Source organism: Myodes glareolus, chromosome 24, assembly GCF_982192425.1.
Source record: "Myodes glareolus chromosome 24, mMyoGla1.1, whole genome shotgun sequence".
In the NCBI taxonomy this organism is placed as follows: domain Eukaryota; kingdom Metazoa; phylum Chordata; class Mammalia; order Rodentia; family Cricetidae; genus Myodes; species Myodes glareolus.
The window spans coordinates 50,059,935-50,121,603 of NC_142049.1; the positions used below are offsets into that span (position 1 = coordinate 50,059,935).

General features: G+C 50.7%; 6 protein-coding genes, 1 long non-coding RNA gene and 4 other non-coding genes across 19 annotated transcripts; 2 read left to right on the forward strand and 9 right to left on the reverse strand.

Moving 5' to 3' along the window:
• Positions 1–2,422: 2,422 nt before the first annotated feature.
• On the reverse strand, positions 2,423–2,908 carry LOC125402943 (uncharacterized). The gene is made up of 3 exons (XR_007232797.3): positions 2,820–2,908; positions 2,681–2,740; positions 2,423–2,568 (listed from the first exon to the last, which is right to left on the reverse strand). It is a non-coding gene; the product is annotated as an uncharacterized LOC125402943 (long non-coding RNA).
• A 3,682-nt stretch (positions 2,909–6,590) lies between these two features.
• On the forward strand, positions 6,591–11,043 carry Acp4 (acid phosphatase 4). Its single transcript, XM_048438015.3, has 10 exons — positions 6,591–6,852; positions 6,930–7,034; positions 7,112–7,198; positions 8,272–8,418; positions 8,911–9,009; positions 9,091–9,186; positions 9,835–9,967; positions 10,051–10,133; positions 10,463–10,590; positions 10,674–11,043. The coding sequence occupies exons 1-10, from the start codon at positions 6,742–6,744 to the stop codon at positions 11,041–11,043; spliced, it is 1,359 nt and encodes a 452-aa protein (XP_048293972.1). The 5' UTR covers positions 6,591–6,741.
• A 911-nt stretch (positions 11,044–11,954) lies between these two features.
• Positions 11,955–17,386, reverse strand: LOC125403024 (uncharacterized). Of its 8 annotated transcripts, XM_087901272.1 has the most exons (8): positions 17,268–17,386; positions 16,687–16,865; positions 16,078–16,235; positions 15,843–15,883; positions 15,129–15,293; positions 14,249–14,285; positions 13,905–13,935; positions 11,955–13,654 (listed from the first exon to the last, which is right to left on the reverse strand). In XM_087901272.1, exon 8 carries the CDS (start codon positions 13,594–13,596, stop codon positions 12,742–12,744), a length of 855 nt encoding a protein of 284 aa, XP_087757398.1. In that variant the 5' UTR covers positions 13,597–13,654; positions 13,905–13,935; positions 14,249–14,285; positions 15,129–15,293; positions 15,843–15,883; positions 16,078–16,235; positions 16,687–16,865; positions 17,268–17,386; the 3' UTR covers positions 11,955–12,741. The 8 variants fall into 8 exon arrangements, with proteins under 8 accessions (XP_087757398.1, XP_087757395.1, XP_087757397.1 ...); XM_087901269.1 differs by lacking the exon at positions 15,129–15,293; XM_087901271.1 differs by lacking the exon at positions 15,129–15,293 and having other exon boundaries at positions 14,249–14,288.
• Positions 13,726–13,818, reverse strand: LOC125403045 (small nucleolar RNA SNORD88). Its single transcript, XR_007232823.1, has one exon. It is a non-coding gene; the product is annotated as a small nucleolar RNA SNORD88 (small nucleolar RNA).
• Positions 14,020–14,109, reverse strand: LOC125403044 (small nucleolar RNA SNORD88). The gene has a single exon (XR_007232822.3). It is a non-coding gene; the product is annotated as a small nucleolar RNA SNORD88 (small nucleolar RNA).
• On the reverse strand, positions 14,367–14,457 carry LOC125403043 (small nucleolar RNA SNORD88). Its single transcript, XR_007232821.1, has one exon. It is a non-coding gene; the product is annotated as a small nucleolar RNA SNORD88 (small nucleolar RNA).
• On the reverse strand, positions 15,955–16,047 carry LOC125403046 (small nucleolar RNA SNORD88). The gene has a single exon (XR_007232824.1). It is a non-coding gene; the product is annotated as a small nucleolar RNA SNORD88 (small nucleolar RNA).
• A 3,777-nt stretch (positions 17,387–21,163) lies between the features above and the next one.
• LOC125403026 (uncharacterized) lies at positions 21,164–27,548 on the reverse strand. The gene is made up of 5 exons (XM_048438199.3): positions 26,667–27,548; positions 26,061–26,329; positions 24,433–24,579; positions 21,617–21,748; positions 21,164–21,375 (listed from the first exon to the last, which is right to left on the reverse strand). Exons 1-5 carry the CDS (start codon positions 27,371–27,373, stop codon positions 21,308–21,310), a joined length of 1,323 nt encoding a protein of 440 aa, XP_048294156.1. The 5' UTR covers positions 27,374–27,548; the 3' UTR covers positions 21,164–21,307.
• Positions 27,520–35,301, forward strand: LOC125403027 (uncharacterized). 2 transcript variants are annotated; one of them, XM_048438202.3, is made up of 5 exons: positions 27,520–27,631; positions 32,138–32,338; positions 33,731–33,877; positions 34,305–34,433; positions 34,581–35,301. In XM_048438202.3, the coding sequence occupies exons 1-5, from the start codon at positions 27,604–27,606 to the stop codon at positions 34,850–34,852; spliced, it is 777 nt and encodes a 258-aa protein (XP_048294159.1). In that variant the 5' UTR covers positions 27,520–27,603; the 3' UTR covers positions 34,853–35,301. The 2 variants fall into 2 exon arrangements, with proteins under 2 accessions (XP_048294159.1, XP_048294160.1); XM_048438203.3 differs by having other exon boundaries at positions 34,605–35,301.
• A 305-nt stretch (positions 35,302–35,606) lies between these two features.
• On the reverse strand, positions 35,607–39,333 carry LOC125403028 (kallikrein-1). Its single transcript, XM_048438206.3, has 5 exons — positions 39,176–39,333; positions 37,417–37,576; positions 36,352–36,638; positions 36,106–36,242; positions 35,607–35,810 (listed from the first exon to the last, which is right to left on the reverse strand). The coding sequence occupies exons 1-5, from the start codon at positions 39,219–39,221 to the stop codon at positions 35,652–35,654; spliced, it is 789 nt and encodes a 262-aa protein (XP_048294163.1). The 5' UTR covers positions 39,222–39,333; the 3' UTR covers positions 35,607–35,651.
• Positions 39,334–41,984: 2,651 nt separating this feature from the next.
• On the reverse strand, positions 41,985–49,261 carry Klk15 (kallikrein related peptidase 15). The gene is made up of 5 exons (XM_048438006.3): positions 49,222–49,261; positions 45,259–45,409; positions 44,250–44,533; positions 43,989–44,125; positions 41,985–42,690 (listed from the first exon to the last, which is right to left on the reverse strand). The coding sequence occupies exons 1-5, from the start codon at positions 49,259–49,261 to the stop codon at positions 42,538–42,540; spliced, it is 765 nt and encodes a 254-aa protein (XP_048293963.1). The 3' UTR covers positions 41,985–42,537.
• Between the last annotated feature and the right edge of the window lie 12,408 nt (positions 49,262–61,669).

A 61,669-nucleotide genomic window follows, 5' to 3' on the forward strand; every position in this document is an offset into this window, starting at 1 on the left:
TGATAATGGCTGGAAGTAAAGAACCTCCTTTGGGTGATCTGCCCAGATTTAGCTTCTCAGGGCTGCCCCGCAGGAGCACTCAGGTCTGGCAGTTTGCAGCCCACTACTCCAGCTTCAGGAAACCTGACACCCTCTTTTGGCCTCCACGGACACCCCCCATACATGCACCTACACACACAACACTCCGCATACATGTAATTTAAAAATAAAAGCCAGAAGTGGTGGCTCACGCTTCTACCCCAGTAGGGCGGGCAGATCTGTGACTTTGAGGCTGGTCTGGTCTTATATAGGAAGTCCCAGCTGCCCTGACTCAGAGATAACTGATTAATTAAATTATAATCTTTAAACCACATAATGCAATCCTGATACACAGCAAATATTTATTTCTAGAAATAAAATAGTGATAATTAAAAAAAAAAAAAGAGTTCCATCTTTATCTGAGTCGAGGTCTCTTAAAGAATTTCTTAGTTCCTAGCAACCACACGGAGGCTCCCAACCATCTGTAATGCGATTTGGCACACTTGTCTGGCCTGTAGACATACACGCAGGCAGAAGACTGTATGCATAAAAACTAATAAACTTTTTAAAAAAAAAACAATTTCTCAGGCAGGAGAACTACCTCTGGGAAGCACTCGGTTTCCTCCCAATAACAACAGCCTCAGAACCCTGACCGCCCATTCATAGCGCCCTGGGGAGCATTCAGAGCAGAATTCAATGCTCCATCCCACCCCAAGCTCAGTGGTGGGAACTGACTAAGCCCTCCGAGGCTCTTCACCAGCCGACCTGAGACACATCCATCTCCACTGGACTGCGGTTGAGAAAATGCTAAGTTGATAGTTCCCCGAGGACACAGAAACCTCATAAACGGTCAAGCCCTGGCGGGAGGAGGGATACGGAGGAAGTAAAGATTGACTCGGTTATGCTGTTGAAAAACCACTGGCAGTCAAGTCCACCTGAGGATTGAGGACAGGGGGTGAGGCAGAAAGGAATGCTTTCAGAGGAGGATGTGCAAAATAGATGTTGTGAAGGGCACCGTGTGGGGCATGGCATGTGAAAAGCCATGGGGTGTAGCTGCTCAGCCATTTTTGAGTTATGGGGCTAAGGATATAGCAGAGGCGCCTGGTGCGGGGGGGGGGGTGATGGATGGTCTTAGGTTGGAGACAGGCCACCCGACTGACAGGAGGTGGTGGAGGTTTGGGAAGAGCCTAGGAGAGAGCCCGGGCATGAGGCCCAGTGGGCTCTCTAAACTCAAATCCCTGTGGCCAATTACAATCTGGGAGATGGTCCGACATCGCCACCATGCGGCGATTTCTGATTCTGCAGCCACTGTATTTGAGGACAGAGTGCTGTTACAGGCTCTAGTCAACAGAGAGCGCAATCGCCAGTTTGGCTCGGTCTCAAGAGCTTGAAAGTCACTAAACTTGCACAGATCTGAGCTAAACAGAATAACAAATCTGCTTGTGGTTGGAAATTTCTAGTCCTTATCCTGAAACCCAGTGAATACCGTGTTCAGGAGGCACTGCCTTGAACACTGGGTGGAAATGAATTTGCTTGTGTTTCTCAGGGCATTTACTTGGAGAGGTTGGAGACGCTGGCAGGAAGGAGATTGTGGGCTAACAGATCCCCTATTTGGGGTTCTGAACACTCATATAAGAAAGGGATTTGATCGCGGGTGGTAACCGTTGAATAGGAGTTTGCTAAGAAAAGAAAAGAGGAGAAGAGTCAGTATTCCTTAAGATAGCTAAGAGGAATTATGTCCACCTAGACTCTAGGTGCAGTCACCGCTTCTGCTCACACCTCTGATCGTCAGTAATCCTTAGCGTGGTCTTCTGTTAAACAGATTCTCACCTCTGACTGGCAGGAGTCCTCAAAGAGAAGTGATAAGTTTTAAGTCCTGACAAGTTGTTTGGCTCCTGGTAGAGACCCTGGCCCTGGAAGTTCTCTTGCTCTCACCCTCAGAGCTGAAAGCCCTCCAGATACCCATGTGCCCTTAAAGACTCCAACTCATTTCCCGAAGCCCAGATCAGATGCTGGACCCTGTCCTCCAACTAGAGAGCACAGGTCACTGTCACTCCTGCCTCCGTTCCCAGAACTTCCCCTTCAGACACAGAGGTCCAGGGCCCAGCCTCCTCCCTCAGACACAGAGGTCCAGGGCCCAGCCTCCTCCCTCAGACACAGAGGTCCAGGGCCCAGACTCCTCCCTCAGACACAGAGGTCCAGGGCCCAGCCTCCTCCCTCAGACACAGAGGTCCAGGGCCCAGCCTCCTCCCTCAGACTCAGAGGTCCAGGGCCCAGACTCCTCCTTCAGATCTAGGGGTCAGGTCTCTACTTTTCTTCTTCCTACTGAGATTTTGGCTGATTATGCAGTCCCTGGACCTGTGGGAGCAGGGTTGTGGGGAGTAGGAAGTAGGGAGCCTTGATCTGATGCTGTTACATTTATCAGCTCTCAGAGGCCAGAATGATGGTAGAACAGGTAGAGGCCAGGTTGGTGGGCTGGGGTGCCGTGCCTTTTCACTGCTGAGAGGCCAGGTTGGTGGGCTGGGGAGCCGTGCCTTTTCACTGCTGAGCCTAGAGCAGAGACAGAAGCATAATGGAGACACGTGGCAACTCGGTACAGAAAAGCTACAAGGACAAATGAGGCAGGAGACGCAGACCCTCCTGCACTCTGTCTTCCCCTCACCTTGTTGAAGAAGTAGATGGAGGCTAGGATGGTGAACACGGCCATGGCCAAGGTCACATTCTGGGGGAGGAGGAGTCAGAAGTCAGCTCCCTCCCCTCCCTGCCCCCACCTCTGCCCCAGTCCCTTCACCTGTCCTCACTTCCTGCAAGTTCATAGCCATGGGTCCTAACCACACAGCGACTTGACCTCCCCCAGGCCTCTGAGTCAGACAGGAAAGAGGCCTCAAGAATGGGAGAGGGTTGTCGGGGAGACCAGAATGGTGACCATGGTGACCAGGAAAGGGCATTTTGGGTAGAAGAGACATTCACACTGGGGACTGGGGAGAAGGGGATGTGGGCATGGGCTGTCACATGTGGTACCTAAATCCAGCATCGAGACCTAAGAGATTGGAGAGTCCAGAACTGGATCTCCACACTGAGTTCTGTTTTCTTCCCTGGGGTGTGCTGGGAAGCTATGGGAGAACTGTGAGCAGGGGAGGGACAGACTGGTATCTTGAGGCAGGAGAATGCCTGAGGTGTGGAGAATGGGCCTAACGGCCTAGGAAACATGGCATCCTCATGTTAGGGGTTAGATCAGAATTTGGTCTCCAGTTTGTAAGGATGGCGGAGCATCATGGTGGTGTGAAGCATGGTGGTGGTGGTGGCAAATACTGATGTCTGGACCACAGACAGCCAGGCACTCTGACTCTGAGCACACAGTGCTCTTTGTAGGTCCCTAACTGCTGTCCTCCGTGCCTTTAGAACGAACAGCTCCCCAGGATACTGGAGATACAAAGGAAGCAGGCAGATGAACACACATGTTGAACTGCTGTCACCTTCACAAATATTTCTGGCTGTGCACAGAGGGGTGAGCCACTGGAGGGGTACAGGCCTTTGCAGTGATGCCTGCACCTGGACACTGAGAAGGGAAGCACAGGGTGGGAAACCTCCTGTGTGGGCTTGAATCCCAGCTCTGTAGCGGGATGACCTTGGGTGAGTCATTTAAAGATGTCTGACCCTAGCTGGGTGGCGGTGGTGCATGCTTTTAACCCCACCACTTGGGAGGCAGAGGCAGGCAGATCTTTGTGAGTTCAAGGCAGCTTGGTCTACAGAGTGAGTTCCAGAACAGCCAGAACTGCTACACAGAAAAACCCTGCCTGAAAAAACCAAACCAAACCAAACCAAAAAACCAAAAAACCAAACCAAACCAAAGCAAAAAAAAAAAAAAAAAAAAAAAAGATGTCTGAGCCATTCTTTGTTTGTATTATAAAGAAAACATATCCTCCCTTTGCCCAGTGGGTAAAGCACTTATCACGAAAGCACAAAGGCCTGGGTTCAAATCCCTAGCACTCCTATAAAAAGCCAGGCGTGGCACATGTGCTTGTCACCTTAGCACTGCAGAGGTGGAGACAGGAGGATCCCTGGTGCTTGCTAGCCAAATCAGTGAGCTCCAGGCTCAGCGACAGCCGTCAGAATAGGTGAAAGGCAATTAAGGAAGACATTCGGCATTGACCTCTGGTCTCTACACACAGAAGGAACTTCTGTTTGGGGTGCAGGTGCTTCTCTAGTCCAGGGTGGGAAGAAGGCTCAAGAGGCTCACGAAGCTCAAGGTATCTTTGCAGATTCACAAGCCACATAAGCAGTAGCTGGGAGCCGGAGGGAGGACAGCCCTAAGTGCAGCCGCTGCGAGGTGCCTGCACAGAGGACCCCGCGACACAGCTTCCTCGCATCATCCCTCTGTGGGACTTTCCGGTGCTGCGGCTGCCCCTGAGTCCCAATCCTGTGAGTGACCCCACTGGTTCACCACGCTGGACTCGGAGGACTTTCATGGGTCCACTGTTGCTTTTTCTGTCTGGATTGGAGTTCAAAGTCACCTTCAGCTACATGGGTGCATAGAGAGTTCAAGGGTGCCTGAGATACATGAGACTAAGTGAATAAGCCAATACATAAAATAAAAGTTAAGGGCTGTCGAGATAGCTCAGTGGGTAGCCTGTTGACAAGTCTGATGGCCTGAGTTCAACTCCCAGAACTCACATGGTAGAAGGACAGAACTGACACATTCTCCTCTGACCTTTGTATATGTGCTATGGTATTGGGTCCCCCTCCCATAAGTGTAACACATTTTCAATGAAGAAAAAGAATAAACACACATATGTACTCAAAAAGAGAGAAGCAGGGGACAGCAGATTATAGAATCCAGTGGTTCTCCTTCCTAGCTGGTGGATGCGTGGCCTGAGGATGCTGCGATTTCCAGCAAGTCTCACAAACTGTGGACCTGGGATCTCCAGGGCGGCTGGGGATCAGGTTCTCTGCTACTGGCTGTTTGGTGGTCAGTTGTTACAACAGCATGGAGTGTGAGCACCCCAGGAGGCAGAGTATGCCGACATCTCTGGGGGCAGAACTTAGTCACCACTCCACATTGTTCTTGTGGTTCTGTGTCACCTATGGCTGTCTCCTGTTTTGCTTTGGGATTAACTTGCTACATAGTCAAGGTTGGCCTTGAACTCACAGAGATCCACGTAGACTCTGTCTCCTGAGTGCCGGGAATAAAGGCATGTGCCACTGTGCCTGACTGGGATTAAGAGAATTTTTGGAGCCATGGTAGCATACGCCTGTTATCTGAGCACTTGGGAAGCTGAAGTTGGAGTGTTGCAAGTTCTAGACAGTCCAGGCTGCAGAGTAAATTCAAGGTTAGCCTGGGCAATGCAGTACAATTTTATCTACAACATTTAAAAAAGGGATCAGGTGTTGTGGATAGAGATGTAGCCCAGCGATTCAGCACTGGCTCAGCCTGTGTCAAATAACAGCAGAATTAAACAAGAGGACCTGGGTTCAGTTTCCAGAACTCACAGGGTGCCTTGGGATCATCTGTAATTCCAGTTCCAGAGGACCCAATGCCCTCTTCTGGCCTTTGTGGGCATGCATGCATATACATACAGGTACATAAAATAAAAATAAGTAAAATCATGGCCTGATGTAGTGATTGATACACACCTTTAATCTCAGCACTTGAGAGGCAGAGATTTGTGAGTTTGGTCTACATAGTGAGTTTTAGGACAGCTAGAACTACATAGTGAGACCCTGTCTCAAATCACCACTTCAAAAAAAAAATCTCAAAAATTAAACATCTAGACCCTCTCTAAGCTAAGCCTTCCCAATTCTTGACCCATAAAACCCATGAGCAATAACAACTCATTGCCTTAAGTTACTGATCTTGGGGCCAGGGAGGTGGCTCACTGGTCTCACAAGCGTGAGGTTCTCAGTTCTACTCCCAATACCTGCGTTAAAGATCTTGGCACAGTGGCTTGTAACTGGAATCCCAGAGCTTGTGAGGTTGAGACAGGAGGATTCCTGGAGCTCAGTCTAGCATGGATCAGTGAGCTCGAGGGTAAGCGAGAGACCCTGAGGGTTTGAGAGCCACACGCATGTACTCCTGCACACACATGAACACAAATTGCTGAATTTTTGGGTCATTTGTTGTATGGTTGCAAACACAACTTCTCAACAGTTTCTTTCTCACACAGATTCTCTGAAGTGCTTTGATCTCATCTGATCTGCATTGGGCAATGAAGGCACGCAGAGCAAAATAACTTGGTATGGTGAGATTTGAACCTGGTCTGTCTGCTTCTGGCTTGGGTATTATGCTACAGGGCCCCGTTGGTTTTAACCATTTTTATGTGGTGTGGGAAATAGTAGGAATCTTCAAGAAGTCCAAGGAGACCTCAGAGACTCCTAACATTTTAGAAAAGGAATGGGGAGATGTGGGAAAGCAGGGGTGGGGGTGGGGTTCCCTGTAACTACCTCTCAGCCTTGCCATTTCCTAGATGGATCCTCAGGCTGTGCCTCAATTTCCCCATCAACACAGCAGGAATGCTGGTGGTCATATGGATTCCTCCTGGGGGGTCTGTGAAGATGAACCAGGTTAATCCCAGGACTCCCTAGCCTGGAGCAGTGCTGGGGCGCATGCGTGCTGGGGAGCATGCTGGGGCCTGCACTGCTTGCAGGGGGCTGAGTCTGAGGCTAATGAGCAGGTGAGGCCACAGCACAGACGGAGGCTGAGCTCAGCGTCTGCTCTCTGTGGAAATGGCCGAGCCTGGGTCTCAGTGCCACACTGCTGGACCCTTACTGCTGCTGCTGCTTCTGCTGCTACCACCCCAGACCCTGCTGGAGGGGCCGCTGCTGTTTGTGGCTCTGGTGCGCAGCCTCCCACCCCACCTGACTCACTCTCTACCTCCCAGACCAACCCTGACCTGGCTCTCCAACATCCCCAGGTGTTCCGCCATGGCGACCGGGCCCCACTGGCCTCCTACCCCACAGACCCACACAAGGAAGCTGCCTCCACCTTGTGGCCTCGAGGCCTGGGCCAGCTGACCAAGGTGAGGAGGGAGAGAGGGTGAGGAAGAGGGCTGGGAGATAGGTGATGACGGTCTGCTGAGACTGCCTCTGTTCCCAGGAGGGGATCCGCCAGCAGCTGGAGCTTGGCCGATTTCTGAGGAGGCGCTACAAGGCCTTCCTGAGCCCAGAGTATCGGCGTGAAGAGGTACTTTGCTGACCTTTAACCCCAAGACCCTCTTTGGCCTTCACCTCCTGTCTATCAACCTGACCTGCACTTCCATGGGGTTTTGAGTCAGTAAGGAATCCACACTGACCTCTGACCTCAAACTATGACACAGTGTGACCACTGACCCGATCTCAGCCTTTGTTTTGATTCCCAACTATTCCATCCTGACCTTCTGACCTTTGAACCTGATTCAGTCTTTGATCCTTGTTTTGCCTTCCTGATGTTTCTTAGGAGGTGGGGTTTCTTGGGAGGGTTCTAGGCCTACATGTACTTGTTAAGTTTTTCTCTGGCCCAACAAGCCTCTCTGCCAATGCATAATCCAAATCAGACCAAATCAAACGGAATTAGAAGAAGCCCAGGTTTAATGGATGCCAGTGCTCCCCGGTGGCCCTCTGGGAAAACACGGAGAAGGGGGACAGAGAACCTGGGAGACCACGTGTTCGTTGGGGGAGGGCAGTTTAAATAGCCTATGGGAGTGGTCTTGACCCTCCCTGGGGAGAGGTCACCGGTTGGCAGGCTTTCTTGGAGGTGGAGCCTGGACTGAGGCCACTCCCAGGGAAAGGGGCTTGAAACGGAACTTTCCAGCCAAACATCCCAGACTTTTTTTTGGATAAGGATGTTAGGGGCTGAGGTGATGCTTCCAACCAAACAATACCCGGCCAGTCCTCCATCACTGAGCAACACCCCCAGTCCCAACCTCCAGCCTTTGACCTCTGCCCTCACCACATCCTCCTGGCCTGACTCTGACTCCCCTGAGGACTGTGTACTGTGTTCAGTTCCTACCTGCAACATCTTGACCTTTCACTTCCAAGCCCCTTGATCTGATCTTCCTTTAACTCTCCACACCTCGGTAGACCCCTACAGTCCAACACAGCACCCCATCTCTGACCCACCCGTGATCCCAACTTCCAAAGTTCAAGGCCAGACACTTGAGTTTTGATCCTCAATGCCTGACCTTTAACCTAACCTACATCAAACCAAATTTGAAGCTTTTGATTTGGGACACTGCTGACCCTTGGCCTGCACCTTTCTACTGCCCTGATCCACCCCAGGTGTACATCCGCAGCACAGACTTTGATCGGACACTGGAGAGTGCACAGGCCAACCTGGCTGGGCTGTTCCCCGAGGCTGCCCCTGGAAGTCCTGAGGCTGACTGGAAGCCCATTCCAGTGCACACAGTGCCCGTGTCTGAGGACAAGGTCAGGGGGGCTGGATCTGATGGGAGAAACAGAAGGATCACTCTGGGAACCTTAGAGACACTTTGTCAAAATGAAAAGTTTAACAAGAGGACTTGGGATGTGGGTCAGTGGTAGGACCCCTCCTCTTAGAACCCCCCAATGAGGAGGGACCGGGGGTGTGGCCCAGTGGTAAAGCACCCATCTAGAACCTCCCAGTGAGGAGCTGGGGCTATGGTTTAGAGGTAGAGGGATTGCCTGGCTTGTCCGAGGTCCTGGGTTCCATAACCAGCACCACACATATACAAAAAGAGATGAAAGCAAAACATAACCCTGAGCTGGAAAGGGCCACAGGCAGCTTCCAGCCAGCTGGACCCACTTTTGGGCTTCCAAGCCCAGAACAGCTATCAGCAAGACTGTCCCTGGTGGGTCCAGAGGGGTAAGCTGGGAGAGAGGCATGGCCAACTGTGAGACCCCAGACTCCCGCTGTCTTCTCTGAGCCTCAGTCTCCCCCAGTTGCTGCGGTTTCCCATGCGCAGCTGTCCTCGGTACCACGAGCTGCTGCGGGAGTCCACAGAGGCAGCTGACTACCAGGAGGCCCTGGAGGGCTGGACGGTGAGTTCTGCGGTGGGCTGGGGGGCTTGGGTGTCAAGCAAGGATTGGTCAGGGCTCACCCAACTCCGTATCTCCATCCAGGACTTTCTGACCCGCCTGGGCAACTTCACTGGGCTGTCACTGGTTGGAGAACCACTCCGCAGAGCGTGGAAAGTTTTGGACACACTGATCTGTCAGGTGAGTCCTCTTCCTCTCCCAGCTGGGGACTTCAGATCTGCGCTTGTCCTAGCTTCTTATTATGACAAGTGACTTGGCCCTGTGTACCCTGGCTTCCCCTTCTGCATGGTGACAGGCTGGTAGGACAGTGGGATAGAATAATACACCCCCTTTCCTGGTACCACCATTTTATCAGATCCATTCAGAATCCCAAATGTCAGATTCCAAGGCATCTCTTGGTAAGGACTCTGGTCTGGTACCTGCTCTGGCCCACACTGTGGTGAGCTGACCTTTGAGGGGTTTGAATGAGGGTCAGGGTCTGGAGGACTGACCGTCAGTAAAGCGCTTGAGTTTGGACTGCCCGCACCTACATGAAAAACCTGGATGCAGCAGCTCACACCTAATTCTTGGTACTGAGGTACAGGAGGACCCCTGGGGCTCAGTGGCTAGCCAGTCTGGCCTACTTGTTGAGTTCCAGGCCAGTGAGACCCTCAAATTAGGTTGACCAGTCCTGAGAAACATCTACAGGTAACCTCTAACCTACACACACACACACACACACACACACACACACACACATATGCATTGCACACAAGCACATACAAAACAAATGGGGGGGTTGTGACTGGGGACTCCCTCTCCAGGCCCTCTCTCCTTCTCTCTCCCCAGCGTGCCCATGGCCTCACCCTTCCACCCTGGGCCTCCCCAGACGTCCTGAGGACTCTGTCACAGATTTCAGCTCTGGATATCAGGGCACATGTGGGCCCACCGAGAGCAGCCGAAAAGGCCCAGCTGACAGGGGGTGAGGTGTGGGGCCCATGGGGCTGGGGGACCTGGTCTTCAGGTAGGGAGGGGGCATATAAGCACTCTGCTCCTGTCCATCAGGGATTCTGCTGGATGCCATCCTCAGCAATTTCTCCCGGGCCCAGCGCCTGGGGCTGCCCCTCAAGATGGTCATGTACTCAGCTGTGAGTCCTTGGGAGGGACTGGCATTGCAGCTACATGGGTGGCAGGGGTGGTGGTGGTGAGACCAGTAATCTAAGCCCACTGCCTTGGGTGACCTGGAGTCTTAGTGGACTGCATCACTAGAAACAGTAAAGATGGGGGAGGGGTCAGAGGAACAAGACTGTTGAATAGAATTACCCAGGCACAATTTGCATGTCTGGACAATCATTACACGAAGCCCATGGTGTGTGGATAGGAGTGCTCTGGAATTATTTCTGGGGGCGGGGGAAAACAATGTGGGCGCTAGAGACTTTCTGGGGTCCTAATTCATTCCCAATGGAATTGTCTGCAGCACGACAGCACCCTGCTGGCCCTCCAGGGGGCCTTAGGCCTCTACGATGGGAACACCCCTCCTTATGCTGCCTGCATGGCCTTTGAATTCCGGGGGAGCTCCAGAGAACCTGAGGAGGATGATGGAGAGTGAGGATGGGTGATGGCTTGGCATTGGGTGGGATGGACTCTCAGGGGGGAATGGGTGATGCCACTGACCTCTCCACCTCCAGGAATGTCACCATCTCTCTCATCTACCGAAATGACACTTCCCGCCCACCCCTGCCGCTCAGGGTCCCTGGGTGCCCAGCCCCCTGTCCACTTGGGCGCTTCCAGCAACTGACTGCTCCGGCCAGGCCTCCAGCTCATGGGGCCCCCTGCCATGGTTCCTATGAGCCTACCAGCCCTCCAGGTGACAGCCCTCTGCACAGGGGTGGGAGTGGGGAATTCCCAAGGCCTGGGATTCACAAGCCCCATGTTCTTCCTGCAGCCACGGTGCCCCTGCTGGCTGGAGCTGTGGCTGTGTTGGCTGTGCTGAGTCTGGGGTTGGGCCTGCTGGCCTGGAGGCCCAGCTGCCTGAGGGCCCTGGGAGGGGCTGTGTGAGGGGGGACTGGATAGACACAAAAGCACCCCTTCAGCTGACACTGGATCCCAACACGTGTGCTCACCTGCTTCTCTGACTTGTCACTTACTGTGCTCGCGCGTGTGGGGATGAAGCTGGGTGGGCCCCAGGCCCTGTGCAGACTTGGACCCTCCTCTCTGCAGTTGGGCTATACATACAGGTGGAAGGCAGTAAGCATGGGTGCAGGTGAGAACCTACAGCCTGAGACCACACAGGACTGGAATGTCCTTAAGCACCTCCACTCCCAGCAACTATTGCTGGTGGCAGAACAGATGGGGCTGCCTCAGGGTCACCTAGTACCCCAATTATAAACCAGATGGATGGGGTTTCCCAGGGTATTGGCTAAGCTAACCAATGTCTTCTGGAAGCCTCACTCACCATTAACATAAGCTCTCCCTGAAGTAGCTAAATTCCTAAAGGACCTGTTGATGAGCCTGCACCCATACCCCACTCCCTACTGTCTAGCAACTACACCACACCATTGGCATCACCCGGAGCTCCACACCCATTGTCTTGTATATCCATCGCCACAACTGACATGGGGAAAGTCAAAGGGAGGCCAGGTTTCTATCTGGGGGAGGTACAAGACCCAAGGTCCTGAGGAAGCTAAGGAGCATACCTTGGAATCCCAGGACAGCCTGAGTTAGAGGGTCTGGTTCCCAAGAACCAACATAAACTCAAACCAAATGCAGGCTACAAGGTAGGGAGGGCTAAGGCTGGCCGGCGGCTGCGACTGGCCCCCACCAGCCCACCTTTCCTCAGCAGACCGCTGGAGCATCCTCTGGAGACAGGCCAGAGGTGGGCAAGCACACCTGTGCCTCACCTGCCCCGGACCCAGGTCGTCACCCCGATCCTACCCACGCCGGGACCAAGTCAAAGAGCACACCCCACAGAGGGCCATGAACCAGCCATTTAATAGGAACTCTCGAAGGCAGAAGCTCCAGGGCTGCCTACCTCGCCCCTCCACTAAATCCAGACCTACACTGGCCAGGGGCCATGTGTGCAGCCAGGGACACCAGACCCAGCTGGAAGGTGCTTCAAAAGGGAAAGGCATGGCTCAAAGAAAACGGGGACAGGGTCCCCAAAGCAAAGTCTTTACAAAAGGGGGCTCTCCTCTCCCCAAAACAAAAGTGTCACATAAGCTCAAAATAAAATATAAAGTAAAAATGCTGCATTAGAAAAGTTTACAATGTTAAGCCTTTAAAATAGGGAGACTGGCCCTAAAGTGTCAAACACCCAGTAAAAGTCCATGAAGTGTGGCCTCTACCTAAAATATTATGTAAGTGTTGCATTGAAAAAGTAAAAAATTCAAGATGGCCTGTATGTAGTGCTTTGGGGCTCATGTGGAGGCAGAGGGGTGGGGACCCTGAAGCGGCCACCCACCTCAGCATGACCTTATGCTCCAACCCAAGGGGTTTAACTTCAGGGCCATAAGTACCCTAGATTCACAGCAAATGGCCACCTGTGGCTCACTTCCCACATGGACTGTGTGGCTGGGGACATGCACACCCCTCTTTGGGGACCACTGAGCTGGGCACTAAGTGCTGGAAGGACAGAAGTGGGGAAGGTGCTTGTCAAGCTGTTTCTTTCCTAGTGGCCTAGGTTTCACAGCCTCTGTGAAATTAACCTTCCCACCTTCAACCCTAGGGTACAAGTGTGCTCTTGAAGTCAGTCCAGGTCTAGTCATGCCTCACAGGTGGCTCTTCCCCACAGGCCTGGTCGGAGTAGGGAGGCGGTGGGGGTTGTTCCTCAGCCAGCCCATAGCTGGGGTGGCCACGACTGCGCTTGGCTTCTTTGATGTACAGTTCCAGGAGCACCTTGGTAGGCTGCCTGTCCACTTGCTCCCGGGGCACACCGTGGCTGAGCAGCCAGCTTAGAAGGTCCTTTCGAGTTGGATTGGGCCCCAGCATGAGCTTGGTGCGGCCTGGCTGGCTCTGGCGCCAAAGCAGGCCCACGTCAGCAATGGTCTGGATCTCCATCACAGCCTCTAGTACTGTCATGCCACGCACCAGCAGACTGACCAGTGAGAGCCGCAGCTCAGAGGGTGCTGCTGTGAGCAGGCGGCGCTGCAGGCCCTGAGTGAAGGCCACATCCTCTGGGGCCAAGTCCACAGGCCCCTCTGGGTCAAGGTAGATCCACTCAATCATACCCAGCTCACGCACCAGCTGGATGCCTTCCTCCATGGTGGTCCAAGGCCTAAATGGCAGCTCAGTGGCCTCAAAATGCAGGGAGGATTCCCAGCGCTGGCGCCAGGCCTGAAGCAGCCAGCTCAGCAGCGTCTGGCAGCCGCTCCCTCGCAGGGCCTTGCAGCGGTAGTTAAAGATGGCATCATGCGTGAGGTCACCTAGCAACCCCAGCTCCCCGGAATTCAGGGACAGGGCAGGACCTCCCTGGTCATACACCCGCAGGATCCAGGTGACCATGAGCTCATTGGGGTTTTGCTTGAAACGCCGTGAGATAGCCAACAGCTCCGTGTATGTGTAGTAGCGGTCCCCCCGACCTATCTGGGTGGGTGCGAGCACTCTCTCCGCCATGGCCCTACAGCCTCAAGGCTAGGAAAGCAAGGGGGCTAGAAGCAATGTTGCTGCGGAGCTGCAAAAAGACACAGGGCATGGTAGTGGTGACAAAGGGTCATGTTCCCACCTGGCATCCCCCCAAAACAGAAACCCCTCAGACCCCCAGATGTCAAAGGTCCTGGAGGCTAGCAACATGTCATCAGGGTGGTCAGAGCCCAGTGCTGTACATCACGGGGGTTACCAAGAGCAGTATGACAGGATGCCTCATAGCAACCTGGTCCAACTTCTTTACCCATTCCTATTCCAGACAGTCCTGCTGTTCTTACCTGGGGGGAGCAGGCTGTCGGCAGGAACCACCTGTAGGCAGGAAGGAGAGTGGGAAGAAATTAGTAAGGTGCAGGAAGACCATGATATTCCCCCATTTACTCCTCCTTGGAGTCAGGACCCCTCAGACCCACAGGTGTCAAAGGTCCTGGGGAGCTCCATGTCCTCAGGGTGATCAGAGCCCAGTGCTGGACATCATAGGGGTTCCTAGCATAGACACTGACAGCATTTATTTCTTACAGCACAATGTCTCTAGTGCTAAAGAAGCACAGCAGAGTCTGACCTGAGCTGTCAGTACCTGCAGTCCTAAGACCTTTACCCCGCCTCAGACAACCCTTCTGCTTACCTGGAGGGAAGCCTGGCTGTCTGGATGAACTGCCCGTCTGCTGGCAGGAGGGAGAGGGGAAAGAGGCCGGTGAGAGGCATGAAGAGCACAACTTCCCCATCTACTCCCTTTGTAGCCAGGACCCCTCAGACCCCTGGGTGTCAAAGGTCCCTGGGGGGCACCATGTCCTCAGGGTGGTCAGAGCCCAGTGCTGGACATCATAGGGGTCCTGGTAATATAAACACTCCCTCTCTGAGGTCTGAAGGCCACCTGATGTTCCAAGGAGGACAGTGTAGCCTCTACCTCCCAAAGCAGGTTACACATACACACTATCATAGTGCATCTTATTTTTGTGTGTAACCCAGACTGGATTTGAACTCTGGATCCTCCTGCCCCAGCCACCTGGAATGTTGAGATTATAAGCAGGTGCCACAATTATCCCTCACTGTCCACCTTGACCCTATTTGCTGCCTTCCAGCTGCTCTGCTGCAAAAAGACTGACACTTTGTCCTTGGGAATGTGGGACAAAGGAGACAGGCTGGTCCTGGTCTCATGGCTCAGTTGCAGGCCTGTTTGAATTCCCCAGGATGCGATGAACGTGTGCCTCGATGGCTCCTGCCTTTCCTCTAGGCCCACTTCCCCCAAACCAACTCTTCAACCTGCCTGATCTTGAGGCCAGCATCACTGTGCCATACTGTAACTTGGGGAAGCAATGACTTTGCTGCCAGAGTATTCTGTGGAGGAGAAATGACACCTGCGTATTGCTAGGATCCTGGTGGGATTTGGGGCACTCAGTTTCCTCAAATACTGTGGCCTTCTCCTCTATCCAACAGCCCAGGCTAGCTGTGAATCCGTGGTCATCCTGCTCTGGCGTGCCTCAAGTACTCATACAAGTACTCACAGTTTTAGTCCGAGTCTAAATTTTGTGTAGAAATGAGCTGTCCAAAGATGTAGCCACATAATTAAGAATGAAAAATTCAGCCCCAGCAACTATTTCAGATGCTTCTAAGCCCCATATATGGTTGTGGGGTGGAAAACGGCACCTTTCTGTCTTGCTGGCTCCATTCTGATGTAGTGAAATATGAAACAAGAAGAAATTCTCCTAGAGCTGAGAACTTCTTTTTCAGATAACACACATTCCTGTCTTCTGATTATTATTTTAATAATGACTCCTATGTAAATTCAAGGTTCTTCCAAAAAGCATAATCTTTTTTATGTACACATGATTTGCTAGGACTTAAAGGATGCTCAAAAGTACACTGTATTCAGTCCAAAATCCAGTGGGCAGATGATAATGCTGACAGCCATTTTGTTTCCTCTACCGAGTTTAAAAATTGGGTCCTTTCTGCACCTTACCCAGCCCTTACTCCTGGAAGGCAGGAAATACTGCCACCTGCCCTTGATGTGTCTGCTCCATCTAAAACACCCAAATTTATGTGAGATGGCTCACTGACCAGTAGACCAGTATGGAGTTATGAACAATTAGCTGACTGGTCGCATGAGAGTTTTAATATGCAACATCCCCATAATTACTGATTCAAATGATGGAAAGTCACCTAAGAGAAAAGGTATACTCTTTTATGTGTTAGTCAGATCAAAAAGTGAAGGTTCTCACCACGAGATGATGGTGGCCGGATACTTGGCTTCAAGATACACCTGTAATACAGGAAGGACTTGGTGAGGGTACATGTGTGGGTACAGGTCACAGGTGTAGAACATCAAAACCAGAGCTCCTCAGACCCTCCAGGTGTCAAAGATGCTGGAGGGGCACTGTGTCCTCAAGGATGATCGGAGCCCAGTGCTAAACATCATGGGAGCCTCAGACCTTCTGTAATGTCAAGGCTACTTGCCTTCAGGGATGGTGGCCAAGCTATAAACACAAAATCCACTAGTTGCTCCAACTTCCCCAGGGACAGAGGTCCATAGATTCCCTATGGACCCACAGCATGAAGAGGACTGTGATGCTCCTGTCTTGACTGTATCTGCTAGTAACCTTGAAAACCAAAACCTGTAAAGACACAAATCCCTCCAAAGTACCTAGTAGAAGTGAAAGGGTTGTTCTATGGAGGAGAAAAAAACAAAAAACACAACCACACACACACAAAACCAAAACAAAACACTTTAAAGATATAAATGATATAAACAAGGACTTTACTCAGCCAGATTTGAACCACCCTATGAAAGGCACGTGGCAGATGCCATCGCAATGAACACAAAGAGAACAGCAGGATTCCAGGAGAAAAGAGTCTAATCAAGTGAGATAATGGCACTGACCAGCAGGCAGAAAAAGGCTGTTTTAGAGGTGAACGTGTGGTTAAAATATTTTGGGTGAAATATATAATTTACTTTCGAAATTCGAGTAGCTGGGATGACATGCTCGCACCATCAGGACCAACACAGTATTAGTATTCTTGCAGGTGAAAAAAAGGCCTGACTTCCTTTCTCCTGTCTACTCCTACCTGCTGTTCCGAAGCAATCCAGTCCTCCACGTGCACTCACTTCCGCCTCGGTAACTCCGTATCTTGTATCTGCCCCTACACCCCATCCTCCTCCAGCCCTTACGTGTTCTAGGTTGCACAAAAATGTCAAAATCCCTCACGGGGGAGGGGCAGTAGTAGAGATTTCCCACGGAGAGAACCTGCAGGTAGCACGGGGCTGTCATTGGGAGGAAAATTCTATGTGACACACACCCCCTCCCTGTCACCTAAAACGGGTAAGATGGCGGACAAGACCCGCGACGTGAGCAGCAGAAATGGCGTAGCCCGGCTAAGGCGCAGACAAAAGAAGGCCGGTCCCGGCAGCCCCAGCTCCACGCACCTGGCGGAAGGCACCATCCCCGAAAAGTGTCGGCATCGCCCCTTCAGGGGACACCCCGGTCCCAACCCGAGCGCTCCCGCGGCCCCAAGCAGCACCCTTGAGTCCGTCCACGCGACAGGCACGCCCACGACCGGGCCACGGATACCTCAGGCCACGCGCTTCCCAGCGCGCAAAGCTGCACCGCAGGCCGCATGGCGTCGAGGCCAAGCTCGAGAAGACTCACCGAGACAGAGGTCAACGCCCGCACGCTCTCCGCAAGCGCGCGCCGGAGCCGCGAGTCCCACTTTATAGCGCGCGCCGCCTGTCAGTCCCGCCCACCGCGTCCGCAAGGCCCCGCCCCTAGTGTCTCAGGCTCCGCCCCGAGGGAGCCTTCAATTGAGTCTTTGCTGGGCTCACGCGTTGCTGGTGGAAGAAAGAGCGAGCGTCCGTGGCCGCCGGAGCATTACTGATTACCACATCAGTTATGTTGAAGGACACATCTGGTCAGCTCTTCCGTCACTCTCGGCAGGCAGTTCTGAGGCAGCCCCCAAGGAGGGGCGGGACGAGAAAGGCCCCCTAGGGGTAGGCGGGGCCAGGTGCGGAAGCCACGGGCTCGCCAGCGCGGCGGGGGAAAGGGCCCGCCCAACAGTGGTCGCCGCCGAACTGTGGGAGGCGGGACCAGGCACAGACTGACGGATTTATAGGGAAGCACGGGCGTGGTGCAGTTAGGGCCGAATGTGCTCTGTGATTGGCGGGTAACTGGGACGCTGGGGCGAAGTGGCGGGCTTTCTCTGTGTCTGAAAGAGGGTGGCTGGGACTGGGCTGCTGGGTCTGAGGAAGGAGAGCTGAGGTGTGGATCCCTGAATCTGAGGGAGGAGGACTGGGGCGTAGACCCCGGGATCTGAATGAAGCTGAGATATGGACTCCTGGGTCTGAGGAAGGAGGTGGGGCGGGGCTGGGGGGTGGAGGGACGGACGATACTTGGACCCTAGGAAGAAGGGTCAGTGTTCTCAATTATTGTTTGGGCTGGAGTGTCTCAATCACAAAATAATAGAATATTTGTTTTTTGTTTTTTACAAAGTCTGTCTCATACAAGTTCACACAGCACACTTGGGCATGGGTTTTTTTTTTTTAACTCTATGAACATACACATTAGGTAATGTTTTTTCTTTCTCCTTTTCTTCTTCATTTTGCTCTCCAAATAGTCTTTCCTTACCAGTGCCTTTGGAGCTGTTATGTTCTTTAAGCCATAGCTTCATGAGACCTGAGTATCCTTTGTTCAGCTGGCCTCTGCTCATTAGGGTTTTTTCTTTCTTCCATAGAGGAGATTAGTCCTGGAACCTAGTGGTCTGAAGTAAATGAAAAGGACTTGATTCTTCTCTTAGATATGACTGCTGAATCACAGCAGAGAAAAGGCAATGTTCTCAACAAGGAGTGTCTCTCTCTGCCTTACCTTTTTCCCTCACTTGTGGTCTTCCTGATCTCTGTGGAACTGCCACAGGATCCTTGGCACGTACCATTCTCTCTGCATTTCAAGCTACTCCAATCCACACGACTTCCCTGTTGCAGAATATTTGTTTACACTGTGAATATGTGTCTATGCCACGGCGTCTTCTGATTGGTTTAATAAAGAGCTGAATGGCCAATAACTAGCCAGTGGCCAATAGGAAGAGGTTAGGCAGGACTTCCAGAGATAGGACTTCAGGAAGAAGAAAGCAGAGTCCTGGGAGGTGCAAAATGTGAGAGAGGTAATGCCCAAGTGGCAGGACAGGCCAAGCTTCTGTAATTCATAATGTCTCTGTGTCATTATTTGGGAGCTGAATGGCGGGACAGAGAAAGGCTCATTACACTCCTCCCCTAATCACCTTTGCTCATCTGTTGTCTTAGCAAAGAGTTCTCAAATTGCCTCAACTCCAGGTAATCTGCCTGTGTGAAGATTATCTTGGTTAGGTTAATTGATCAGGGAAGGCCCACCCATAATGGGGGACCATGGGCTATATAAATGGAGAAGCTGTACACAAGTATCCGCATCCCTCTGCTTCCTGACTGCAGATGTGATGTGACCAGCTGCCTCCTCAAGCTCCTGCCTGCCTCCTTGACCCACTGCTACACCGTGTGATGGACTGTACTTTAACTATGAACCTTTTCCCTTATGTTGCTTTTATCAGGATGTTTTATCATAGCAACAGAAAAATAAGACTTTTCTTCTTCCTCATAGCATGGATCCCCTCACCTCTCATCTGTTTCCTTGTGGGCACATATTTTGCATTCCTCTGCACAGGATTGGGATTGTGTTTGTTTGATCACTTTTGTAGATCTAGTGTAAAGGCATGTAGTCGCAGCTCGTCTTTCTTTAAAAGTGGGCACCTTTGTTGGGGATGTGGCTCAGTTGGTAGAGTGCCTGCTCAGCTTTGTAAGAAGTGTTGGCTTCAACCCCAGCAGTATGTAAACCAGGCATGATTGTGCCCACCTGTAATGCCAGTCTGAGATTCAGAACTTAGGCTCTGAATTCTGACCAGCCTGGAATACATGAGGAAGTATCTACATTGTCTTGAAACTAAAATGTATTTATTTTAGATTTATATGTGTGTCTGTGTACCACAGATGTGCCTAGTGCCCTCAGAGGTCAGAAGAGTCTTGAAACTGGATTTAAGGGCAGTTGTGGGCTGCCATGTGAGTTTTGGGAATCAAGTCCTGGTCCTCTGCAAAAGCAAGTGCTCTTCACAGCTGAGTCATCTGTCCATCCCTTTGTGACTTTTTGATAACTCAATTGTGAAGTTCTTTTTTTCAAATATATTTTTATTTTCGTGTGTGTGTGTGTGTGTGTGTGTGTGTGTGTGTGCGCATGCGCACATGCGCGCGCATATGTTGGGGGGCATATGTGTATGTGTGGGTTCAGTACCTGCAGAGGCCAAAAGAGGGCAACAGATTCCCCTAGAACTGGAGTTACAGGCTGTTGTGAGCCACCCAACATGGATGCTGGTAACTGAACTTCTGGAAAAGCAAACAAACACTTAACTACTAAGCCATCTTTCCAACCCTTTGATTGTGCAGTTCTTGGATGTGAACTTTGTAGCTAATATCCTGTGGTGATGTCTGAAGGTTGGACCTGTGTGCTAGATCATTGCCTCTACTCTACATACAGGAGACTGAGTCCTAAGTCAACCTTGCTGTGAGTCAGAGCTAGTAAATGACGGTGTCTAGACCTATGAGAATAAGAAAAGGGGAGCCTCATTCTCCTCTGTAGGAGGTAGGTGGTGGGTTTTTTGCTTGATACCAACCCTTCCCTGTTCAGCAGATGACTTGGCTCCACACCTCCCTCCCACAGCCCTCCCCTGAGCAGCTTGTGTTGAGGGCATTGGGAAGAAGAGTAGGGGAGGGGAGAAACTGCAGGAAGGGATGGGATGTGAGCTGAGGGCATGAATAGGGTTTTCTCGGAAAAGGTGAGTTATTATTATAAAACTACAAGTTGGAGCGATGCAACAGTGAGGCATACCTTTAATCCTAGCATTCAGGTGACAGAGGCAGGCCCATCTCTATGAGTTCCAGGCCAGCCTGGTCAACATAGTAAGATCCTGTCTCAAAAACAAAACCACAACAGAAGTCAAAAGAACTAAAGGTTGAAGTTAAGACATGGGGTAAGCAAATAAACATTAAGCACCATGTGGCCCAGTGGTGGCACACACCTCCCCACCACTACCACCACCACACACACACCAGACAGGGTTTTTCTGTAGCTTTGGAGCCTGCCCTGGAACTTGCTCTGTAGACCAGGCTGTCCTGGAACTCACAGAGATCTGGCGGTGGTACATACCTTTAATCCCAGCACTCAGGAGGAAGAGACAGGCAGATCTCTGTGAGTTCTCTATAGACCAGGCCAGACTGGTCTATAGAGTGAGTTCCAGGACAACCAGCGATACACAGAGAAACCCTGTCTTGAAAAAAACAAACAAAAAAGCACCGTGTGTATGCCAAGGACCCTCACCCCAGTCTTTTGCTGGCCTTTGATATTTTACCCCTGAGTCCCCTTTCTGTCCCTCTACTTAAGAGTAGCCCACAATGGATCAGGTAGGGGTGGAGAAATATGACAGTTGCACTTCAGCATACAAAGTCAAGTAATGAAATATTCTGGGCAGAAAATATTATTCTTTAAAATATAAGTTATTACTCTAGGTTGAGGGGGGTGAGAAGTTCCATAACTCATGAGTATAGGGATGGAGGCCAGCTTGTCAGGCAGCTGGCAGCCATGAGTGTAGATCACTGATGTCTTTTCAGTGTCCTGTCCTAAGACCACACAGCCTGGACTGCCAGGGTGGACCAGAAGTTCATGTAGTTCAGATAGGAGAAGAGACCTGAGAAAGAGGGCAGAGAAGACACAGAGGTCAGTAGGCTAGCCCTCAGTGTACCCCACACAGTCCTACCTCACCCCCTGACCCATCTCTTGTTGTCCCTAACCCACCCCAAGCCCACAGGAATGCCCAGCCCTGGCTCCAAGTCAAGTCCCACCCTCCCTGGCCCTGTGTGCAACCTGAGCCCCACTCCTAACAACCCCCATCATCTGCACCACTGAGGCCACCCCCGCGCCAGTCAGACCAGTCATGAAGAAGAAGAAGACATTGATCCAGGCCAGGTAGAAGCTGCTCCCCAGCATGTAGGTCATGCCTTCCTGTAAGAACTTTCGGGCTTGCATCAGGTAGAACAGGACCCCCAGAATGATGCTGATCCCTGTGTGGCATAGGCCAGGACCACATGTGAGCCCCTGTGGCTCTCTCACTGTGGTGCTGGTTTCTTTAGACTCCCTATGCGGCTGAGGTGACCTGAACCTCTTTCTGCCTCAGACGTGCGTCAGCACACTTGGTGTGTGCAGTTCAGGATGAACGTTGTGCGCTCTAGGCAAGTGCTCTACAACTGAGCTACACCTCCAGCCCTCCGCTTGCCTCTGCCTGGGCTTCCTTCCTGGGTTTCGTGCTCCATTTTCCTTCACTTCATACCTTCCTTTTGGTTGTTGCCATTTTTGAAATAAGCGCTTGCTTTATAGCCCAAGCTAGCATTGGACTCATTATGTAGTTCAGACTGATCTTGAACTTGCTGATAACTTCCTCTAGCCTCCCAAGCTGTAGGATTGCAAGTGTATGTTACCACATTGTCCCCAGTGTCCCTGATCTCCAGACCTTGAACCTCCTGACAGTACCCTGTTGTGAGAACTCTCAGGCCAGGCCTCTTAAGCCTGCCTCTGCTCCTTCCCTTAGAGCAGCCTCTAATGGACCTGAGCCTGAGTATTCTCATCTGTGCAGTGGGCATAACCATCGACCCATCTGTGAGGGCCATCGTGAAGGTGTGTGGTTATCGGTTATATCCTGACCCATGAAAAACCTCAAGGACTGGGATGATTCTCATGATTACTGGCTCCTTAGTGTTGGGATTCTGGGGCCACAGAGAGAGAATTCGATCATTTTGGGTAATTTGAATTGACAGGAAATAAAGATACTTTGTGAAAAGGGAGAAAAAACACTTTCAGATTTAACAGAATTGGGACTTTTTTTGCGTTATTGAAAATAATGTATTTAGTTAAAGGATGGGAAAGGGTTTTCTGACTGAAATGCCTTGTTTTAAACTGAGGTGTTCTCTATCTACTGTGGCTTATATTGAAACGATTATATTTAAGATTTATTTTCTTTTTTAATTTTAGGTATGTTTGTGGGGAGGGGGTTGTTCACAACTGGATGCAGTGCCCTCAGGGACCAGAAGAGGACATCAGCTCCTCCTAGAGGGGGCATTACAGGTGGTTGTGATCTGCCACGTGGGTTCTGGGAACAGCACTCTGGTCTTCTGCAAGAACATTGTGTGCTCTTAACCAGCTCTCTTTCCAGTCTCAACAGTTGTATTTAGACCATTGTGATGCCTTCATCCCAGCAAGGGAGAGACTGAAGCAGGTGGGTGGCCGGGATTCCTGGGCAGCCCAGCTAGAAACAGACACATTGGTGATTTAGCACGTGCTACCCCACAAAGCAGACACCTGCTAGCGACCTGCCGACAGGAGCTGCATGTCCTCTGTTCCCAGCAATGCTGTTCCTCTCCAAACATGTTTGTGACATGACTGGAAGTTGTGGTCAGTTATTGCCAAGGACAGGAGGACAACATGAGTTGTCGCCAAATTGAAATGCACTCTACCTTTTACAGTCTGGGCACCTGTACGGAAACATGTTCTAGCCAGCATGTCAGTTTGGAAGCATTTGGGAGAGGGTGACTATAGGAAGGGTGAACAAGCTAGCTTCAAGTGCTGACCCTCTATCTCTCTCACATCCTCACATCTCAGCCTCCTGCGTGCTGGCATTTCAGACCTGGGAAGGAGACCACATAGAGCACCCCGTTTGCATGTGCCTGGAGACTTAGATGTGTCACTAACCCATGTGCCTCATGGCCCTAGAAACTTGTCTGGAGGTTTTACCAGGGGATTTTCAGTTATTTATATGACCTTGACCAAGGGTAATGAGAGGTGAAGGATGAAAGGGACACTTGCCCAGCTCGTAAGATCAGACACACCAACCTCAGGACTCAATGCCGTGACAAAGATAACGGAGTTGATGTTTTCTAATTGAATACTCACTACGTTATCACATGACAGAAAATTTTATCTTCAGTGGGCTGAGATGTGGCTCAGTTGGTAGAGTGCTCGCCTAGCATGCACAAAGCCATCTCCAGAGCCACATAAACTTGGTGTGCCAGCACACACCTGTTATCCCAGCACCGGGGAGATAGGAACAGGAGGAGCAGAAGTTCACAGACATACTGGACATACTTGACTGCATATATATGTCAATCAAGGTCAGCCTCGGCTACTTGAGGCCCAGTTTAAAAAAAGGAAAAGGAAAATGTATCCCCACTCAAGATATGAAAGAATTATGACTTGGAAAGATGTAGTTTGAAGGAAATGCTGTTGGGAAGGCGGGCAGAACCGCACATGGAGCTGCGTGTAGTAGAGGTGGAGTCCAGGCTAGGGATGAGACTGGGTGGATGATATCCTTGGATGGGGCTGAAGAAGGTGATGGAGTTGGGATGAGTTCTAGGGGATGTTCACAGCTGGTAGGGTAGAGTACGGACTGAGAAGGAGGTGAAGCTACAGAGGAATTGGGACTCAGGGTAAGGTCGAACTTAGTAAATGGACGTGGCTGGGCTGACTTGAGACAGTCAAGGAGGGTAGTAAGGCTTGGATAGTAAGGAGTGTGGTTTGGGAAAAGATGGATTCAGGATGAGGTGGAGATGGAACTGGTGTCAGGGAGGAGGTCTGGGCATTTAGATTTGCTGGCTTTGAGATGGACGTAAGAGATGAGGCTGGGATGGGCTGAGTATAGAGTAAGTGTGGCTGTCCTTCATGATGGGCATTCGTGGGAAGCTTCGTAGTAACATGCCTGTCATGAGGCTGCAGATGAAGAGAGAGAAGTCCATCAAGGGCATGTTGGTGCTGGGGAAGAATATGGTGCTGATGAGACCCATACAGACACAGAAGCTCATGACACCGGAGATGAGAAGGCAGGCCCAGGCCAGGTCCAGCAGGTCTGGGAAAAGAGAATCAAGAACACCAAGCCTGTGCTGAGGAGATGGCTTAGCTTAGCAGTTAAGTGTGCTCACAGCTCTTCTGGAGAACCTAAGTTCACACTAGGTGGCTTACAACCACCTGTAGCTTTAGTTTCAGGGAATATGATGACATCTTCTGACTTCTGTGAGCACCCGCATTAATGTACACATGTCCACACACAGACACATAAATAAAGATTAAAAATAGGTGGTCATGGTGGGGCATGCCTCTAATCTCAGCTCTTGGGAAGCAGAAGAAGGCAGATCTCTGTGAATTTGAGGTCAGCCTGGTTTACACAGTAGAATCGGTCTCCAGTAAATAAATCTTAAAAAAAAAAATTAAGGTGCAAAGTGATTGAGGAAGTGCCTGACATTAACCTCTGGCCTCCACATGTGTGTGCACATGCATACATGCACACACAGACTCTCTCTCTCTCACACACACACACATACATTGACACATGCAGACACAGACGACCAACCAGCAGTCTCTCTCTCTCTCTCTCTCTCTCTCTCTCTCTCTCTCTCTCTCTCTCTCCTTGAGGCCAGAGGAAGGCATTAGATTACCTGGAACTGGAGTTATCCAGGATTGAATTAAGGACCATGAAAACTAATGCTTTGCTTTGCTGCAACTCAACTGATGCCACTTCAGTGAAGGTGAGATAAACTCTTCCCTCCCCAAATTGCTTTTTGCCAGAAGCAAAGACCTGTATTTTGAGATCTGTATTTTGTTTACAGCCATCTTAATTTCACAAGTAAGATATTCACCTTTGCAGGCAAGTTCTGGACCTAGGACATTAGCCTAGTGAGACCTGTAGGCATCAGGCTTTTAGAAAACATTAGCATTTTCCTTTGTTAGTCAACAATCACAGACCCTCAGTATTTACCTATCAGCTAGGGATGTCTCCATACCTGAATTCCAAGAGACCTGACACATCTCCCCTCCCCCTTGCCCGTTTGCTATGTAACAGCTTCTGAGGATATAATAAACGGCGGTTTGATCAGAAATATTGCCTTGCCGTCATTTCTCGTGTCTCTTGTACCCTCCATTCTTCTTCTCTAGGTTTATCAGGGATCACCGTTCGCATCCCACAGGTCGAGATAGCTTTTAGTCATAGTGTTTTATCACAGTAACTGAAACCCTTACTAAGATGGTTCCTGAGAAAAGACACCTGGAAGTTGTCTTGTGGCCTTCACACACACACTCACGGGCATACTTGCACCTGCACACTTATGCATGCACACACAAACCAACACTGAACTCTAAAAAGTGGGAATTGGATTCATCAGGTCTGGCATGTGGGATCTACTTCTTAGTCAATGACATCAGGTTCTTAGGCATGAAGAAATTGTATGGGCATCAGCAAGTACCTAAGGAGGGGAGAAATTGTTCTTTGAAGTTCTCTGGGACAAAGAGGATTCCTGAGTATGGGGTGGGGGGTGAGGACAGGGCCAACCTTACAAGCATTCTTATCATATTCATTCATGCAGGAGATGTCAGGGCAGCGCATGAAGAAGATGGTGTCAATGAAGATGGTCTTGGAACCACTGGTGCTCCCTGTGGGCGACAGAGGCACTTGGAAGTGGATCCAGGGCTGCCACAAGGCGATGAGGCTGAGCATCAGCATACCGGCCACAGTCAGTACTAGGCTAAGGTACCGGCTGATCTTCTTGGCTTCGAGTATCAGTCTCCAGTCTATGGGCACCAGTGACCAGCGTTTGCTCTGCATTCTGTGACAAATCATGTGACCAGCATCAGCAGGAAAGTCCATTCACACTGCCCAACCACCCCACAACCATTCTTCAAATCCCATCTGAGAAGCCAGGTATGGTGGCACACTCATAGAAGACAGAGACAAGAGGGTCTGAGTTCAAGGTCAGCTTGGTCTACATAGAGAGACCCTATTCCAACAAAACAAAACACTGAATCTCATCTGCATTGTATCTGTTCAAATCCCTTATGTTTCACTCGGGTACCCCTCTAACACCTGCTACACCTCCAGTTTCAAATGCAGTTATACAAGTCCAAATTTGAATGTGGCCCCCTCTGCACCCCTCCTCTACTCACCTGCTGGAGCCCAATGCAGTAGAATTGCTTGACAATTTGAAGGAACTGCCGATAGTACTCTGACTGGACAGAGAGTGGTGTTTCAATCCTCCCAAATTGTCCTTGGAGTCCCAGATGAAGGACTCAAAGCTCCTGATGCTGGCCTCTGGACTGTGTGTTATAGATGGGGGGACGTCCACACTGGGCCTGCTTTGTTTTCTGTTGAGGTTGTGTGGCTGGGTCAAGGAGAGCTGGCTGTCAGTTTGTAAGCTAGGGGTTTCTGACTGGACACTGCACAGAGTATGTGAACTTAGGATGTCAAGTCGGCGATTATGGTAAAGGGAAGAGCCCTCTTTGGAACTAAGCCAGCGATTATAGGCAACAGATTGTATGTCTTGTGTATCGGACTGGAAACCCTGAGAACGGGTCTCTAGAGTGCTGACCCTTCGAAGGGAAGAAGACTGGACACTGAGCCTCCGAGGAAGAAAGACGGATGCTGGCGGTTCCTGGATGCTCACCCTTCGGGTCATAGGTGCGGATGTTGATGGTTCCTGGATGTTGTGTCCTCGAGCGTGGATGATGGGCACAGGTGCTTGCGTATTGACCTGTTGACCTTGGGTGGCATCTGGGAGGCTGGAGGTTACTTTCAGAGACACTTGGGTTTCATTTTGTGTGCTGTAGGGAGCTACTGTCCCCTTGCTCTGGAGGCCAGAGGAGTTCTGGTCCATGTGGAGAAGCAGGATGGAGTCAGTCCCTGAATGTACTCAGTTTGTAGCCTCTGCTTCCAGGCACTCCCATAGCATCCTGGATACCTGTAGGTCTGACTCTAAAATTACCTGCCCCTTTGCTGTCTGTCTCTTTGTTCCCAGACAACATTCAGGAATTTGGGCTAGGCAGCAGCTGGGGGTGGGGTGGGTTCTATGACAGTTGGAGGGGTTCCAAGAGGCTGCGGTTGGCCATGGCCTCAGACTCCACCATAGACTTTTGTGAGTACCTGGGTGTTAGGGCTGGGTCAGTGGGACTGGATGGAGTCTGGATTTGGGTAGGACAGGGTGATGCTGGGTTAGTGAAGGTCTGGGCTAGGTCTGGCTAGGGTCAGGGCTAGGCAGGACTGAGAGTCAGGGTTGGGTTAGCAGCATGTTTGAGATGAGTTCTAGTTTCCAGAAGATCTGAATTTATAATTCCTTCCACCTACTTGTGTCTTTCCCCCAATTCCCGAGCTTGCTCTGAGCCAGTTCCTCTCTCTTCTTCCCTTCTCTGCCTTTGTGTTTCACTTGATCCCTTTTCTTTCCTGTCTCTCTTGCCCTTCATCCTCCTCTGAAACCTCACAAAAACATAGTCTGCTCCTTGTCTCCTGAGTATTGGGATTAAAGGTGTGCACCACTATGCCTGGCCTTAGTAGATATTGTTAATTTTTTATTTTTAAAGGTCAGAGGTGAATTTTGAGACATGTCTGACACCCTATACTATGCTTTCCAGTTCTAAGGGGTTATAACTGCAACTTTGAGCCAGGCTTGGTAGTACTGGCGCTGGGCAGAGGCAGGCAGATCAGTTTGAGTTCAAGGCCAGCCTGATATACACAGTGAGTTCTGTCTCCACACCAAAATCTAAGAGAAAGCTGCATTCCAAAATGGCATGAAATATGGTATATCCCATTGTTGAGATTTTTTTGGCTGCTGGAACCAAATTTCACAACGAAACAATGGTGGTTTAAATCAGAAGCACCCGCTGAACTAGTTGGCACAGTCCTTTACTATCAGGACTAAATATGCTGAAGCAGGAGAATCCCCAGGATGTCAGAGGCTGTCTGGTCTACATAGTGAGTTCCAGGTCAATACTGAAATCCTATCTAAAAACAAACAAACAGCAAAAACAAACAAATAAATAAAACCAAAATTTAGGTCAGTGAGGTGGCTCAGCAGGCAAAAGCGCCTGGTGCTGAGTCTGAGGACCGGAGCTTGTTTGATGATTTAAACCCTTATGCTGGAAAGAGGGAACTGACTCCCTTAGGTTGTGGCATTCATGTTCCCCTCCTATCTACAGAAACAAACAAACAACAAACCCTCAGACCAAAACCACAAAGCCAAGGCTAGGTCTGTAGCTCAGCAGAGTGTTCATTTAGCATAAAGCCCTAGTTCCACCCCCGCCTGGCACAAACCAGGCACTGCTGTCATCCCTGTACTGGGGAGGTGGAGACAGATCGGAAGTGTAAGATATCCTAAGGTACATGTCGTGGTTAGCCCAGCCTGGCTTATGTGAAATTCTTCTCAAGGAATAGCAACCAGAAAATGCTACACACACCTTCCAGGACCCCATTAAGAGTTCATCTTAGCAGCTGGATATAGTGGTGCTCACCATTGATCCCAGAACGTAGGAGGCAGAGGCAGAGGCAGGTGGATCTTTGTGAGTTCCAGGTCAGACTGGTCTACAGAGTAAATTCAGGCCAGTCAGACTTATATAGGGAAATTCAGTCTCAAAAAATTAAAATATCAAGAGTTGAGCCTGGGTTCTATTCTAGAAAAGGAGGAATACATAGCCTTTGCCGCCTGCGCACTGCGTGCCTGCTGCACCTGCTGCATGTTTCAGATCTCCCCTCCTGTTAGACATCTAGACTGTTTCTGCTTGCACGGCACTTATCACATTGATCTGGGTGTGTGTATGTGTGATCCACTCTGAGAAGGCTGGGCCAGCCTTCCGGACCAGCTGAGGAGCCGGCCTTCCGGACCAGCTGAGGAGCCGGCCTTCCGGACCAGCTGAGGAGCTGGTGATCAGTTAGCCACCAAGCTCTTCTCTGAGTCCTAGGACTCTGTACCCAAGTTCTCCTGAAAACTACACTGTTCTCTGCTGTAAAGGACGAGAAAGAAGTTGCCATTGCTCATGCACACATTCTTGTTGTAGAACAGGCGTGCATTCACATGGGTCCGTGGATGATTTTAGCCTTTCCAGTTGCAGGGGGACTAAGATGCTCTCCCTCAGCCAGGGACCTTTTTTATTCTCCAATTTACAACTTTAGCAAGTTGATTTCCATATCCCCAAAACATCCTAACTGAGCTTCCAAAGGGACAATTCCAAATGCAAATTCTCAATTAAGGAATTATCATGACAGTGTGCTGGATTTTTCCCAACCAAGTTTTGAATAGGCTTCGTACCCTTGGGTGTAGTGGGAGGCTGCTTGTTTGTTTCCCAATCGCCCAGACTGACCTATTAGCTCTAACTTCTTATCTGCTAGCTCCTATATATTAATTTAACCCATTTCTATTAATCTGTATATTGCCACGAGACAATGTGGCTTATCAGGTAAAGTTCAGGTATCTGTCTCAGACAGGGCTACATGGCTTCTCCCCTGACTCCACCTTCCTTCTCCCAGCATTCAGTTTAGTTTTCCCCACCTAACTCTGTTCTACCCTATCAGGCCAAGCCAATTTCTTTATTAACCAATGGTATTCACACATCACCTCCCCTTTTCTGTTTAAATAAGAAGGAAGGTTTTAACTTTAACATAGAAAAATTACATACAACAAAACAGGTTTATTATAACTAAGAAAAACTGTATAACTATCAATTCTTCAACTCCATCAAAGACTCCAGAAGGACATAATATTACCTAAGTAAACAGGAGGTGCATTGTAGGCAACTTCCAAAGCTCTGGAATTGACAGAGACATCTCGCTGCCTGGACAGTTACCCAGAGTTCTGTACTGTTGGGGCATCCATCTTCAGCCCACAGGCCCATAGTATCCTGCAGACTTTTCCATGAAGCAGGAAACTTCAAATACAGTTCTGCCTATATTGGCAGTCTGTCAGTCACTTTCTTCTGTGTCCTGCAGAATGTCTGACTCTTTCATGAAGCAGGAACTCCAAAGGACAGTCTCACCTTTAAGCAAGTTCAGCAGTCATTTCTTTGTGGGTACTGCATGTCCAGTTCACCCAACATACCATCAAGGAGTCCAAGCAAGAGCAGTTCCTTGCCCAAATGGCTAACAAACTCCATAAGGAGCCTTTTCAATGATCCTTTTGAATTTATTGGCGCTGCCAGGAGCAGACGTGTCTCACTGTCATGAAAAGTCCTAAGTTCTTAAAACATTTTAAATACCATATTCTGTAGTCTTTGAAAGGTTTGAAGAATGCCTATCCATCTAAAATACATTTCTGTACATCTAGAAAATATAACTAACATGACTATAAGCTTGACTGTTATAGATAATTATCTATTAACCTGTATTTCTTAATTATACATCATATTTTAAATGAAATGCACAATCACAATACCTTAATCAATATATATATATATATATTTATAAATATATAACAAAATTGACCTTAAATTTGTATCAATAAACCAAGATCCATACCAATGCAAAGTACCCATCTCTATCCCACTTGGGAAACTCTCAGACCATGATTCACATATGTTAAACAGAAGATGCTGAAGACATAGGACAGATTAAGGCTACATGCCTACATTCCAGAGCCAGCTGAAGCTGTATAGTTTTCCCTACACATTCATCCATTCCTGAGTTTGTTCATGCACTTGTTCATTTATGTGTCCACTCACGCACTTGTTCATATGTGCATTCATTCATTCTTGCATCCATTCATACATTCATTTATTACTCCTTTTACTTAACAAGCACAACAGCTTCTTTGCTAATTGATTGGAGTACACAGGAGAGCAAAACAGATTTTTTTTCCCACCGCCATGAAACACTGCTGCAGAGGATTGGTGAGGGAAAAACAATTAGCAAGTGATGAATCACAAATCTGTGGTTTGCTGTGAAGGAGATGTACCTTGAACCGCGTGGAAGCATCTAACAGGCTGACTGACTGGAACTGAGAGTTCTGGGGACTAACAGTTCTGGGCTAAGCTCAGGGAAGGAGAGAGAAGGAAGAGAAATGAAAGGGTGGGTGGTTGTGGGAGATCAAGGAAATGTGCACAATGAGGGCGGGGGGGGGGGGGCTCACTCGGTAGAGTGCAGGCAGGGCATGCCCAGAACTCCATGTCCCCAACACTTCATGAGCCGGAATTGCTGGTGCACACCTGTTATCCCGTCCCTTGGGTGGTGGAGGACGGAGGCTCAGGGTAGTCCTTGCTCTTTAGTGTGTTAGAAACCAGCTTGGGCTATATGAAACCTTGTCTCAAAACAAAAGCAAAACCCAAATCCAAACCAATGAAGGTGTCCCAAGAAGAGGTACACTGCATCGAGGCCCCAGGGTAGGCAGCTGTTAGAGGCAGGAGAAGCCCCTTGGAGAGACTTGGTGAATGTGTGGTGGCCCAGCATTGAGTTGGGGTTAGCAGTGGGCTGGTAATGTGTCAAAAGAGGCCAGTGCACATGGAAGGAGTTAAAGTGGTATTGGAGATGAGCTGGGAAGAGTTCCCATGGGGAGGTAGTTGTAGGTGGGAGGTGGAGGTGAAAATGAGAATGAAGCTAGAGGTTGGTATGCCGCAAGGTGGTGGAGAAAGATCCAGGTCCCCCAAACTTTCTCCCTCCTCAGCTAACCTGCTCTGCTCCTGGGAGGAGGACCGAAAGTTGGTCCTTCGTGGCTGGTCCCTCGTCTTCATCTTCCTGGCAACATTGTTGGTGTTCAGCGTGGTGGATGGGCGGATGGCCTATGTGCACGGCCCTTACACTGGCTTCATCGGCCTCTGGATTGACTGCAGGAGGCATAAGTGTGCCAACGTGGGCCAAGTCACTGGTCAGTGCATAGGTTGTGGGTCCTACTAATTGGGTGCCAGAGGTGCCTGTGGGTCGGGCCAGTGGCACTCTCCTGGGAGTCTCTCCAGGGGAGTAGCTTAGGACTCACATGGGGGCGTTATTATTGTTGGTTGTTGGAGGGTGACTCTGTGAGTGGCAGCAGAGTTAGTTTAGAATTTCCAGGGAGTGATTTTGGTGATGTGAGTGGAGCTAATGTTTTTCCATTTTCATTTTTTGGGAGTGCTGAAGCTAGAACCCAGGTGAAAACTTTCTGCACCCTGATAAGCCTCTCCACCGACACAACAATCTAAATCAGACCAAATCAAATTGAATTAGAAAAAGCCCAGATTTAATGGGTAAAACGCTCCCAGATGATCTTCCAGCCCCCCAGAGAGAAGACAGAAAAGAGAGACTGAAAAACGACGTATCTGTTTTCTGGGGGTCAGTTTAAATACCGTGTGGGAGTAGTCTTGAGCATCTCTGGGGGAGAGGTCATCATTTGGCAGTTTCCTTGAGATGCACCAGGGTTTGAAGAGAGATGGGGGAGGAGGGGGCTTGGGGTGGAGCTTCTTCCTGAACATTCCAGACTCTTTGGGTATATGGACGCCAGGAGCTGGGGTGGAGTTTTCACCCAAACACCAGACCCTTGCACACCTCCACAGGGGTCTCCTACTGAGCCATGCATGCCCCCATGCACACACTCCACAGGGCCCTACTGCTGAGCCATGCCCCCATGCACACCTCCACAGGGCTCTCCTACTGAAAGGTTCCAGACAGGTGCTGAACTACTTCCATCCTCTGCCTTGTTTGAGACAGGGTTTCATGTAGCTCTGACTAGCCTCCAACTCAGTGGGTAGCTGTGGATACCCTAGGATTTCTGATTCTCCTTCCATGTGCTGGGATTTCAGACAAGTGCCACCAACATCCAGTTCACCACAGTGCTGTGGATGGAATGCACGGCTTCAAACATGCTAGGCAAGCCTTCTAATCAATGAAGCTATATCCCCAGGACCCTAGACTTCTTTCACTTTGTATTTTGAGACAGATGAGGTCTAGGTCTCACTAAATTGCTCCGGCAGGCCTTGAAATGGCATTCCTCCTCAGCCACTGGAATACCTAGGAAGACAGTGTGTGCCACCGGACCCTGTATTGGCAGGATTTTGCGGATTTGTTGGGCTACTCATGGTATGAGAGGGAATGTTGAGAGAGAGAAAGAGAGCATGCGTGTGTGTGTGCAGACATGACTGTGCACGTGTGCGCATGCATGTGTGCGCTTGTGTATGTGTATATGCATATGCGCACATGATGTGTGTATGCGTGTGCATGTGTATGTGTGTGTGTGTGTGTGTGTGTATTGGGGGTAACTAGTTATCTCTCCAACTCTCCTCCCCAGTTTACATTCACATGAGCAAGGGCTTCATATTCCTGGCCCTGGCCCTGTGCCTCATCCTCCTGCCCACCATGTTCCTCTCCTTTCGACCAGTCTGCCGCCGCTTGAACAAGATCGACTTCCTCTTCAGTTTCTTCAGCATTGGCATCGGTAAGTGTTGGAAAGGACAGGGCTGCTTGGGGAGCCCCCATCCTACCCCAGAGCCTCCTTCCTAGAGCTGTGGCTAGACTTTCAATTATGTTGCTTTCTCCATAGCTTGGGTTGGCCTTAATCTCACTCTGTAGTCCATGATAGCCTTGAATATATCATTTTCCTGCCTCAGCATCCTGAAGAGATAGGATTAAGGGCCTATGTACACCAGTTCTGGCTGATGGCTTTGTTTCCCATTTTCCCGTTCCCTCTCTCCGAGTATGTTTCAATTTGTTGTGTGTGTGTGTGTGTGTGTGTGTGTGTGTGTGTGTGTGTGTGTGTGTTTACGTGTGGCAGATCAGGGAGGTTGTCTCTGTCTCTCTCCTCTTCCTGGGAGGGGGTTCCCCTGTCTAGCCTCCTGTCCTTCTCTGGCCCCACCCCAGTGCAGGGTTCCTGATTCTCCTCAGCCTGACGCTCTTTGTCGTCAACTGCGATAGGCTGCGCCCGAGGCCACAGGTATCCTACCTGCTGGCCTTCTACCTGTGCTGGTGCGCCAGCGTCTTGATGCTGTGGGCCGGTGAGGGCGGGGCCTCGGATGGAAGGGCGGGGCTTGGGTAGGGCAGGGCAGGGGCGGAGCCCAGGAAAAGGGGGTCAGCCTCCAGGGCCAGGGTGGGGGCCCGAGGTGGGGCTCAGAGTCGAGTGCCCACCGGGTCCCTTCCCACAGGAACTCTGTCCTTCTTCAACCAAGTGCGAATGTGGAGCTACACTACGCCTCTCATGGAGCGAAGGGTCAGCTACTTCCGTTGGGCCTTGAGACACCAATTGCCGCTGCAGTCCAATTCGGACCAGACTCCATCTGCTGAAAGCAGCTTTGTGAACGACCATGGAGCTTCCTCACGGGGGGACTCTGCAATTTCTCAGAACACTGAGGAGTCCCCGCAGCCAGATTCCTCCACCTCTGTCCCTGTGACTCCGCCACCGTCAGACCTCCCTTGAGGTCCCACGCTTCTCCTGAGAGCAGGCAGCACCCTCGGGAGACAGGTGGCAAGCACCGCTCCCCTGCACTAGGACCCACCCCTTGTAGTCTGAGTCTTGGCAAGGAACCCACCCTGGAAGTCTTCCAATGCTCAAGGCTGAGGCTATGTCCCTCTGAGCAGACACTGGTTCACGGTCCCAAGCAGCCGGAGCAGTGTGGCCCCGCCCCCAAGCCGGGCGATGATCCGCCCCACAGGCCGCGCCCCAAAGGCATTCTCCATCCTTTGGTCCAGCCACTCTCAAGTAGTCCCCTCCAGTGGCCCCAGATGGATACTCTGCAGCCCATCCTTGGGGGGAGGGGTTCCCGCCCTTCTGTGGACAGACCCCTCCCCAGGAAGTCAAGGCTTGGTATAACATCCTGCCTCCTTCCTGGCTTCCCATACTCTATAAAACCAGGTCGGCAGCCCAAATTTTCAGTGTCCGATTGCTTGTTATCTCTCCAGAAAGGGCCAGGTCTAGCTGGAGCGGACCTTCCTGACGTCTCTAACTTCACCTTTGAGATCTGAGTCTTTTCCTCGCCAGAGTGGACTCATGTGGCATCCCTGACTTGGTCTGAGCCTTTTGTCGGCAGCTGTCTCAGCCCCATCCCTTTGACCACCTGTGCATGTACCCACCCGTCCCTTTCCACAAGCTGAGATCCACTGGGGAGGTCCTGACCTCAGCTGGTTGACTTGGTACCCAACTTTGGAAGGCCAGAGAATGTCAGAACTTGAACTCATTTGCTGCATGGTGGGTTTTATTGGGGGCAGGGGACAGTGTGTCAGTCAGTGTTTTCCTTTATAACTTTGTTTATCCAGGGGACGAAATCAATAAGTTTGGTGTAGATGCCCGGTTTTTCGGGTATGCCACACGGGGTAGGGCCCCATGATGTGACACCTTGGAGCATGCCATCACAGATCAGCGGGCCTCCTGAGTCACCCTGAAAGGAGAGGGACAGGAGTGAGGAAGGTCCTGGCAGTTGGGTCCTGCTGAACAGCCTGGGACAACTCCAGCTCTTGGGAGTCCTGTTCTTGCAGGGACATGGAGTTAGAGTAGGAGGACAGGACAGTCCCTGAAGCCACGTCAAAGAGAGGTAGTACCAGCGACAGGATTCTCCCCTCCCAGAGCTCATCACTTCCACAGGGAAGGGCGAGACGCACCTGCCTGGATGTGGGGATGAGGATCTTGTCCCTCTTTCAGCCCCTTCAGCACACTGCAGGAGGAGGGCCACTCACCACACAAGTGTCTTTTCCGTCTTTTAAGTCTCCTGCACACAGCATCAAGTCAGTCACTGTATGGAAGTGGACTTTGGCACACTCCTCATTAGGCAAGAGATCGAGGTACACACATTGGAGATCATCTGGGTATTCGACTATGGATCAGGGGGCAAGAGCATGGTCAGCGGACCCCAGCCTTGTTCTCGGCTTCTCCTTCAGACCCAGGTGTCCCTCCTAAGGCTGTGTGGTTGGGCCCAGACTTACACTTGCTGGGTTCAATGCTGCCCCAGCCTGAGGCAAGGCAGCTGCTCCCCAGCTTGGGTTCCTCGGTGGGCAGGCTGAGGACCTTCACATAATCTGTGAGTTGAGCGGGCTGGTCAAGGTGCAGCAGCATCAGGTCATTGCTGTAGTCCTCCTCAAGGTTTTGGGTGGTGTTCTTCAGGAGGTCCATGTTGAAGTCAGGGTGAATGATGCTTTCCTTGACAAACAGGTGCTGAGCTGAGGGTTCATCCTCAAATAGGTTGTTGCGGCCCAGCCAAACCTGGTACTTGCTGGGAGCAGGGAGAGCAATGGAAGGCAGGAGAGACAGAAAGGCACAGAAAGACACACACACACACACACACACACACACACACACACACACACACACACGCAGAGGGGGGGAGGGAGGGAGAGAGGGAGGGAGAGGGAGAGAGCACAAGGGAAGAGGGGGCAGGGAGAGAAAGAAGGCTTGAGAACTGCTCAGCTGCAGCTGTGACTGGGCCGAGCTTCCCGGGCAGGTGAAGCCTGGCCCACAGCCCAAGGCTCTCCCCTGCTCCCCCCCACCCCACCCCAGCACCCTGTCCTCCCTCTGTACTCACTCAGTTGCCCTCACCCAGTTCCAGCTCAGACCAGCCCTTCTCTGTGTGTTCTGAGTGGGCAGTAGGCCCTAAGGGCCAAACTGGCCTGGGGACAGTGGGCTCTCCCACTTCTATACTCAGGGACATCCCTTCCTAGCCTCGGGGAGCCCCTGGGGCCTAGGAGGGCAAGTGAGACCCAGACCCAGAGAAGGCTGGGCAGAGACCTGGAGGGGGAGTCGCATAGTGGCAGATGACCACAGGCTCTCAGCTCTGAGTACAGACAGGGGACACATGGACAATGAGACATAAAAGAAAGAAATAGGAATCAAATGCAAGCCTGGAGGGAGCACAGGGAGACCCAGGAGGTCATGGAGAGAGGGGTCTAGCCCAGCTCTGCTTCTCTTTCAACCTTCAGCCCTTCAGTGCCCAGCCTAGCCTGGAGTCACATTCTCTGGCTGCCACCCTGCTTCCCTGTCCCTGCCCTGCTCACTCGTTGTAGCAGTGGGCAGCTGTGAGCACCCACTTGGGGTGCACCAGGATGCCCCCACATTGGAATTTGGAGTAGTGGTACACGGCTGCCATCCAGGGCTGAGAATTCTTCCCACAGTCAAATCCTCCGATGACCCGAGACTGGATGGGAGGCGCAGCACCTGCGACAGAGCAGTGGGGGTGGGGCTGGCTCAGAGAGGGAGGTGGAGGCAGGGGGATTCCAGAATCCAGTGGCTCTTAGTCCAATGAGAGTGGAATCAGAGGTCAAAAAGGTTTGGCATTTAGAGTTTCCAAGACTTGAGAAGAAGTCAGGACTTGGGCTGGGTTTTTGGTGTGAGGTCTCAGGGAAATAGGCCTGAGTGGATAAATGAACCCAGGAAAGGGAGCCCAAGGTGATTTGGGGGTTCCTGGATTGGGCATGAAGTGTCCAGCTGGGCTGGGAGATAAGGAGGGGTTTCCAGGTCAAAGGAGTAGGGTTAAGGCTAGGGGTGGGCTCCTGTTAGGGTTTGTGGTGGGGAGGAGCTCCCTGAGAAAAGTGTTTGAGATGGGACAGGTAGTGAGAGAAAGAAAGACTGGGCATCGTGGGGGAAGGGCTCTGCTTCTCATGGAAGTGGGGGGCTAGTGGTCTGGGGTTCTCTTGGAGACAGCTATAGCGTAGGAGTGAAAAAGGATTTAAAACAGGTCAGGCCACCATGGAGTGGGGGAGCGGACCCACTTGGTATGGGGTACTAGGTTCCAGTATTGGGGTCTTTGGGAAGTCCTGGATCTGTGCGGTGGGACTCAGTCGGGAGGGGACAGGAGCCAGTGGGTGAGGGTGGAAGGCATGCATGGGAGGGAAGATCGGGCCAGAGGAAAGGGGGGTCAGGCATGGTGGATTGCTATGGGCTTGAGACAAGCCTGGGTACATAATGAGACCTTATTCCCAAGAGTTGGGGAGACGGCTTGGTTGCTACAGTACTGGCCATGCAAGCATTAGGACCTGAGTTCATCTCCCTGAACCCAGATAAAGTCAGGTGTGATGAGGTGCATCTGGAACCTCAGAGACAGTAGGACCCCCAGGCTTGCCGGCCAGCCAGCCTAGCCAAGTCCAGGGAGCACTCCGTTCAGTGAGAGACCCTGCCTTAAAAATAAGGTGCTAAGTCATTGAGTAAGACACTGGATATCTGCTTCTGGCTCTCACCACCCAACACTTCCCCAAATCAGACCAAACACAAAAACCCAGTGAGAAGGGACATGGGCAGATCCCCCACGCCAGAAATGGGGGACCTATCTGATGTCACAAGCCAAGACTGTTGGTAAAAACTGAGGGTCTTGAGAAGATGGGGGAACCAGCTGTCGGGACTAGAGGGTACAACTGAAGGCTGACAACTGCTGGACAGCCAAAGTCTCTAGGTGTGGGGTTTGGGGGAAACCCCTAACTCAGACAGCAAGCCAGAGGGACAACCAAGGTCCCAAAGTCTGTAAGGGACTGGGTTCCTTGGCAAGACTGGAGAGGCCAGAAATTGTCAGATGGCTAAAGAAGAGGAGAAAGTTCTGGAAAATGGGAGGGAACAGGGGCCTGATATGGGAATGAGGGCTGTGAGGGACTTGGCAGTGTGCAGGGGCAGGGAGAGGGGCAGGGGCAGGGGCAGGGAGAGGGGCAGATGTGCTCTGGGATGCAGCTGGGGTGAGGGGAAAGGGGAAGGGATTTCCAGGGCTAATGGCATGAGAATTAGGGCTCTGACCGCTCCCGCTCCCGCTCCCCTTCTCCCATGTCTCACCAGTCCCTCCCAGGGACAGGGCAAGGAACAGGATCAGGAACCACATGGTGACAGGTGTCCAGGAGCCGAAGGCGGTGAGCTTGGAGCTGAGGAGCCTCCTCAGGGAGCCTTTAAAAACCCGTAGTCTCCCCCCCAGCCCCGCCCCTGCCCTGTTGGCAGCCAGATGCTGGCAAAGGCACTGCCCTTGCTGACGGAGGTAAACTCCCCACTCCCACCCTCACAGCTGTGGGAGGGGAGGGACTCATGGCACCTGCTGTCCTGCAGGCCCTAGGTCACCCTGGACACCTTCCCAGGGCTGAGATTGGGTGGGGCCAGGGCCGCTGTTCCTGGAGCTGCCTGTGATCTGGGGACCATAGCCAGAATGGCAAGGTCAGGTGGTGGGGAAGGAGTGCAGCAGGAGGGTGCAGGGGCAAGCGACCCTACCGAACAGCTCCAAGGAAGGTCCCAGCACACCCTCAGGAACCAACAGTCAAAACAAATTCCTTGTAGCCAAGAGGGCTCCAAACTCCCTGCAAATACAAATCTTGGTTTTGAGAATGTCAGGATTCTTACTTTCTTAGACCTGGAATCTAAATCATTGATTTTATTGTTCCTGTTAGAAGTCTAATGAGCAGGCATGGTGGTGTACATCTTTAATCCCAGCACTTGGGAGACAGGGGCAGGTGCACTTCTGTGAGTTCGAGGCCAGCCTAGTCTAAATAGTGAGTTCCAGGATAGTCAGGGCTATATAGAGAGTTGTCTCAAAACAAATCAATAAAATAAAATAAAAAGTTAGAATGCACATTATCATAGCACATTCTTTGATCCAAGAATATGAAAATTCAGGCTACCCCAGGGGACTGTTGGGGGCTCAATGACCTTTCTATTCCTTGTACCCTAGACAAGGATGCTCAAGGTCATGTCCCTCAAAGTCCCAAAGATCTGAACTAGCAGCTTTCCCCAAATCAAGATTATTACCACAGACCCTGGTGTGGTAGTTCACACTCTTGGGAAGTTGAGGCAGGAGAATCAGGAGTTCAAGGTCAGCTCAGCCATTTGGCAAGGTCTGCGACCCTAAAAGAAGTGTGTGTGCGCGAGTTGGCAGGAACTGGGAATGTAGGTCAGTAGGGGGGTGATGCCTAGCAAGCATGAAGCCCTGGGTCTAAGCCACAGGTCCGTGTAAAACCAAAACCAGGTGTGGGAATACATGACTGTAAAACCAGCATGGGAGATGTGGAGGCAGGAAGATCAGGCCATCCTTGGCTAACGTGAAACAATAATTAAGTAAATAAAAATATTTTGAGACTGGTGAGATGGCTCCGTGGATAAGGTGTCTGCTACCAAGGCTGACAGTTTTTATTTATTTTTTTATTTTTATTTTTTAAATATTTATTTATTTATTTTGTATACAATATTCTGTCTGTGTGTGTATGCCTGCAGGCCAGAAGAGGGCACCAGACCCCATTCCAGATGGTTGTGTGCCACCATGTGGATGCTGGGAATTGAACTCAGGACGTTTGGAAGAACAGGCAGTGCTCTTAACCTCTGAGCCATTTCCCCAGCCCAGCCTGACAGTTTTTAAATTCAATCCCTCAGTCATCTCTCAGAATATGTCCTTTGACCTCCACACACACACACACACACAAATAAATATGTGCAATAAAGATATTATTAGAAGTTGCAATGACAACCCCTCACTCAATCTAATATATCTATTTCAATGGCCAAGATCAAGGGTTTCAACATTCAGTGACCCCAGTAATTACTGGACTCCCATAGCCTTGATGGTAAAGTCACAAGTTTCAAACTTGAGACCTGGATACGATCAGCAAGGCAGCTCACAGTATCCAAGCCTGTACTGTATGTCATCAACGTGGCCGAGGTATCCAAGCCTGTACTGTATGTCATCAACGTGGCCAAGGTATCCTAGCTTGTACTGTATGTCATCAACGTGGTCGAGGTATCCTAGCCTGTACTGTATGTCACCAATGTGGCCAAGGTATCCTAGCCTGTACTGTATGTCATCAACGTGGCCGAGGTATCCTAGCCTGTACTGTATGTCATCAACGTGGCCGAGGTATCCTAGCCTGTACTGTATGTCATCAACGTGGCCGAGGTATCCTAGCCTGTACTGTATGTCATCAACGTGGCCGAGGTATCCAAGCCTGTACTGTATGTCACCAACGTGGCCGAGGTATCCTAGCCTGTACTGTATGTCATCAATGTGGTCGAGGTATCCTAGCCTGTACTGTATGTCATCAACGTGGCCAAGGTATCCAAGCCTGTACTGTATGTCATCAATATGGTCGAGGTATCCTAGCCTGTACTGTATGTCATCAACGTGGTCGAGGTATCCTAGCCTGTACTGTATGTCATCAACGTGGCCAAGGTATCCAAGCCTGTACTGTATGTCATCAATGTGGTCGAGGTATCCTAGCCTGTACTGTATGTCATCAATGTGGTCGAGGTATCCAAGCCTGTACTGTATGTCATCAATGTGGTCGAGGTATCCAAGCCTGTACTGTATGTCATCAATGTGGTTGAGGTATCCAAGCCTGTACTGCATATCATCAACGTGGCTGAGGTATCCATCCTAGCCTGTACTGTATGTCATCAACATGACCGAGGGAAAGGGAGTGTTGGTCTTGTTGCCTTGGCCACCAGAGAGCCTAGAACTAACTAACCAAAAGCTCTTGGAAATCTAGTGTGTGTTGAGTCCTCTCACTGAAATGTACAGTTCAGAGTGTGGACAAAGTGGCAGACACTGCTCTGATCTCTCAAGATGAATGATTCATTTAATCTTCACAGACACCCTAGGAGACAAGTGCTATTGTGACCCATTTCACAGATGGTAAAACCAAGAATGAGTGAGGTCATACCCCTGATCCAATCAGCATCCCACATCTGGTTTAAACGAGCAAAGTCATACCTGAAGTCTTGTTCCATCACGTAGGGAAAAAGACTCTGGGTGCCATGGAACTGTAGACTTTGTATCCTAGCCCCCCACCCATTTCCCATCATACCGTAAAGAGAGAAAGTCACACCCTACAGGGAAGGTTGGACCAACACTTTTTTTTTTTTTTTTTGAGACAGGGTTTCTGTGTATAGTTCTGGGTATCCTGGAACTCACTCTGTAAAACAGGCTGGCCTTGGATTTAGAGATCTACCTGCCTCTGCCTCCTTAGTGCTGGGAAAACACTGCTTTCTTGGTGTTAAGCAGGTGACTTCAGCCGGGGAGAGGCCCTGGCTAACTGTGCATGTCAGAGTATGGAGGGGCTCAGCTCTGTCTCAGGTAGGAATGGGGCGGCTGGCCAGCTATGGGCACTCTTGGTCAGGGTCCTAGGCTGTCAGTCAGTGAGGACCTAGTGGGTGGTTCCAACGAGTCAGTTCCTTTTCATGCTTTCCCGGATCCACTCCAAGTAGCTGCAGACTTTGGTGTAGACGCCAGGCTTAGTGGTAGTATCACAGGGGACGTCACCCCACGAGACAATGCCCTGCAGGGCACCGCTGCAGACCAGAGGTCCTCCGGAATCACCCTGTGGGGGTAAAGGGAGGCTTTCCTCAATATTCCATTCCATGCAGCGAGAGGATAAACACCTCATCCTCCTGCCTCAACTCCACAAGTGCTTGGGTTACAGGTGTGCACTGCCATGCGTGGTTTACACGGTGCTGGAGCTGGGACCCAAGCTTTGTGCATGCGAGGACATTACCAGCGGAGTCACACCCCCACCTACTGTCGACCTTATTCCCACTAGCCACTGCTCCTCATCTTAGTGAAGCCCCAAACCAACCTCACCCCAGGAAACTCCAACATTACCCCAAACCCATCCAAGCCTACTCTGACTCAACACAACCCAAGAGAGCCAACCCCGGCCCCCAGCTCTGACTTGCACTATCCAGCCCCACAGATGGCAGTAAGCTCAAGTTAGATTCCATCCACTCCACACATCTTCCCCATTCAAAATCACACTGAATCTGTGCTCACCAAACTCAACCCAATCCCAATCTTTGCACTTTTCTCACCCTTCCCCCAAACCCACACCTCCCATGCCAACCCCAATATACTTCCCATCACTTCCCTTCTTAGCTCCATTCCATGCTTCCCCAAACCCTATAACCCTCCCCATGCCCGCATGTCTAACCCCTTTTCCAGTCTCACCATGATTCTAACTGCTCCGGGAATTCCATCCCATACCTAATCTTAGCATTGTTTCTGGTCCAAAACAAAGAAAATTTAAGCAATCCTACTTGGCCTATTCTGTCTTAATTAGCTTCAGCTGCCAATTTGACACAGCCTAGGATCATCGGAGGAGTCTCAACCGAGAGAATGCCATGTTGAGCACATCTGTAGGAAGTTGTCTTCAATGTGGGAGGATCCAGCTCCCTGTGAGTGGCATCATCCCCTAGGCAAATGGGACTTGGCTGTAGGCCATGGAGAGATGGCTCAGCAGTTAAGATCACTGACTGCTCTTGCATAGGACCCAGCACCCACAAGGCAGTTCACAACTGTTTGTAATTTCTATTCCAAGGGGTCCTCTTCTGGTTTCTATGCGCACTACACTATGTGGTGCACAAACATACAAAAAAAAAAAAAAAAAAAAAAAAAAAAAGAGACGAGAAGAGAAGAAAGCCAGCTGAACGGGAGCCAGTGATCAAGCCAGTAAGCAGCATCCTTCCTTCCATGGATTCTGCTTTAGGTTCACACCTGAGTTGTTGCCCTGCCTTCCCTCAGTGATGGACTGTGAGTTTGTGAGCTAAAGAAACAGGAAAGCAAACTAGGATACACCCCGCCCCCGCCCCGCGCCTTTACCCAAAGTCCCCACTTGGCTCTGACCTCACAGGAGTCCGTGCCACCGCCCTCTACACCAGCACACACCATGGTGGGCAACACTCGACCCGGGTAGTCCTTGTTACAGGATGCCTTGGAGATAATGCTGATGTTGGCACAATGCAACGTATCCGGGAGTCTCACTGAGAGGGACAGATGGCTTTGAGTATAGTCTCTGCTTTGGTTCCTGAGCCCTCCACCCAAGAACCCAAGAACGAAGGACAGTGTTGCTGGAATTCCCAGATCCAGCTCCATCCTTCCACGCACCTTGTGGCTTGTGACTCCCTGTGGTTCCAGGCTTGTTGTCTGACAATAGGCCCCAGCCTGACACCACACAGTTCTCGCCGGTAAATGGGCAACGTGTGGGCAGAGGCACAGGACGCACCTGGGGTGAGAGCCGGGCAGGCTGGAGAAGTCGCAACAACATGATGTCATGCCGATGGGTGCGAGCCTCGTAGCCCGGATGTGGGATGATTCGAGCGACCAAACGCACTTGCTCTGGGCCATCGCGCTTGCGAAGGTTGTGCTCGCCCAGCCGGACTCTCATGAAGCTGGGTGGGCGAGCAGTTACCCGAAAGGAGTAGACAAAGGGGTCAAAGAGTTGACAACCTGCGATTATCTGACCCGTTGAAAACCTCAAAATCTCTTTTCCTTTTCTCGAGTTTTTGAAGCCAAAATGGTTCCAGCCATGGCCCCTCAAGAATCCACAAGTTTCAGGGTGCATGCCTTTACCCTAACACTTAGGAGGAAGAGGAAGGCAAATTTTTGTAAGTTTTGGACCAGCCTGGTCTACATAGTGAGTTCTAAAGCGACCTGGGGTACAAAGTGGGACTTTATCTCTCTCAAAAAACAAAACAAAACAAAACAAAAAAACAAAAAACCAGACAAACTAAGCTAGGAGGTCCTAAGTCAGGCACACATGCACAACTCAGTGCCAGATTTTCCCCTTCCCTTCTTCAGAATAGAAAATTCCCACCCACTCAACCCCTCTCCCATCAGGGGCCCCAAAGATGGGACCTTTGCAGCCTTCTCTTTGCCCTTTAGAGGTGTAGGATCCACACCCCTTCTCACCAAGGCCTTCAACTCAAGGTTTCCCATTCCTTAGGAACCAAGAACTTAGGTTACTTCCCCACTCAAGCCCAGCAGTCCATATACCCCAAACCTAGAAGCTTCACGTCATAGTCACCCTCAGGACTCTCCATATCCTGCCTTTACACCAAACCTAGAAGCTTCAGGTCATATCACCCACAGGACCCGTCATACCCTGCCTTTATACCGGGTTTGGCAGTGGGCAGCAGTCAGCACCCAGTGTGGGGAGATGAGGAAGGCGCCACAGTTGAAACGGCTACGCTCGAAGAGGGCCACTTGCCACGGCTGTGAATGGGGCACACACTCCTCGCCCTCTAGTACCTTGTCACCGTCCTGAGCTGTGGAGAGACATGGAAGACTCTGCATGAGTCCCTCCTTTGCAGCATCCCTACCCACAACTCGCGCTATCTTCACTTCCTGCTTCACCCAGGCCCTCCTCCCTTTGTTCGTTAAGAAATCCCTTCTTTAATCCTACCACTCCAGAGGCAGAGGCAGGCCGATCTTTAAGTTCAAGACCACCCTGATCTACAGAGCAAGTTCCAGGACAGCCAGGGAAACACACAGAAACCTTGTCTCAGAAAAGAAAAACAGAAAAAGAAAAGAAAAGAAAAGGTATTCCTGCTTAGGGCTGGAGAAGGCTCCCTGGGTAAAGTGCTTGCTGCATGAGGAGCTGAGTTTGGATCCTCAACACCCACATAAAAAGCCAGGTGTGGCTCCCCAGTGCTGGAGTTGGGCAGGGAGGACAGGCTGATCCCAGGGCTTGCTGACTAGCTACTGTAATGCTGAGATCTGTGAGGCACAAAGAAGAGAAAAGATGGAGGGCTAGTGAAGCCCTCAGTAGTGAAGAACTCGTGTTGCTTTTGCAGAGGACCTCAGTGCAAATTTTAGGACCAACATGGAGGCTCACAACTGCCTACAATTCCAGTTCCAGGAGGCTTTCTTCTGACTTCTGGGGGTACCTTTCTCTCTCTGCCTCTCTGTCTCTGTCTCTGTCTCTCTCTCTCTCACACACACTTGTAAAGAAAATAACTAAAGCAAAAAAAAATACATAAGGAGAAGGGATGGAGAAAGACACTGAGTGTTAACCTCTGTTTCTACCCCCACTGCACAGGTGAGTACACATGCATATTACAAACATACATATGCACATACAGACACATCTTGAAGCTGGTATCTGGTTTTGACAGTTGCTGTCTGTACTTGCCATGAGGCGTTGACTCCTGTGTTTGCATGCCCATATATATATAGGCACACACATGTGCATGTAGACCAGAGAACAATCTCTAGTGCCATTCCTCAGGCATGCACATCTTGATTACGGAGACTGGATTATTTTCACTGAACCTGGGGCTGTCTGACTTTGCTAGGCTGGCTGGCCAGGGAGCCTCAGGAACCCACTGTGTCTTCCCTCACCCAGTGATGCCTTACATACATGGCTTGTGACACAGGTTCTGAGGCTCAAGCTCAGGTCGCCACACTTGCACGGCAAGTAGCTCACGGACCGAGCTCTGTCCCCAGTCAGAGGTTGATCTCTTGGTACTTGTTCTCCATGAGGATAAGAGGGGCCTATGGGTGCCCTTGTGGGTGCCCAGGTATGTGTGTGATTATACCTGGCACATTGTAACTCTTTGTTTCCTCAGTGTTTTAAGGCAGGGTCTCACTCTGTTGCATAGCCTGGCTTGAAACTTACAATGTAACCAGGGTGGACTGAACACAGGGCAGCTCTCTCTCTTAATTAAGTCTTTCAGGTTCTGGGATTATAGTCATGTGTATTTGTTACTTTAAACAAAGGACACCCATTTATTTTGGGGGATGTCCATGCGGATGTTCAGGCTAGTGACACAGGTACGGTCAAAGTATGGCAGCCATCTGCACAGACCTAGTTACAACAGCCAACATCAAAACCACAATGTAAAGGCTGGAAACACGAGTCAGCTGGAAAGTCCTTGCCTTGTGAGAGTGAAGGCCCACTCTCAATCCTTAGGATCCAGGTAAAAAGTCAGGCATGGTGGTGCAGGTTTGTGACTGCAGTGCTGGGGTCAGTGGGGTCCCTGGAGCTCCCCCGGCAGCCAGCATGGCCTAATCAGCATTCGAAAAGTTCTGTGTTAAAAAATTAAAGTGGGACTGGAGAGATTCACTAGTTAAGAGCACTGACTACTCTTCCAGAGGACCCAGTTTTAATTTCCATTTAATTTCCACGGCTCTCGCGCTCTAGTTCCAGGAGATTTGATGGCCCCTTTGGATCAGGCACCAGGTACGCACAAGGTGCACATACATAAATGCAGACAAAACACTCCTCCACATAAAATAATAAAATAAAACAAGGCGGACCGTGCCTGAGGAAGGAACTAATATTGACCTCTGTTATCCACAAGCAGGGGCACACAGTGTAAAGATGTTTCTACCTACAAGTCATTCTGTAGAACTCAGAGACCCATCTGCAGGGCCAATACTCAGACATGGACAGGCCCCACCAACCTAGACCACATTCAGAGGCCACCAAATGTAGCACTGAGATTTCACGGTCAAAGGTATCTGGCAGGAGAGACAGAGGAGACAGGATCACTGGTGTCTAAGGTCACTCTTTGAAGTTCACAAGGGGAGACCTGGCTCATGCTTCTGAATGGTAACACACACACACACACACACACACACACACACACACACACACACACTCAGAGAGAGAGAGAGAGAGAGAGAGAGAGAGAGAGAGAGAGAGAGAGAGAATGGCACCACATATAATGACATAATTGAGATATTTGAAGCCACAGTTCCTTATACTGAGCCATGTGGCCGCCCCACTCCTCCAAGGTCAAGACCATGATAGACACCCAACTCTTGGCTGTGTTACAACCAAGCCAAATGTCCACACTTCACCCTCTGTCCTCCAAGGTCAGGAACAGGGCCAAAGGGCCTGGGAAGCTGTGGGAATGCGGATGTGGCAGAAGAGGGGCTTAGCAGAGGAGGGGTGAGGTCGCCTTGTGGAGGACAGCACTGGCTGAGCAGCTGGGCATGGGGCTGCACCCGGCCAGTCCCAGCTGGAGGAGGGCAGAGGCCCCGGCTGGCTGCAGCAGACAGCAGGGGCAGAGCACAGGGAGAGCCCCAGGGGAGACTTGCCTGCCGTGGGGCAGGGCTGAGAGCCCTAGGCAGAGGTCATGTGGGGAGCAGGAGGATAGTTAATGGACACCCCCCTCCAATTTCTCCAGGGCAGGAAGCATCAGGTTACATAGAAAATTTCCACAAGATGTAGTAGAGGTTGGTCTGGGGTTGGCCTGTCACCCAGGGTGACCTTGGTTTAGTGACCACCCTACTTTCAACCTGCTCCCTGGTAAGTGAAGGCGGTGTGTGGGTCTCACACTCAGCTATCCAGACTTGACAGCATTACCATCTGTGTCGTCACCAGACCCAAGCTTATTTGGGGGATGGATTTTCTCACTGAACTTGGAGCTTACAGATTGGCTGGACTGGATGGTAGCCAGCCCATTGATCCCCATCTCCTCCTCCCAGCTCTGGAATTTTATAGGCATACGGCTGGTTTTTCATGTGGGTACTGGGGATCTGAACTCAGATCCTCACGATTCCACAGAAAACATTTATCCACGGGGCCATTGCTGCAGCCCCCTGCCTCGCATGGTCATTATGTGTAAATGCTCTGTGCCCTGCATGGAGTGTCCAAATTGTTCCTTCATGCTCACACACCTCATGGAACCTCACACTGAGTTTTAATAGTTGCCTCCATCCTATGCGTGGGAAACCAGGGTTGCAGAGTTGGGGAACTGGCAGCCACAGGATTCAAATCTAGATCCTGTGCTCTTGGTGTCTCAACCAGCCTGATTGCTTGTCCTGTACATCACCTTCGTGATGTGGTTAAGACTTCACGGTGTCTGGTGTCTGTCACAGGTAGAAAGCACTCGAGCCCCGAGAGGTAAGACAGTTTCCCCAAGGCTACACAGCAAGAAGGAATGGTCTTGGAACTCAGGTGGCTCAGCATCTCCAGACCTTCTGATGACTCATTCGGGGACATTTGGCAGGTGACTCAGGTGGAGTGTCTCTGGGTGAAGTATGGACTAACAGGTCCTAGGTTGCAGAAACTCTGGGGAAGGGGGCACCCCCATTTCATCAGACCAACACCAACTTTGGTGTCCCTCACCTGCAGACACGAGCAAGACGAAAGCAAGGAGAAACCACATTGTGGAGGAGGGTCCTGGGCTCGGAGACCTGGTGGCAGGGAGGACGACAAAAACTGGGGTAAGGCTGGATGCATCTGTCCCCATCACTATGCCTGCAGAAATGCATCCCTGTGTGTGGCACACTTTTCTCTGTCTTTTGTGATAGTGTCTTCCTATACATCCTAGGCTAGCCTCAAACTCACGGTCCTCCAGCCTCAGCCTCCCGACTGTCAAGATGACAGGTATATGGCACTATGCTAGCCTAGGAAACTACTTTACCTCCCTGTGTCCCATCTCCCTCAGCGTCCTCACACGCTCTTCCCTGCCTCCCATCCCCCGCAGCGTCCACCCATGCTCCTGGTTCCTATCTCGGTGGGGTCCTCTGTTCCTTTCATTATTGAAGACCCCAGTATTAGCCAACAACTCCTGGGTCTCTCTCATCCCCATGGCTCCGGATCAGGACTCTATCCAGGTTCCCATGGGGACTCTGGGGTCCCCTTAAGTCAAGTACTCCTGTAGTCGTCCATACCCTATACACAAAGTCCTAGAGAGCTAAGCTCCCTTCCTCCTTCCCTCCACTCTTCTCTTCTTTCTTCCTTTCCTCTGGGGTACCAAGGCCTGACCTATGCTGGCCAACTGCACCAAGCCATGCCCCTTGATCCTCACTGGTGAGTTCTAGGAATGCACACCACTAAGTCACATCCCCACCTCTTCTTTTACTATTCATTTTGAGACAGGGTTTTCACTAAGTTTCGCAGGCTAGTCTTGAACTCGCCATTCCCACACCGTAGCCTCTAAGTGATGAATGACAGGCATTCACCACCACACCTAGCTTGACAGGGTCTTTCTACAGCAGAGCTGAGGGCTGCTCTCTCCTGCTCGCAGCCTCCCACGGACTTCTGATAGCCCCCAAATAAAGTCCCATATCCTCAGCAGTCCTTTGAGGGACAGAAATGTCTGCTCCTCTTCCAGCCTGCCAGGCTGGGTTTTTGGGACCCTTCCTAGGCACAGACAGTGCTGGACTTTGGTCCAGTAGTTTTCTCCCTGGCTTTGCTCAGCGTGTCTCCCTTCAACCTCGAATAACCCTTCCCCTGACTCTCTGTGGTGTCTCCTTATCAGACTGAGAACTCCTTTGGAGCAGACCCCCAATGACTAACCCTGGATTCCTAGGTACCACCAAGTGTTAGGGTCTGGAGAGACCTCCAGGAGCTTGGAGGAGTGAATTAAAGTCTTTCTCATCTTGCATCTTGCTATTTACTTTTTCAGCTCAGCGGGACTCTTCCAAGACACTGTAGTCCAGAGGGGATGTCATTAAGACCCTGTGGCACCCATCTTGCCCCTGCATGGTAGCACTGGCTGCAGACTGAGACCTGGCTGCTCCCACTCTCCATCCAAGAGGAAGATGGAGTTCAGGTCAGAACCTCCTGTCCCCAGCTCTGCTCAGTCTGGGACCTAGCACTGGGGACACCTCAGGGAAGTTGTTTTGAACTGACTTGACCTATGGTAACTGCTGACCATGTCCTTGGCTCCATGACAAGTGTTTCTAGGGACGTCCTCTCAAGTCCCTCCACCCCTCTCCCCCTTCATTCCAGGCTCTCTCTAGAAGCTTTGAGACATTTTCTTGGTTCAGATTTAACTTGAAGCTACAGGAAAAGGACCCAAACGACCCAATGCCCTTGACAACTGGTCCTTCAGGGTTGTCTGCGCCTCCTAGAGACCAAGGCACTTTCAGGGTCCCCTCTCCACCCCCCACTCACTTTCCCAAGCTCTTTCTTCAAATATCTCACCCCCTCCAGGTCCTCCAGTGACATCCAAAGCAGCTGGGATACCAGAAGGGGACCAGACATCTGAAAGCTTGTATTTATAAGCTCCCGGCCCAGCCTGGGTCTGGGTGGGGTTGGGTAGAGTGGAGTGAGAGGCAGTGGAAGGTGAGGTTTACAGGCTGGACGCCCTGGTGGCAGGTGCAATGCCAGACTAGGTTGGTCTAATGAGCATTTATTAGTCTGAAGTCACTGTCCGAGTCTGTTGGGAGGATTCCATCCAGGGGCAGGACAACAAGTGCAGGAAACGGGAAGGTAGTGAAATGCGAGCCTGGGATCCTGGGCGGAGGTGTGGAAGCTGAGTTCTAAAGCCACGCTTCTGGGGTCTGGGAGACAGTTTTGAACTGCGTCTTTCTAAGTTCACCTTGTTGCTTTTACTTTGTGGACGAGTGCACATGTGAGCCCGTGCACCAGCGCAGTGCACACATGCTAGCTGAGGTGCCCAGCACATCATAGCCCATGGGGGTCAGAGGCCTTCGACTCCCAGGAGCGAGGGTAACAGGAGGTTGTGTTGGTTGTTACCTGACACGGGTGCTGGGAACCATGCTCAGTTCTGTGGGAGAGCAGACTAGGTTCTCAACTGCTGAGCTGTGTCTGCAGCCCCTCTACCTTGTTTTTTGAGCAGATTCTCTCAGCTGGACTTGGAGCTCCCTGGTAGACCTAGGCTGGTCTGGCAGCCGGCTCCAGAGACCCACCATTCTGGTCTCCCCGTGGAGCACAGGCTCAAGCTGGATTCTCAGGTAGGTTCTGTGGATTGAACTCAGGTCCTCAGGCTTGCGTGACAAGCACTTTGTTCACTGAGCCGTGTCCTCACCCTAGAGAGTGTACTTTGAAGTCTGAGGTCCCGTGCCTGGGCTCAGAACTGAAGTCTGAGGTCCCGTGCCTGGGCTCAGAAGTTTGAGAGACTAACTTCTGAGGCTCAGGCCTGTGTTCTGCATAGTTTCCTTCTTCTGGTGTCATCTCCTCATCCTCCTCTGACCCTCGATTCTGTCCCTAGCACCACATAAACCAGGTATGATAGCACGTGCCTGCAACCCCAGCCCTTGGGGGCCTGAGGTCGGAGGATCAGGAGTTCAGGATTTGCTTGCCCACACAGTGATCTCGAGGCTCACCTGGGACACCCAAGACTTGCCTCAAACAATAACAGCAGCAGAAACAAAACAAAGAAAGTACAGAGCTTGCCCTGAATCAGGCCTACTGCCATAAGGCTGTTTATTACAATCCAAACACTTAGGAAGTAGAGACAGGAAGGTGGAGGTTTGAAGTAGCCTGGGCTATCTAGCCTGAGGTAGGGTAAAATCCAAACAAAACATCTGGACTCGGGACAGCCTGGCTTCTGGTTCTGGATTGCTACAGTTGACCGTGGAGCATGTGCTCAGCGCTCAGTGCTCATCGAGGCTCTGTGTCTTGGTTCCAGGTTCCCAGGCGTTAATCTAGACTCCGGATTCTGCAGCGGTAGACTGGAACCAGCACAGAGATGATCCAACGCTTCCGGAATCTGTGGCTGGCTCCTGGTGTCTCAGATCCCCAGAGGGCCTTGAGCAATTGCCTAGAATCTCGATAATGAGAAGGTTCCTCAAGCAGGAGGGACGGTGCTGAGGTCACACAGCCAAGCACGGCATCAGTTACAAGTTCTGTTCCTCCCTAGGTCTGGGAAGCTGTTGATTTTATGGGACAAACCTGCATGGCTGGCTCAGCCTCTCTGGAGCTACTGAACACAGAGATCTTTAGAAGTCGACTTTCAGATTCTAGGGCGTTTTGTCTACCCACGTCCTCAGAAACCCTGGAACCCAAGGTCTTAGAATTGTCCAGAATCACAGGCCTCCAGACACTCTGGAATCCTGGAGCTTCAAATCCCCCAGTTTAAGTCCCCGCCATAGACCTGCAGACACCCTGGCTCCCCATGGCTAAACGAGTCTACAGGTTCCCCATATCCACTTGTCTTGCCTGACTCAGAGATGAGCTGGGATTTCCGTGGGATTCGGGCTGCCACCCAGTGCTCAGATCATTGTGTCCTTGTAGTCCCATGTGATGGCTCCGGGGCTCCTTAATAGAGTGAAGCTCAGATGGGGGCAAAGGTTACAGAAAACCAAGTGTGGGGGGTGTCTAGTGTTCCTGTTCTCAGCCTCTAGCCACCTCTGGTCTTGGAGCACCCTAACCTGGTGGTGGGGTGTGGGGCACGGGTGTGAGGGTGGGTGAGGGAGCTGTTTGGGGTTATACTGCGGGCTCCTGGGGGGCAGCGACTTGAACTAAACTTCCCACTATGGTACATGCTGCTGTGAGCATGCCCGGGCAGGCGCTGACCTTGGCTCTAAGACCACAGAGGGACAACCTAGGCACTCTCACACCCTGCCAAGGGCAGTCTGGGGTGTGGGCTTTGGGAATGTGTCTGTCCACCTCCTAACGGTGACTTCATCTGTGTGTCCTTCCTGCCCCAGGCTGGTTGCAACCATCCTTCTCGGGTGTCTTGGCTGACCCAGAAGACCTTGGGGATCAGGCTGGGCGCGTTCTTCCTCCTCTGGCTGCCACCCCGCGTGCCTCCTCTTTCTCCTCTCCTTTTCACTTCCATCTCTTCCTCCTTCTCTCTGTCCCCCTCATCTTCCTCTCCCTCCTCCTCCTCCCCTCCTCACTCTTCCATTTGTCTCCCTCTTCTCTCCTCTTCCCATCCTTCCTTTCTTTTTCATCTCTCGAGGAGATTTTCTTTGATCAGTAACCATGGCCCTAATTTTCAGCCTCCTGCAGCTGCCTGCTTCCTGGTACCCCCACCCACAATGTCTCCAGGACCCTGAAACTCTCTGACACCCGCCTGCTGTCCGTACTGTTAGGTCTCAAACCCAGGACCCATGCTAACTGAGGTGCCTAACACGTCATAACTGATGTTGGCTGCCAGGTTCCCCCAGCATCTCAGTCCGAAGCTGTTACAGGATCCTCGTGGGTGGCACCTGTCCCTACCCTAAACTCCTCTAGCCCAGGGACTGGGATGGTCTTTCCCTTCCCCCAACTGCTTTTCCTTTTATAATCTCAGCCATTTTGGCTACCAGCTCTTTTCGGCCCCTTTGGCCTTTAGGTCTTTTGACCTCCTGGCTCCCCCTCTCCTCACATGACCCGGCTTGGTCCTACTGGTTGTGCCCTCTCTGGATCGATTTGTTCTCCCTCATAGTTACAGTAAACTTTCTCCCCCGCCATACCTAGGCAGCCACGTCCCCCGCCATACCTAGGGCAGCCACGTTCCCCGCCATACCTAGGGCAGCCACGTTCCCCGCCATCTCTAAGGCAGCCACGTCCCCCGCCATACCTAGGGCTGCCACGTCCCCCGCCATCCCTAGGGCAGCCACGTCCCCCGCCATCCCTAGGGCAGCCACGTCCCCCGCCATCCCTAGGGCAGCCACGTCCCCCGCCATCCCTAGGGCAGCCACGTCCCCCGCCATCCCTAGGGCAGCCACGTCCCCCGCCATCCCTAGGGCAGCCACGTCCCCCGCCATCCCTAGGGCAGCCATGTCCCCCGCCATCCCTAGGGCAGCCACGTCCCCCGCCATCCCTAGGGCAGCCACGTCCCCCGCCATCCCTAGGGCAGCCACGTCCCCCGCCATCCCTAGGGCAGCCACGTCCCCCGCCATACCTAGGGCAGCCACGTACCCTGCCATACCTAGGGCAGCCACGTCCCCCGCCATACCTAGGGCAGTCACGGTAGGGCAGTCACGTCCTCCTTTTATTTCTCCTTTCATCCACTCATATCTTTTCTCTGCAGTTCACCCACCCAACCCTTTCCTGGTGGCCTCTGCCAGGTCCCCCATTTCTGTTCCCTCAGTCTGGCTTCAGCTCACATTCTAACTCCTTACTGGTCCATCACCATACCCTCTCACTGCCTTCTCTCTCTGCACCCTCCTGGCTCTCAGACCATCTCTGATGTTTCCATCATCCCTGGGCATGGACTCCGCCTCTCAGTCTGGAGTTTTGGTTTTCAAGGTGTCTTTGTTGGAGACAGTGCCCATGAGTCCTGGTGCCCAGGGAGAGCAGATTCTCAGTTGAGGGAACCTAACCTTATTCTTTATTGGTGCAGTTGACGATGAATTCAGAGACTTAAACTGGATTCACAGAACCTGGCTCAGACCCCATTTTATTTACTTATTTTCTTGTTAATGGTGTGTTTGTGTGTATGTGTGCATGCATGTGTGTGTGCCTATGCACAGAGGCTAGAGGTTGACCAGTGGCTTTATCCTTCTTCATTGTATTTTTTGATACAGGGTGTCTCCTTGAACCCAGAGTTTACCTGGCCATTTAGAGTGGCTGGCCAGTGAGCCTCAGGGATCCTCCTGCCCAGGTCTCCCTAGTGTTTTGATTCCATGTGTATCCCTCTTTTATATGGGTGCTGGGGATGAAATTCAGGGCCTCACAGTTGTGCTGCAAGTGCTTTGCCAACTAAGTCATTTCTCCAGCCCCCATTTGGTGGCAGGGTTTCAGGTATCCCAGGCAGAACTTGCTACATAGTCAAGGTTGACCCTGAACTTCTTTCTCAATCCTCTTGCTCCAGCCTCCCAGGGCTGGGCTTACAGGCCTGTATCACCAGCTCTGTTGGGGACTGAATTTGGGACTTTGTGCATCCTAGGTGATTGCTCTACTGACCCAGCTGCACCCTGAGCCTTTGTTTAATAGCCATTAATTTGGATGCCCTGGCAAGCCTGTCTCTCATCCGAGTCTCTTTTAGGAAATATTCATCAGAACAGTGCTCTTGCTGGCTCCCACATGAAGTTGGTTTTTTTTTTCCCCTGAAACACAAGGTTACCTTTTCAAGATCTCGTAGTAAATGACGGTGGTTAGATTCATTGCACACAAATAGGCTATGCATGAGAAAGACTGTCCCATTCTCCAAGACACAGATGTTGGGTCTTGTTACAGGATCACAAGACAATCTACAGGAGTGTGATCTGGTGGGGAACTCGGTCTACAGAGCTCTGGGAACACCTATCTTTTGGATAGTCACTGTCAATTCTGTAGAAACGCTGTGAAGCCATGGCTCTTCTCCCTTCAATAATGGGATTTGCCCTGAAATATCCCAGCAGTGTATATCATTCGTTGAGATAACTTCTTCCTGTTCGGGCAATGATCACGTCCCACACTGTGGGGCTCTGGAGCGGAAGCATCTACTCAGCCAAACCTTTTTTTCTTATAGTCAAAGCCATAGAAGGTTATGCCTATCCACAGGACTTTCACAAAGGAAGGAGGCTTGGTGTAATCTCCTGGCCTTTGCTCTATTCCAACAAGCTATAACTATTCTGTATTCACCCTTCACCTTAGTTTCAATTAACACAAGATCATAGCCTAGGAGACTGTTTGTGCCTTTACCCCTAGAGTTACAGGAAAAAAAGCTTGAATCACTAAACCAGCCCCAAAGAAAGAAATTCCTTCTCACCTGGGTGCCACAAGGCACCCTGCTGGGGCTAGAAACAAGTAAATTTCCCTTAAGGCAGTTTGGGAGATGCTAATGCAAATCAAGCCCTCTCACCTTCTCTGCACTGGTTGCTATGGTTCCCGGCCACCTGGGCAGGAAGCGGAAGTGCTCAGAAAGCACAAGAGCCCTGCTGTGCTTTTCTCTGCAGTCATTAATCACGGACATCTGCCTAATTATTTACACTTAAGGAATGTAGTTAGTGCACGAAAACCTCCTCTTTGAATTTTCTATTAATTTAAAGGTAACTGCAGGGGAGCCTCACCTCACACCTCCCCCTCTGAGACACGAGGCACCCTCTTTGTCAGATTTCCTATGAAATGCATGTCTGGTACCATTGTTACCGCCTATGGAACTGCTAACTATGTCTGTGCGGTTATATAAACTGAAAGCCTTGTGGGGAGTGATCCTTCTTTTCCACCCAAAGAATAAAAACACGAAGAGGAAATGTGCTTTAATCAATTTGTTCAACCCTCAGACTCCCCCCCCCCCAATTACTTAGCTTGAGCAAGAAGGAAACAGAACATGCAACAAACCCGCTTAGGAGTCTATTAGACATAAAGGCCTGGGGAATCGGTGTGCAGAGAGAGAGGAGAAGATGGCGCGCCCAGCTTTTTAAAAGCTGCCTAGCGCATGAGCACAAGTGGTGTGGGAGAATTGTCTGTATTCTGTCAATCATATTTTAAATAAATGCTGATTGGCCAGGCAGGAAGTATAGGCAGGAAAACCAGACAGGAAGTAGAGGTGATGCAATGAGGACAGGAGAATTCTGGGAAGCAGGAAGCTCCTCCACCACTCCTGCCCAGATCACCGAAGAAGCAACATGTGAGCTGACAGCTGAAAAGGGTACCAAGCCATATGGCTAACACAGACAAGAATTATGGGTTACTGTAAGATGTAAGAATTAGTTAATAAGAAGACTGAGCTAGCGGGCCAATCAGTTTATAACCTAATGTAGACTCCGTGTGATTTTCTTTGGGGTTTGCCGGTTGTGGGGTACTGGGTGGGACAGATACCCCAACAAGCCAGCCCTTCTTGTTACACACAATGGATTGACATGGCTGTGTCATACACAGATGACCAGATGATGGGTTCACGCATATGCGCAAGGGTTTAGCTGAGTCATAGTGGATGTGACCACACATGTGTGCATATTGGTCATACGGGGCCCTTTAACATTCAGGCAATTGCCTGAGGGCTTGCCTGCACATGCATGGCTCTAGAACCCGGAAGTGCAGCCTTATTTGTGGCTGAATAATTACACCCCCATTATTTTTTTTAGCCAATTTTCACTTGCTGTAGATGTCTTGTTCTGAACCCTGAGGGAGTGCTGAGGCTGGTACTCAGTAACCTCCAACAGATTCTGGTTCCAGGGATTCTGTTGTCCCTTGGGTATGAAGCAGGGTTGCTTGATTGTCTTAGGCTAGGGTGGTGGGAAGGCGCAGAAACTCACTGGGGTTGAGTGAGGTAATGCCTGTGGAGCATGTGTGCCAATCTTAAAATCAGGCTAATGCTTAGAGACTAGTTAGCAAGCAAAACAAAGCAACAACAACAACAACAAACCACTTAGCTGTATGGTTCAGACATGGGCTCTGGAGCAAGGTGGGCTGAGTTTAATTCCTGCCCAGACACATAATGCTGTGTGCCTTTGGGCACATTCACTTAGTCTTTCTGTGTTGTTTTCTTCATTTATGAGGCAGAAATGGTCAGTGTGTCTCTCCCCCTCTAGCAGTGTTGGTGGGTGGATCCCTGCCAACTGGAGTCAGTGTGGAGTTACAGAGGCCAGGGAAGCAGACAGCATCAAGGAAGAGGACTTTTTGTTGTTGTTGCTTTGTTTTTGTTTTGTTTATGAGACAGGGCTTCTCTGTGTAGCCCCGGCTGGCCTCAAGCTCAGTCTGTAGACCAGGCTGGGTCGAACTCAGAGGCCTGCCTGTCTCTGACTCCCGAATGCTGGGATTAAAGGCGCGTGCCACTGTGTGGGCCAGTCATGATAAGCTAAGTGTGGGCAGGTCACCCAAAGGAAGTTCTTTACTTCCAACCATTAGCACCTGCCAGAGTAGAACTCGGCCATCAATAAATTTAATAAGAGGTCTGCATCTCAGTAGTTTACCCTGAGTGTTATGATTGTTCGTCACTTTAAGAGACAAGCCACGCCTACTCCCTGCAGCTCCGCCCTCCCTCGCCATCTTGGCTTCTCTCTCTGTTCCCTTCCCTCCTCCCGTTTTCTCTCTCTTGCTCTGTCATCTTCTCTCTCTTCCCTCTCTCTTCCTTTCTCTCTCTCTCTCTCTCTCTCTCTCTCTCTCTCTCTCTCTCTCTCTCCTCTCACCCCCTTCTCCCCTTTTGCCTTCCCCTCCATAATGCAACGAATAGATATCCAATTCTATTCTGTACCATGTGTCTGTCCATGTGCCTCACACCCACACCTGCCCCACACCAGGAACTTGCGCCTCCGCTGGGAACTTGCACTTTCCAGGCACTCAGTGTCTGCGGGACCAGCCCACCACAGCATGGCTGGGGTCAGCCATCTTGGTTTGTGGACCCACTGCAAGCTGCCAGAACCTGCAGCAAATTTCATAACATTTTGGTACCAGGTGACTCGGATAGGCGCTCTTGCCCAGAACTCCTCTCCCAGGGTCAGGATCCTGAACCAGGGTTTTTTTTTCTACTGGCTTCCCAGCCAGTAGAAATCGGTGAGTCTCTCCCATTCTGCTATGGTTGCTTCCCTTAACTGGAATTGTGTTTGGACTGACCTGGGGTCAGTCAGCCCGCGTTAGTACTGGACACGCCCCGTGCAGTGCATTCGACTGGGGACCCAGGGTCCCTCAGATTCTTCATCTTTTTTTCCATTTCTTCTCTCTTTTTTTTCTTACTTTGCTGTAAAATGCTGGTCGGAGCGGCCTCTGGCCTCTCTGGTTTCTGAGTCACCCTGACCAACTGGATCCAGCCAGGCAATAACACCCCACCTGGAGTTAGGGGACGCCCAGCTCACGGGTCCTGGGTGTTCGCGCCAATTCGCACCCCACCTATACGGGAAAACGTTCCCGTTATAGGCCTTGAGGTGCCGCTGTTTCATGGGTTTTCACGATTTCGGCTGTGAATAGCAGCCATCCATGTTCCCTGGCTTTTTTCAGTTCCAGCTGTGACTTGGTGCAGTTTTTTCAGTTCCAGCCTTTTGTTCCCCTCTGCGACTTGTGGTGTGGCGTGGTGGCTTAGCAATAGGGCAGATCACGCCTTTAGGTCCCTCTTATTAGGCTTAAAATCCTTACAGCTCAAAAATTATGACCTTTTCATACAGCACATGGCTGCTGTCATTTTGATTGGGGTCAGGTGACTTCGCCGCCATCTTGGCTAAGAGCCAGGTCAGGTGACCAAGCTCTTCCATCTTTACTGAAGTATAACCTGCCTTGTCCCCCGATTTTCACTAAATTCCTCTTGTTGATTCTGTTACATGTGTTTTGTGCAGTGGCGTGCTGTGTATAATAATTGTTCATTACATCTCATTTCAGACTACAAAATCAATAAATCTCATGTTTTAAACTGGTATGTACTTTTAATTCTCTCACAAAAATACCTTATATTTAATTCATTCTTCATTTAAAATATATTAAGCTGTTCTCTACTATTGTCAGTTCTGTCATTAACCTTATACTACAAACATCTTTTTCTTCTTTCTGCCCTTTTACGAATGTAAATCTTACCTGTTAAGAGCCAGTACAGTCAAGCTCAGACCCAACTCTCCACTCAGATTCTATTCTGTAGTTATACCTAATAAACAGCCCTCAACTGCTCAGAGATCTGGGGAATGTGATTTTAAATATTTATCTATTAAAAAACTTTTCATAACAAAAAGAGACAGGTTGGCTCCTAGCAGCAGCACTCTACTTCCTCCAAAGAAGAAAGAAGACAAATTGGACACACAACAATGTCCATTTACACTGGGCAAAACTGCCTTTCATCTAAGCTGAAGATCTCCTGATGTGGACAGAATCGCTGGAATCGACAGCCTAGCTGCTCAGGTCAGGGTAGGCCTGTCTTCCTACAGATTCTTTAGCCCACAGGATCTTCTGGAGCCTGGCACTTCCTGTTCTAAACAGCAAAAGGCAGATACGACCTTCAGTGACCATGGAGGACCCAAAAGAGTAGCTCTGGGTGCCAACCAAGTAAGTTCTCTGTCATTTTTTAATCAGTAACTCAAGTAAAATCTTATTCTTCTCAAAGATCTCTGATACAGTTTTGATGTTTTACCTGGTTAAAAAAACAACCTCACCAAACAAATTTCAGATCAAATTTCTCTCTTATGCTGTCTTCCATAGTCTTAAAAATACTTTTCATTGTACAAAAATATGCCATAGTTATTGTACAATGTATGTGTCTAAAACTTCTGTTTTCACTAACCCAAAGAATTCTTGTGAGTTCCAGGGAGCCGAATTAAAGGATCCACCTTAAACAGGTCAGATACATCCCCCTCAATTCCCTGGTCCTAAAATTTTTTTTTCCTTAATTTAACTTTGTTCTTTGTTCTGCCAATACCTTAAACAGGTATAAGAGACACCAGACATTTCCATGCCACAAACACCAGACAGAAACAAAGATACCAGGTATGCCAGGATGTGGCCAGCACCCCATCTTCTCAGGTTCCTTCCCCCAAAGACGATGCCCACAAATAAGCTGGAAGCAGTCTTGAGAATCCACTGCCCCAATTCCATAAACCTGTGGTGTCTAATCTCCCGCTTTTTATTATAAAAAAGAGCTAGGAATATTATGGTTGTTCGTCACTTTAAGAGACAAGCCACGCCCACTCGCTGCAGCTCCGCCCTCCCTCACCATCTTGGCTTCTCTCTCTGTTCCCTTTTCTGCTCCCTTTTTCTCTCTCTTGCTCTGTCCTCTTCTCTCTCTCTTCTCTCTCTCTCTCTCTCTCTCTCTCTCTCTCTCTCCTCTCTTACACCCCTTCTCCCTCCATAATTCAACTAATAAATATCCAATTCTATTCTGTACCATGTGTCTGTCCATGTGCCTCACACCCCTTGCTGCCGTGAACTTGCACCTCCCCTGGGAACTTGCACTTTCCAGGGACTCAGTGTCTGTGGGACCAGCCTGCCGCTGCATGGCTGGGGCCAGCCACCTTGATTTGTGGACCCGCCACAAGCTGCCGGGACCCGCAGC

What these genes read in the sequence shown, in the direction of transcription:
- LOC125403026 (XM_048438199.3), bottom strand. Translation starts at nt 27,373, where the DNA reads ATGGACCAGAACTCCTCTGGCCTCCAGAGCAAGGGGACAGTAGCTCCC. An exon ending in ACTGCATTGGGCTCCAGCAG is followed by an intron (nt 26,330 to 26,666) that starts GTGAGTAGAGGA and finishes GATTTGTCACAG; the next exon opens with AATGCAGAGCAAACGCTGGT. An exon ending in CTTCTTCTTCTTCATGACTG is followed by an intron (nt 21,376 to 21,616) that starts GTCTGACTGGCG and finishes CCTCTTTCTCAG; the next exon opens with GTCTCTTCTCCTATCTGAAC.
- LOC125403028 (XM_048438206.3), bottom strand. Translation starts at nt 39,221, where the DNA reads ATGTGGTTCCTGATCCTGTTCCTTGCCCTGTCCCTGGGAGGGACTG. An exon ending in GCTGCCCACTGCTACAACGA is followed by an intron (nt 36,639 to 37,416) that starts GTGAGCAGGGCA and finishes CCCTGCTCCCAG; the next exon opens with CAAGTACCAGGTTTGGCTGG. An exon ending in ACGGAAAAGACACTTGTGTG is followed by an intron (nt 35,811 to 36,105) that starts GTGAGTGGCCCT and finishes CTCTCCTTTCAG; the next exon opens with GGTGACTCAGGAGGCCCGCT.
- Klk15 (XM_048438006.3), bottom strand. Translation starts at nt 49,261, where the DNA reads ATGTGGTTTCTCCTTGCTTTCGTCTTGCTCGTGTCTGCAG. An exon ending in GCTGCCCACTGCCAAACCCG is followed by an intron (nt 44,534 to 45,258) that starts GTATAAAGGCAG and finishes TCGCCCACCCAG; the next exon opens with CTTCATGAGAGTCCGGCTGG. An exon ending in AGGGAGTCACAAGCCACAAG is followed by an intron (nt 44,126 to 44,249) that starts GTGCGTGGAAGG and finishes TGTCCCTCTCAG; the next exon opens with TGAGACTCCCGGATACGTTG.
- LOC125403027 (XM_048438202.3), top strand. Translation starts at nt 27,604, where the DNA reads ATGGCCTCAGACTCCACCATAGACTTTT. An exon ending in CAACGTGGGCCAAGTCACTG is followed by an intron (nt 32,339 to 33,730) that starts GTCAGTGCATAG and finishes TCTCCTCCCCAG; the next exon opens with TTTACATTCACATGAGCAAG. An exon ending in TTTCTTCAGCATTGGCATCG is followed by an intron (nt 33,878 to 34,304) that starts GTAAGTGTTGGA and finishes ACCCCAGTGCAG; the next exon opens with GGTTCCTGATTCTCCTCAGC.
- LOC125403024 (XM_087901269.1), bottom strand. Translation starts at nt 13,596, where the DNA reads ATGGCGGAGAGAGTGCTCGCACCCACCCAGATAGGTCGGGGGGACCGC.
- Acp4 (XM_048438015.3), top strand. Translation starts at nt 6,742, where the DNA reads ATGGCCGAGCCTGGGTCTCAGTGCCACACTGCTGGACCCTTACTGCTG. An exon ending in CGCTGCTGTTTGTGGCTCTG is followed by an intron (nt 6,853 to 6,929) that starts GTGCGCAGCCTC and finishes CAACATCCCCAG; the next exon opens with GTGTTCCGCCATGGCGACCG. An exon ending in TGGACACACTGATCTGTCAG is followed by an intron (nt 9,187 to 9,834) that starts GTGAGTCCTCTT and finishes CTCTCTCCCCAG; the next exon opens with CGTGCCCATGGCCTCACCCT.